This window comes from Erigeron canadensis, chromosome 3 (assembly GCF_010389155.1).
Source record: "Erigeron canadensis isolate Cc75 chromosome 3, C_canadensis_v1, whole genome shotgun sequence".
Lineage (NCBI taxonomy): Eukaryota > Viridiplantae > Streptophyta > Magnoliopsida > Asterales > Asteraceae > Erigeron > Erigeron canadensis.
This window is the reverse complement of record NC_057763.1, coordinates 33,165,374-33,223,900: the sequence shown is the minus strand read 5'-3', so window position 1 is coordinate 33,223,900 and position 58,527 is coordinate 33,165,374. Positions and strand designations below refer to the sequence as shown.

The 58,527-nt window shown below is 34.0% G+C and overlaps 6 protein-coding genes and 1 pseudogene across 8 annotated transcripts; 2 read left to right on the top strand and 5 right to left on the bottom strand.

The window, feature by feature from the left end:
- Nucleotides 1-6,836: 6,836 nt before the first annotated feature.
- Nucleotides 6,837-8,215, bottom strand: LOC122591952 (annotated as a pseudogene).
- A 1,902-nt stretch (nt 8,216-10,117) lies between these two features.
- LOC122593297 (putative cyclin-D6-1) lies at nt 10,118-15,406 on the bottom strand. The gene is made up of 8 exons (XM_043765689.1): nt 15,144-15,406; nt 14,953-15,039; nt 14,568-14,678; nt 13,466-13,664; nt 13,209-13,339; nt 12,751-12,799; nt 12,479-12,664; nt 10,118-10,296 (listed from the first exon to the last, which is right to left on the bottom strand). Exons 1-6 carry the CDS (start codon nt 15,312-15,314, stop codon nt 12,788-12,790), a joined length of 711 nt encoding a protein of 236 aa, XP_043621624.1. The 5' UTR covers nt 15,315-15,406; the 3' UTR covers nt 10,118-10,296; nt 12,479-12,664; nt 12,751-12,787.
- A 14,775-nt stretch (nt 15,407-30,181) lies between these two features.
- LOC122594322 (heterodimeric geranylgeranyl pyrophosphate synthase small subunit, chloroplastic-like) lies at nt 30,182-31,387 on the bottom strand. The gene has a single exon (XM_043766800.1). The coding sequence runs from the start codon at nt 31,351-31,353 to the stop codon at nt 30,490-30,492; it is 864 nt and encodes a 287-aa protein (XP_043622735.1). The 5' UTR covers nt 31,354-31,387; the 3' UTR covers nt 30,182-30,489.
- A 1,749-nt stretch (nt 31,388-33,136) lies between these two features.
- On the top strand, nt 33,137-40,493 carry LOC122592762 (serine/threonine-protein kinase 24-like). The gene is made up of 21 exons (XM_043765060.1): nt 33,137-33,299; nt 33,641-33,758; nt 35,891-35,947; nt 36,146-36,173; nt 36,259-36,381; nt 36,584-36,695; nt 36,808-36,845; nt 37,005-37,058; nt 37,158-37,226; nt 37,329-37,445; nt 37,533-37,601; nt 37,727-37,806; nt 37,950-38,066; nt 38,156-38,351; nt 38,440-38,529; nt 38,602-38,772; nt 39,143-39,270; nt 39,430-39,562; nt 39,660-39,784; nt 39,873-40,055; nt 40,146-40,493. Exons 2-21 carry the CDS (start codon nt 33,664-33,666, stop codon nt 40,183-40,185), a joined length of 2,025 nt encoding a protein of 674 aa, XP_043620995.1. The 5' UTR covers nt 33,137-33,299; nt 33,641-33,663; the 3' UTR covers nt 40,186-40,493.
- A 1,103-nt stretch (nt 40,494-41,596) lies between these two features.
- LOC122593117 (ribosomal protein L11 methyltransferase) lies at nt 41,597-44,757 on the top strand. 2 transcript variants are annotated; one of them, XM_043765474.1, is made up of 7 exons: nt 41,597-41,893; nt 42,702-42,780; nt 42,889-43,031; nt 43,148-43,213; nt 43,716-43,883; nt 43,942-44,283; nt 44,362-44,757. In XM_043765474.1, the coding sequence occupies exons 1-7, from the start codon at nt 41,621-41,623 to the stop codon at nt 44,467-44,469; spliced, it is 1,179 nt and encodes a 392-aa protein (XP_043621409.1). In that variant the 5' UTR covers nt 41,597-41,620; the 3' UTR covers nt 44,470-44,757. The 2 variants fall into 2 exon arrangements, with proteins under 2 accessions (XP_043621409.1, XP_043621408.1); XM_043765473.1 differs by having other exon boundaries at nt 41,598-41,893; nt 42,702-42,785; nt 42,891-43,031.
- A 653-nt stretch (nt 44,758-45,410) lies between these two features.
- Nucleotides 45,411-48,680, bottom strand: LOC122590607 (E3 ubiquitin-protein ligase RBBP6). The gene is made up of 3 exons (XM_043762794.1): nt 48,432-48,680; nt 46,074-47,867; nt 45,411-45,777 (listed from the first exon to the last, which is right to left on the bottom strand). The coding sequence occupies exons 1-3, from the start codon at nt 48,501-48,503 to the stop codon at nt 45,712-45,714; spliced, it is 1,932 nt and encodes a 643-aa protein (XP_043618729.1). The 5' UTR covers nt 48,504-48,680; the 3' UTR covers nt 45,411-45,711.
- A 3,298-nt stretch (nt 48,681-51,978) lies between these two features.
- LOC122590608 (protein yippee-like At5g53940) lies at nt 51,979-56,386 on the bottom strand. Of its 2 annotated transcripts, XM_043762795.1 has the most exons (6): nt 56,100-56,386; nt 54,932-54,975; nt 54,331-54,336; nt 52,584-52,692; nt 52,356-52,411; nt 51,979-52,272 (listed from the first exon to the last, which is right to left on the bottom strand). In XM_043762795.1, the coding sequence occupies exons 1-6, from the start codon at nt 56,193-56,195 to the stop codon at nt 52,194-52,196; spliced, it is 390 nt and encodes a 129-aa protein (XP_043618730.1). In that variant the 5' UTR covers nt 56,196-56,386; the 3' UTR covers nt 51,979-52,193. The 2 variants fall into 2 exon arrangements, with proteins under 2 accessions (XP_043618730.1, XP_043618731.1); XM_043762796.1 differs by lacking the exon at nt 54,331-54,336 and having other exon boundaries at nt 56,100-56,383.
- Nucleotides 56,387-58,527: the final 2,141 nt, after the last annotated feature.

Below are 58,527 nucleotides of genomic sequence, written 5' to 3'. Positions count from 1 at the left end.
TGTACACTCTGTATAGGAAAACAAAAGGACATGTTTTAATGTTTTATTAAATGATGATATAGTTGGATGTCCACCTGAAATACGGTGCTATAATCTGTATCTACTTATATCTGTACTTATATATTATAAAGCAAAAGCAAATAGCGAATAGCCTATTTAACATTTTGAGTAACATTTTATCAAAACCAAGTTATATCAATAACCTACGGTACTTCTTTGCCACCATCATCACCAATCTCCACCTCCACCATCATTCGTTACTGCCACCATCACCGCTCGTCATCACAAACCGTCATCGCCACCGCACGTATACCGTTCTGTTTTTGATAATCTAAATAATTGTTGGAATTTGGTGTCACAAAATCGGACATATAACAACTACGAGCCCCAGACCACAGGAAAATGTAGAGAAAAATGCTCATGGCTTTCTCATACGGAGAACTACATACTACATAGTGCTATTTTAAGTGTTATTTAAGTTTTCCAAAAATCGATTTAAAAGTCAATCAATACAAGCAAAAGCGTCAATCCACACATTGATAGTCATACATTTGATCTTCTTACATACTTCAACCACAAGAAGTTGGATATGGATCACAATGGGTTTGAAATTTAAAATTCAGGTACACCAAATTTCACTACAATCAGATTAGAAGCTATTTTTGACCAACAGTCATATAGGGAATTGATATGAAACACCTGAAGTTGGACACAAAAGCATTATTATATCTACATCTACATTATATACTACTTCGAAGGTTCTAATTATACAAGCATATTCACAATCGATACGTTTGTGGGTTTATATATTCTAAAAGATTACTGAAACCTAACAACAATGCAATGTTATTAATTTAGTGTAATTGAGGGATATGATTATGATACTTTGGGTTTGGAAGTACGGAGTGTACGCCCATTGAGTGAATAACATCCCGGACCTTGAAAGCATTGCAATAATTGATGGTTGCTGTTAATTTTATAATAACTGATTGACAATCTTTGATCACATAATAGTAACGTTTTTTTCATGAGATTTACAAGAATGACAACTTTGAAAATTGAATTGCATGAAACATGGAAAAGTGAAATGTGCAGTAACTTTGAAAATGAATAGCAATATAGGCTAGCTATTGTGGGCTAACTTTTCACTTCATCAATTCACATGCCATATTCATGCTTTCATTTTCAGCTCCTTATTTTCACATACAAAAGTCTTGTTTCATTATATTATGTGATCTAATTTAAACATGTGGACTTTCCAACTTCTTATAAATATATATTCATGTAGAGATGCATGAGTACACAGAGAACACATATTGAGTTCATAGTTATTGCAACTTTTGGGTGTCTCTGTCTTGAGAATTATACGTGAGAAAATAGATATAAAACACGAAATACTTTTTAGCGAACGGGTTCTAGATTTCTGCCAAAATCTTGAACATTACTCTTTGTATTATCCCAAAACAAAATTCGTGTAACCCAGGCAGATAGGGTCGAATTGTTGTTTTCGGAAAGTGATATCACGATACAAAGAGATATCTGGTTTTTGATTTCTTACCCTTGTAACTTGAAATTCCCCAACAATCGAAAACAACAATTTTACTAAAATCAATGGCGTCTACGATGAAGCATATGACTGCTAATTTCTCCAAGCTCGATAAGTTTGAAGGAATGGATTTTCGTAGATGGCAAAGGAAGATGCACTTTCTCCTCACCACCATGAAGGTGGTTTATGTGCTGAGCACTCCTTGTCCAGAAGATGGTGATGATGCTACTGTTGATCAAATTCGGAAAAGGAGCAAATGGGAGAATGATGACTACATTGCTCGTGGATTAATCCTCAAGGGTATGTCTGATGCTCTTTTTGATATTTACCAAAACCATGCTTTTGCTAAAGGACTATGGGACTCTTTAGAGACCAAGTATATGACTGAGGATGCCTCTAGTAAAACGTTCCTTGTGAGTAATTTTAATAATTACAAGATGGTCGATTCTAGACCGGTCATGGAACAATACAATGAGCTCATTCGCATACTTGGTCAATTCACACAACATAAAATGAATATGGATGAGACTATTCAAGTCTCTAGTATCATTGATAAACTCCCCCCGTCGTGGAAAGAATTTAAGCATTCTTTGAAACATAAGAAGGAGGAGTTAACTCTTGTTGAGTTGGGTAGTCATTTGCGTATTGAGGAATCTCTCAGGGCGCATGATATTGACAAATCAAAAGGCAACAATGTTGCTGGCACGTCTTCAGTCAATATGGTGGAACATAAAAAATCCACCGGATATAATGACAAGAAGGGAAACGTAAACATCAAGAAGCTAACAAAGTTGGTCCCAACAAGAAGTCTAACTTGGCTTGTTGGAAGTGTGGCAAATCCGGACACTTGAAACGGGATTGCAGAGTTAATATTGGTAATAAAAATACCAATGGATCTGGCACAAGCGGTTCGGGAAATGGTTTTAACAACCAAAACTCGAAAGGTCGGTATATATATAATGATTCATTTGAGAATTATTATGTTTCATATATAACTGTGGCTTATTTTGTGCAGGAAGATGATGTTGCGTGGTGGGTTGACTCGGGTGCTAATACCCATGTGTGCAAGGATAGATGTTGGTTCAAGACTTACGAGTCAGTGACTGATGGATCAGTTCTTCATATGGGAAATGAGTCTACAGCCCCAATACTTGGACGTGGAAGTGTGGATTTGAGTTTTAGTTCTGGAAAAGTTGTTTCTTTATTTAATATTTTGCATGTATCACAAATTCGTAAAAACTTGGTTTCAAGTAGTGTTTTAAATAATTGTGGTTATAAACAAGTTATTGAATCTGATAAATTTGTTTTGTCAAAACATGGCATGTTTGTTGGTTTTGGTTATTTGTGCAATGGAATGTTTAGACTTAACATTAATCACATGAATGTCAACTTTGCTTTTATGTCAACTTCTAGCATAAATGATTCTACTCTTTGGCATGCTAGACTAGGACATGTACACTTTAAAATAATGCAAGAAATGTCTAAAGATGGATTAATACCGGCCTTTGACATAAACGATGAAAAGTGTAAAACATGTATGTTGACAAAGATCACTAAGAAACCATTTCAAAATGTGAAACGTGATTCTGAAATTTTGGAATTAATACATAGTGATTTATGTGATTTGCATGCAACTCCTACTTTAGGGAATAATAAATATTTTGTGGCATTTATTGATGATGCTTCTAGATATTGTTATGTTTATTTATTACACACTAAGGATGAAGCATTAGATAAATTTAAAATATTTAAAGCTGAAGTAAAATTGCAACAAAAGCATTTGATAAAAAGACTTAAAACGGATAGGGGAGGTGAATATATTGATCAAACATATTTCCAATCCGTTGGGATAATCCATGAGACTACGGCTCCGTATACACCACAACAAAATGGTATATCAGAAAGAAAGAATAGGGTTCTTAAAGAAATGGTTAATTCCATGTTATCCTTTTCAGGTTTAAGTAATGGATTTTGGAGGGAAGCTGTGCTTACAGCTTGTTATTTGCTTAATAGAGTTCCTAACAAAAGGAACAAGATTACACCTTATGAACTTTGGAATAAAAAGAAACCAAACTTGAATTATCTTTGGGTGTGGGGTTGTAGGGCTATTGTAAAATTGTCTGATCCCAAGAAGAAAAGTTTAGGTGAAAGAGGTATAGATTGCATATTTATTGGATATGTTGAACATTCCAAGGCTTATAGGTTCTATGTTATTGAACCTAATGATTCATATGCGGTTCATTCCGTAATTGATTCAAGGGATGCAATCTTTGATGAGAATCGTTTCTCATCTATACCTAGACCAAAGGATATGGTTTCTAGCTCCAATGTAACCGATAAGGATTGTAATGTTGAAGTCTCTGAAAAGGCTGTTGATCAGTCACTTGAGCTTCGGAAAAGCAAAAGAGAAAGGAAACCTAAATCATTTGGATCAGATTTTCAGTTATACTTAATTGAAGGTTCCAGAGATGATGCTTTTACCCAATATTCATATTGCTTCAATGTTGAGGATGATCCAAAAACATTTGATGAAGCAATGAAGTCTCAAGATGTTGCCTTCTGGAAAGAAGCAATTGATGATGAGATGGAATCCATCATGGACAACAACACCTTGGTGTTGGCTGATCTACCTCCTGGTTGCAAACCATTGGGTTGCAAATGGATTTTCAAAAAGAAAATGAAGGTAGATGGAACTATTGAAAAGTTCAAGGCAAGGTTGGTCATTCAAGGCTTTAGACAAAAGTCTGGAATTGACTATTTTGATACTTACGTTCCAGTGGCTCGTATCTCTACCATTAGACTGCTGATTGCTTTGTCAGCAATTCACAATCTGGTCATTCACCAGATGGATGTGAAGACAGCATTCTTGAATGGTGACTTGGATGAGGAGGTTTATATGAACCAACCTCAAGGCTTCGTCATGCCAGGAAATGAAAACAAGGTTTGCAGACTTGTTAAATCCTTATATGGATTAAAACAAGCACCTAAACAATGGCATCAAAAGTTTGATGAAGTGGTTTTGTCAAATGGTTATCATTTAAACCAAGCTGACAAATGTGTATATAGCAAATTTGATGATTCTGGTAAAGGAGTCATCATTTGTTTATATGTTGATGACATGTTGATATTTGGAACTGACCATAATCAGGTTGACTTAACAAAATAATTTTTGTCATCAAAGTTCTCTATGAAAGATATGGGGGAGGCTGACGTTATCCTTGGTATAAGGATCAAACGTGAAAACAAAGGAATTTCAATTTCTCAATCTCACTACATTGAAAAGGTGCTAAAGAAATTCAATTGTTTTGACTGTACTCCGGTGCGTACACCTATGGATCCAAGTATAAAGCTGATGCCTAACAAAGGTGAAGGTGTATCACAACTTGAGTATTCTAAGGTGATTGGCTGCTTGATGTATGCCATGACTTGTACAAGGCCTGACATTGCATTTGCTGTGGGAAAATTGAGTAGGTATACTAGTAATCCTGGTACTCATCATTGGCAAGCAATTAGGCGGGTACTAAAGTATTTGAAGAGAACTATGGATTATAGTTTATCTTATACTGGGTTTCCTTCGGTTTTAGAAGGGTATACTGATGCAAGTTGGATAACCAACGTTGAAGATCATTCTTCTACATCTGGTTGGGTATTTTTGCTTGGGGGAGGTGCTATCTCATGGGCTTCCAAGAAGCAAACTTGTATTACCAACTCAACAATGGAATTTGAGTTTGTTGCATTAGCTGTTACTGGTAAAGAAGCAGAATGGCTAAGAAACTTGATTTATGAGATTCCATTGTGGCCAAAACCTATAGCACCCATTTCTATCCATTGTGATAGTGCCGCTACATTGGCAAAGGCTTATAGCCAGATGTATAATGGAAAGTCTAGACACTTAGGTGTTAGACATAGCATGATTCGTGAACTTATCACGAATGGGGTGATTTCTATAGAGTTTGTAAGATCTCAACAAAATTTAGCTGATCACTTGACGAAGGGATTAGCTAGAGACTTGGTTAATAAGTCTGCTGAAGGGATGGGTTTAAAGTCCACCTAAATTTCTAATTGTGAGATACCCAATTCCCTTTTGATATTAATCAGAAGCTGAATTCAATGTGGAAAGCTTACACTTAGAACTTGGAGCACATGTTTTTACATATCATCCCAAGGTATGTGCTCAGACCTCCAGATGGTTAGGTTGAAGTGTAGCTTCTTAATAGTTCCTTTGAAAAAGTGCAATAGCAGGTGCATGAATAAAGTAGAACTACCTATATGAATGTGAAGTTTTGCTACTTCAAGAAAGCTTTGGACTTCTGGCTTTGGATACATTCATGAATGGATATAGACGCAAGGCTTGTATAACGTCAAGATAGCTTTAGAGTGTTTGAAGGCTTATGTGTATATTATTTTCAGGTATTCAAATGGGTTGAAGGGTTCAATTTTTAGAACACCTTGATTCTCGAATATTTGGAATGGGTAATATACTAAGATGAAAATTCAATCTTCAAGACATTTTCATTTACGCATAAGTTTTGTTTTGACTATTTTCTCATATATTGGAATTGCACTAAATTGGGGAGGATTGTTATTAATTTAGTGTAATTGAGGGATATGATTATGATACTTTGGGTTTAGAGGTACGGAGTGTACGCCCATTGAGTGAATAACATCCCGGACCTTGAAAGCATTGCAATAATTGATGGTTGCTGTTAATTTTATAATAACTGATTGACAATCTTTGATCACATAATAGTAACGTTTTTTTCATGAGATTTACAAGAATGACAACTTTGAAAATTGAATTGCATGAAACATGGAAAAGTGAAATGTGCAGTAACTTTGAAAATGAATAGCAATATAGGCTAGCTATTGTGGGCTAACTTTTCACTTCATCAATTCACATGCCATATTCATGCTTTCATTTTCAGCTCCTTATTTTCACATACAAAAGTCTTGTTTCATTATATTATGTGATCTAATTTAAACATGTGGACTTTCCAACTTCTTATAAATATATATTCATGTAGAGATGCATGAGTACACATAGAACACATATTGAGTTCATAGTTATTGCAACTTTTGGGTGTCTCTGTCTTGAGAATTATACGTGAGAAAATAGATACAAAACACGAAATACTTTTTAGCGAACGGGTTCTAGATTTCTGCCAAAATCTTGAACATTACTCTTTGTATTATCCCAAAACAAAATCCGTGTAACCCAGGCAGATATGATCGAATTGTTGTTTTCGGAAAGTGATATCACGATACAAAGAGATATCCAGTTATTGATTTCTTACCCTTGTAACTTGAAATTCCCCAACATGCAAGAAATGTCATCCCTGCGCTTCTTGGAAAGCGCCTCTTTGATGAGTTGCTTGGCTGCTAACCATGGATCCTCCACGTCCTTTACACAATCGACAGCCTCTTGATTCGACATCACCTGCCAAAAAAATACACAAACTTAAATGCAAGAATATCGTTGTTGTTGTAACTCAATTCGACTATTAACTTTTGGCATAAATTTTTCTACTAACCTTTCAAATGCCATCACTCGCTAATATGAGAAACTCGATATCATCATCCACTACTTCCACACACACATCTGGTTATGAAGTTATGTGTTCCTTCAATTTCTTGTCACCAAGAGACCTCGACATTACCAACGTTGCATCAACCCGCGGACAATCCCCTGCACAAATTCAACCTTATTGAAAAACATAATTATAGACAAAAGTCACTCATCCGTTGAAAAAAAAAAAGTCTTAATTATGGCGCAGATTGTACCTGGGAATTTGGTAACAAAACCGCCTTTTTCTTCAATAACCTTCCGTTCCTTGTTAGGTTCATGATCAACTGAAAGTTGTTTAGCTACACCATCTTGGCAAAGAACCGTCCGTGAGTCACCTACATTGGCTACCACCAATGTTTCACAGTTTATCAAGATGGCTGTAACAGCTGTTGAACCTCCTTTCCTTTTCTTGATGGCTTTATTCATGATAGTAGAACGGTAAACTCATATGCTCTTCTAATCGCATCCTCTGGCTTAGTCCAAAAGTCGGGCTAATTAATGTCCAAATTGTCACAAAGAACACTACATTAACACACGTACGGCTAAATATTGTGAAAGTTAGATTACATTCATGAAATGAACTTGTTAAACCTGGTTTATAATATTGTCGAACAAATGTGAGCGTAAATAATCAGGTACATCTTGACTTAAATGACCATCAAACACGGAGAATAATCCAAGCTCGTTGCCATCAACTTGTTTGAATTGTGCGAAAAGGTAATCTTCCATGGGATGAGGCATTTTTCCTTCAACGGAATGATATCCGTGTGTAATTTTCTTATTTACCCTGCTTTTTCCTTTTCCAGTTTCTATTGTGGGTGAACGCACTCCATGTTTCTGCTGTTATAATCTGTACATGGCAAGATTTATTACGTGCAGAAAATACCAAGTAATTGTAAACTCATATCTAGGGGATCAGAGATTCAGAGAGCATGAGGTATGAAGGGGTAACCCCGACCCGACTGTGACAATGTGACATGGCACCCTCGGCACTGGACCACCAACTGTACCAGCCTGGGCTCATTTGGGGCCGCACCTTGTTCGTGGTTCCTTGTTAGACTATCCGGAGCAAGGCTTTCCTTTAGGGCTTCTGATAAGGGCATCTCGCGACATGTGAGAGTACAATCAACAAAGGGTGTTTCTTACTTTTTGTGGGAGCAAGGCTATCCTTTAGGGCTTCTTATAGGAACCCACAATTTAATTATTTATATACTATTATATAAATAAAATAATTAAAAAATGGGGAAAAGTAAAAGATAGTGGAAAAGTGGCAGTTGGGGTCCCTCCTTTCTCTCTCCAGAAGTGGCGTCCAAATTCTCACGCCTCCCTCTTTTCTCTCTCCAGAACGCCCCTTGGGGCAATGTGCGGGGCGTCTCAGGGCGTTTTCGCGGGTGAAAAGGGCAAATTAACGCCTTGCTCCTGATAGCCTCGGAATGCCGATATTCGGCATCACTTTCTCTTTCCTTCTTTTTTGTTTTCTTCTGTTAAATTTCATTTATATATATTATGTATAAAATTGGTATTTTGCATTCTATGTCGTTCTACAACCATAACGACCTCAAACTACTAAAGTGATGAAAGCTGATGTGGCGTTGAGGTGGTGGTCTGGATGGTTATGGGTTTTTGATTCAAACCTAATGCTCTCAGACTATAAAATTAGAATAGACTTACTTAAAGCCAAAATCAAGTGCGACAAAATCTTTGTATTAGGACATATCCATTTAAGAAACTATATGTCACTAGGTTAGCTTAATTATGACGCAACTAGCTACTTCTTTTATTAATATTTGATTAATTTCACAGTGAAATCTCATGTCATCATGTGAGCTTATATATATCTGAAGTGGTGTTATTATGTACCTGCTGCTGTATCTTGTGGCGGAAAGCAGAAACTTGGGCGTCTGGTGATTCATTTCCGGCTGATTTCTTGTTTTTAGATGAACTCAATTCCTTACGTTGTACCTGTAAAACGACAACAATAATACCCAATCCCAGTAAAAGACCAAGTATGGAGAAGCAACGGGACAGGTCTGCACCCGAGTTCAAACGGGTATCTATAGTATATATGCAATATACATGTAACGGACTGTTAAAAACTGATTTCATTAAAAGGGGTGATAGGATGTTAGCATTTAGTGTACCTGCATGTTGTTTACGGAAACTTAACTCCAGAGGGGTTCTGGAGGCTGTTCATTGTGTTTACCGGTAAGTGATATATAGCAAAAATGGCCGACAGAATGTTAGATGATGCATACTGTCAAGTGTGAATGTTTTGACAGGTGGACCATGATTCATTTTGCCACTTTCTCATGCAAAAACTAAGCTCTTATTTACACGTATTAAAAATTTAGGCAATACCAAATCGAGACAAATTGAATGACATGAGGGTAGGGGAACCTGTCTTTTGTTACCGAGTATATATAGCTAAAATGATTCTTAACAATGACAAAGTTTGAGACTTTAGTAGGGGTCAGAAAGTCAGAAGGGGGGCGGATCGTCAGACTAATTACAGATGAAACTATAGCAGCGTACCAAATGAAGATGAAGCGAAAGGGTTAATGCAGAATTATTCCTCATACTTTGAACTTTGAAGAAGGCTGCTGAAGCAAATAGGGCATGAGGAAAATTTGGCAATACTACCAACAGACATTGTTAACAGAGTTGGCTAACTAAAGTATTCACAGACTGGGCAACATAAGCCTCTCATGGCAATACTGTACATCCGTCTGTTTAAAAAGTAAAATTAATGACATTGTGACAAAGATAACTATAACTAGGCCCCAACTCTTACTAGCAAACTCAACTAGTTGTAATAACTCGCCATAAATTGAATGTCGTTCCACTATATTACTTCCACATCTTTTGTAGCAATCTTATTAGGAGGATTAGCATTCATAACTTTCATCATTTTGTTCCATCTGGTTGATACCCTCCTCCAACACCCCACTTCTAGACGAAATGGATATCACTCGAATGATACCAAATAGAGCAAATTCTTATTTTAATTTACAAGCAAGAACTCTCAGATATTTCCTTCATGAAACAACCCATAATTACATATAAGGTTCTGACGGGAACATGCATTATCTAAGTACTATATAAAAATAAATAAAATCTTCAGTGAACACCCTTCAGCTATTTGGGACTTGCTCTTGCACCTTCAACTCCTAAGCCTCCTAATTACCTGCCACATGAAAATATGAATGTATAAAATATATGAGAATGATGAGCTATGTGGTACGAATCAAGTAAGCAAATCGAGAAGATATGATTTAATTTAAGACTGAAATGAAACTAAGATGTCAAGGGGTATGCTAAACATGGTCCAAAACTACCAAAACTTGCATATCAACAAACATTAGCCAGCATACAAAGACTTGCTTATCAAGTATATTACTATGTTATATACAATAACTATTAGCCAAAAGTGGACACGGGGATGCAGATCCATATGTACCAAACAGAGGTGGATGGGGAGTTGGCATACCACCATTCACAATCCAAAACCAAAACTAAAACTAGGGTTAACCCATCCGCCTCCTAAAATCCATTATCACACCAACAAAAGGAAACGTCATAGACTAATCACATCGCTATGGGAGCGTCAGGCCATCAGTGCCACAATGACATACCCATGGTACCATAAGTCGAAAATAACCCACATACCCAGAGTATATAATCAAAAAGTTAAATAGAAGCTAATGACAAAGGAGCCAAAAATTTAGGTTGTCACGATTATAGTCAAAGGCACATATAGCATGGCAATATACAGAAGTAATAATCGCAACAAAGCAATGGCAACAAATAAATATGGATGATGGTATTCTAACGATGCAATATATCAAACAGGTTATATCAAAGAAGCAATAATGCTAATTATCAAATTGATAATGAATAGAATCAAATAAAGCTAAGTTATACAAGATAAGATTTAGACAAAAGCTATATTAAGAATCAAAGGAAATTAATAATTAGGTCAGATATTAATAAACGTCTAAAGTTCACAAGCCAAAATAATGAACCAAGATTCTCAAACCGAATCAGATAATTTAGCTTAGTTAAGAGTCTTGACACAATTGTTAAAATACTTATTCCTAAAATATTCCAAGTCTTAGTTTACAATGTGTTCTTGTATTCTAGTTTATAAGTTTTGTTATCTTAGTTACTTAGCCAACCAAATTAGGGTTCTAGTAGTACTGTTAGTACCACAGAAAATGTTATAAAAGTACTCTTTCCATTGTAAAAATGTGTGTGTACTATATGTATTAACGTATTTAGAACCTCCCGTTGCATACCACCTAGTAATCTCCACAGATAGACACTGTGAAAGGACACGAATCACCCATGGCTGTTGTTCCTTACTGTAACCCACGCGTTCTCTGTATTCAATTATTTATGGATTTTCAATGTACAATTTATGGTTGAATTGCTATTATAGTTTATTGAATAAAGTACTTGGGACGTAAGGTGATTTGCAACATAAAAGAGATGTGAATGAATAACCCAAAAATGAAAGTCATATGTATAAAGGAGTTTGGCACTTAAGCCCGATCAAACACAGATTTTAGTCTTACAGTTCAGAATTTTATTGAAATTAATAGTTATCTCTAATCTATATCAGATGATATCTTCTAGATTCCATTTTATATATAAAATAAGGCATACAGATAAACAATTATTTACGTTCTATTTAAAATCTGTGTTTGTTCATGTATATTTTAGTTAGTTTAAATCTAAGTAGTCAAGGACATAAATTTCGGTGTTTCGATCACGGACTGGTATACGAAATATCGTTTTTTTCGGTGGTATTTCGGTAATTTTTATATTATATATATTTATATATATACATAAATAAGAGTAAAAGATAAAACCTGGAAGTGCTGAAACAGAATTCACCGAAATTTCGGTCAAATTTCGGAAATTTCGGTCAAAACCACCGAAAATTTCGGAAACGATATCTAAACCGAAATTCAAAACCGAAATTATGTCCCACCACCGAAAACCGAAATTTCACCGAAATTGATAACATAGGTTTAAATTATACTTCATTTTTTATTATGTTTATTTATTTAACTCAGTATATTTTCAAGTTTATTTGGGGTGTTATATTTCCTTTGTCCGTCTGTAGCTTTGGTCATTGTCAGTATCACACATATAATCTTCAAATATGGAATAGAAAAGGTCGAACGTTGGTCCATTACAGTTCTTACTCTGCCTTTGACTGATTAAGGCTCAAAACGGCACGCTTTATTTTAGTGTGACAAGTGGGTTAAATAAAAATCTTCAGCCTTCAATTCATATCATTAACATGTAATTACTGTAAAGTCAAAAACAATTATAGAATTAGTCAGATTAGGCTTTTGTACCTTTCCTGTTCCAAGGTCTTTCTTTGCTTTCGGGCAGAATGGAGCCAACAACCATTTCTATCTTCTCGTCTCCTTTCAGCCATTCTGCAATCTCCGCTTTGCTCCTTCCGATACTGCGGCACCTGTAGTTTTTTTTAAACTTCGGCACCTTTGGGCGTAGGTCAGGATTGGGTATATGATCTGCAGCTGTTATCATATACTCGTAAGAGATTAGAACCATCTCTATCTAATCAAGGTTTCTTATTCTAAAATTGCAACTTAAACTTACATACCAGGTAAAGCATCTCCGTTCAATATTTTAAAGCATTCTTACACTTCAGACTACAACAATTTAGAATGAAAAACAAGTTAGATCATAGATTAAATAGATAAGCATAATTTTTAAGGAAAGAATTAAGGATAAGAAAAAAAAAATAAACTGGGATTATTTATAATTTAATCGAGTCTATTTTTAATCAGACTACAGCCATTTCAGCATGAAAAACAAGTTAAATCATTGATTAAAAAGACAGGAATAGCTTTCAAGAAAAATTTAGGATAACAAAATTACAAAGTGGGACTATTTCGAATTTAATCAAGTCTATTCCTTAGTCCATAGTACATTATATCATCCTAATTAGCTCTTCGATTTGACAGTGACATTGCATAAGATAAAAACTAAGAAGCTAGTAGGACACGTTTTGAAAAAACACTAAAAGATGGTGATATCACGATTAATTCTGTTTACTACCTGTATAACAACGCTGGAGCTAGATATCTTTTTTAAGAACTGAGAGTGAGACCCGGGAAGTCTCTCGTAAGTACTAGCTAATATAGCTGATGCTGCAAGTGTCGAAGGCCTGAACTCGGTGAATCTTATATCTGGTAATTCATTTAGCCGAAGAAGAAAAGGGTAACGTATTAGTACATCAAATCAAAGGAATCATAATTATATAGTTAGCAGAGCCCACTATGATGAAAAATGCACCCACGTGTAAAATTAATTACCTTTATGAATTTGAAAAATTATACGAGCAGCAAAGGTTGTTGGAAAAGGTTGCTGCTGAACTTCCTTTATCAGAAGCCCGGGAAGAAGGAGATACATAAAGGTTATGGCTGTAACTGGCCTCACCCTCTGATTCAGACCTTCCATAATATGAAGCTCCATAATCTCAACATCATCCTTAAATTCCGCCAGTTGGTGCTTCTATAAATTTAAATTTATAATGATTTAGTTAACAAACAAACACACAGTCGCACACGCGCGCAATATGTTATATGAATACTATATACTAGAGTGAACCCGTGCGTTTCACGGCTTAATAATATCTTGGCCATATATCTGCTTTAAAAAACTGTTATAAATAGACTTCAATATAATTGAATAAATACAAATGTAATGCTGGAATTGAATACAATCGATTTTGCCAGATTAAAAACAGGAATAACAATATGGACAAATGGAATATACATAAAAACATCATGTTAAAAGAAGATAAACATAAAAACATCCATAACAATGTTCACAAATAAACAAAGGTTTTTGAGGGGTATATTTTCATAAATATCAATGTACATGAACATTTTTTAACCAAAATATAATACCCCATATGTTGTTGATGATGTATCTTTAGAATACATATGTTATATTGTCATAAAGTATATATCAAAGAAATTTGTTTCATGATATTATAAAACTCGCGAAGTATACGCCACTGTGCTACTATGTCAATAAAGCCAATGTATACATTTAAATTGATTACAAAACCTCCATATAAATTGTGAAGAAACAAAAAACTTAAGTTTTTTACTAATATATACGTAGTAAGGTAAGTATAATTAAAAAGATTTTTAATTTGAACATAATTCATAACTTAACCTTCATACTCGATCTTTTTTATTTATCATTGACTTGATCTTTGACCTTGACTATCTCCATAACAACCAGACTTATAGCAACAAATAAGATCAAAGAGTGGGACAAGGTGACAACTAAGCAAAAATCTTATGTGAAAAAGAAACACTAATGCCACATAAGTCCTAAATTATCCACGATTAGTTACATTAATATATACAGATATGCAGCAAGGATTGAGAGAGAGTGAACAACCAATAAGTCAGAGACGGAGAAGTCTGAAGAGCGTATCTTGGAAGCAATTGAAACGCAAGAGAAAGCAAATAGCTCCACATTTCGTTTAACACCTTGGCCATTCAGAATCACCTGCATCATCATCAACGAAAACCGAATTAACAAAAGTTTTATTGATCCTTTTAGTATAGTATCCAAATTCTATTCTATCTATCTATCTTCAAAACCTTGTTGTATAGTGGCCTATTGGGGGTTTGGCTTAACTTAACTTCAATAAGCTTTTTTTTTTTTTTTCTTTTTGTTGGCTTATTATGCAAAATTATGTTACGATAAGCCTATAACCAAACACCCCATAATATATTTCATAATTTATATATAAAAAAAAAAAAAAGGAAAGAATAAGTACCGGTATATTGATGTTTGTTGACAGGAAACGATCAACATAATTGATGGCAAGATAAGGCACGAAAGCGTCATTTTGATCGCAAGTGTACTGATGATAAATATATTTACAAAATAAGAAGAAAAAATCATATTATTATTATGAAATCAAACAAACATATAATTGAATTGAATTGAAATTGAATTATTGGGTACCTTAACAATAGCGGAAAGTGCGGTGTGTCGGATACCGATAAACCTGTCGTCTGTGCGGTAACCAGGATGAACCATGAAATCGACCTCAACATCGAAGTACGTGCGTGCTAAATGTTCTTCTTCATCGGCATCTGGTAATTCTAATGGATTGCTTGGATTATAGCATTCCATCTTCTCCTTCCTTCGATTATTTTTGCAATATTAATTAGGGATGTATATTCAATAAAAATAAATAAAAATAGGGACGTAGTGTTTTCTTTTGATTCCTTGATGAAAAACAATAATCGCTCAGATATCTTAATATACTCGTATTTATAATGTAAATAAAATATAATATATACTAATCGAATTACCATATTTACGTAACTTTTAACTAAATTAATTAGGTAACTAATTTTTAGTTTTGGTTTTTTTTTTTACTAAGTGAATTTTACCACGCGTATGATGTGTGTTAATCGCCCAACGGAAGAGTCCCCGCATAACAAATTTAGAGAAACACCCCTGGCAATTGGGTTTAACCTAGTGGTTAAACAAAATTCTTTTAAGGCTTTATTATAATGTACTCATATTAAATATTTATACTTACGATAAAACTCAGTGTTGAGCTTTTGATATTTAATGGTACATTAATGTTAGCATTCTCTTTAGTTTTTTTATTTTAAAAAAAAAAGTAGATATGTTAGTAACTAATATACTACTCCGTAAATCTTTAATAATCAAACAAAAAGGTTTTATCATTTGAAAACAAGAAAAAATAATGAACATTTAAAAACAAATCTAACCATTTTTTTCAAAATCTAGATTTACTTTCTCTCTTCTCTCTCCCCTTTCTAATCCCGTTTTTTCATTTTCTCCATCAACACTCATCGTCTTCGGTCATCTTTTTCCGATCATCGGCCTTTTTATATTTATTTATCTTATTTATTATTGGTAAATATATTAAAATATTAAAATTTTATCAATGGTATACCAGTAACTTTATGTATTAATTGTTTATTTCGTTTGCAATATTGTGACACAATACCAAAATGACAACATATAGCAAGTAACAATAAGTAATAAACAAAAAAAATATAACCTTTTTCATTAGAAAGAAAAAAAGAGACTGAAAAAATACAAATACAAACATGTCATGTAATGTAATACAGTACAATATTACAATATATAGCTTTGATCTTTAATCTTTAAGTTCATTCCCATTTATTATTGTTGGTGTCCACTACTTTTTAACTTACGAATGAACATAATTTTTTTTTTGAATGTTCATTCGAATCCACATCACATGTACGTAACCGTAATTCATAATCAAAAAGACGTGTTATATAATGATGATTAAAAAGAAAAAAGTGGGAAACCACACCGAAACACCCAAATTGGAACGCAAAATAGAAAAATCAAACCGAGCTAAAACCGAATCTAACACTTTCTAATTTCCGAAAACCGAATATTGCAATTCGGGTTTCGACTTTAGGCCCAAACCGAATCAAGCTCACCCGTAATGGTCTTGAAATATGGAGAACGGGAGAAGTCAGTCCGTTCAAATAAGGAATAAAGAACGGAAATAACTTAAGGGCATAATGGTCAAATCCTTCAAAATTTTTGTACGCAAATAAAAAACCCATGTGGAAAAATCACCTCACAAGTCACAATATAAAACGAACGCATTATAAGGGCTACTTATGGAAAAAACTTTAAAAAGTTAATTCTCTCAAAGCGGTTATCCTTTATTAGAAAAAAAATTGGGGGAAATTCACAATTTGAAATTGGGGGTTTGAAGAATGGCAAGTTCTGGTAGTTCTGAAAGTGGTAATGGCATCGATAACACAAGTGAAGATGACGATGAGACGGAGTACAGTAATAGCAGCGTATCGGAAAACGTTAAACATATGGGTATCTTCATTCGCAAGGCGCGAGGATGCAGAGTTGATATTCGAGAAATCCACGTTTCATCAGAATGCGGCCAGTCTTGATTGCATATGCTACGAAGGTCAATTGAGTTATATATACATACATACATATATTGTGTATGTATTGAGTATTAGAGGATATTCAACAGTTGTTGACTCTAGGTTTAATTGATATTCTATTCTGTAATTTGTAATAACAACATTATGTTTTACATTTCAATTGTGATTCATTATATATATGCCTTGACTGATGGTAACTGTATCAATGATCTTCTACTGTTAATTAATTTTATATAATGCATTTTAATTCCTATTTATTGTAATAATAACAACTGTAATATGCCAGATTTATTTTCTGCTGATGACCTAATTTCCATTATATATATATATATGTGTGTGTGTGTGTGTGTGTGTGTATGTATCTCGTGTATGATATCTGATATCTGTTTCATGTCACTACTGGTGGATTTTTATTGTGCATAAACAGTATACTTCCGTAGTAGATAGACCCACGGTACCTGTTACTGCTATAACTATAGCATATGCTGATTTGTTCTTATCGCGGAAGAAAAGAATCCCGATACTAGTTTTGTACTCAGTCCACATTATTATTGAATAGAGAGAGAGATGAAAACATACAAGTATATAACTTTGCAAATCATCAATTTGATTATATGCAGGTGGTAATTCCTCAAGAAGGTGTTCAAATTCATCTCCAGATATTTGTATTGGCTTGCGCCCTACGTGCATGCACAGATAACAATATCTTCACTACACAGTTTCAAGCGCCTCAATTTCTGGTATGACCTTATAAACATTTAAACATATTTTTAGATTATGTGTGTGTGTGTCTATGTGTTTTAACTTTTAAGTTTATATCAAGCTGTCTTTTTTATTTGTATTATTTTATGTTATCAAATGTATAGGCGGAACACGATTTTATAGCAAATTTCTACATTTTCATGATGAGGGATGAAATTCGAAAGGTTATATCTAAGATTGGAGTAGTTGTGCACCCCTGGGATGGACTACCTGACATCTACACTCTGATGACCGATAATGTGAAAGTCCATCTTTCCCGTCTCGACACTTGGGAAACACTTTTAGCAATCAGAAGAGGTATTGTTTCATACAATAGTTTGGTTATTAGGTAGATATATGAAACTAGATAAATGATACAAGAACCATGCTAGTAACTGAACACACTTTAAGAACTGTAGCTGTAGGACACATCCTAAATCCCTCGATGCAGTTATAAAGGTCCACCAAATGTTTAAATTGGTTAACATAAATCAACACCAAAGACTTAAACCTTGTACCAGTTGAAGTGTTGGACATACGCTTTGGCCTTTACTGCCTGATCATGCATCTACTTGACTCCATGTCATCATTAACAAACTAACCTTTCATCAAGATGAATGACCCAAACTTTCTGCAGTTTCTATATTAAATTCCCTAACAATTATTAGCATAAGAAACCAACACCCTATGCATGTGAGGTAGAAATGCAGAACTTTAAGGACATTTGTTGAACAAAATATGGAAAGATTTTTTCTTCACTCCAGCCCTGCACTAGTTAGTTTCCCTCCGCATCTTAGTGCCTGCAACCATGATCCCTACAACACCCGTACCTACCCCTTAGATTGACAAGAGGACCACCATTGCTTCCCCTGCACCGTAAGTGTATTATGTTACTTACAAACCAGTAAGTGGTACACCACGATGTTCTTCATTTCATGGCCAACTCTAACATTATTGATAGCAGCAACCAAAACATCCACATTAACTCTGATTAAGGGCTTCTAATATTTGTATCTAAACTACCTCTAAATATGAATGTTAAACAATGTAAACGGCAACATTTTAAACTGGATGATTAGCCAATAGGGGCATTTCTATGATCACTAGGCGTGACTAGCTTGTTTTCAACATTATGTATATACTGTTGGACACCATTCAGGAAAACAACAATTTTATAGAAGATACATTCGAATTACAATAATTAAATTACAAGTAAATTAAGTAGTACTAAACAATACAAGAACACAAATAAAGAACATAACAGAAAAAGAAAGAAAGGCAAAAAACGGGCTGAGGATATGGTTAAACCAAGGTCCCTTAAAACTGATTTTCGGGCCACCCAAGTGAACCCGACAGTTTCCCAGGGTACAACAGCCAAAGCAGATTGTACTGCCGGAGTTAACCACAACCCAGAATTATACCTTCAAGAACAAAACGAAATGAAGAAAATGAAAGAAAATCTGGTTGATGATCCAGTTTGAGAGAGTGCAAAGCAGAATTATACCTTCAAGTGCAAAGTGCGCCACTAAAACGCCTCATCGCCCACGCCCCCGGTCCCAGTCTCGGGCTCGGGCGCGGGCGCGTCGGGTGCTTCGCACCCTCCTAGCTCACTTGGGGTGTAGCCCCTTATAAGGAATTATAATTCCTCCAACACTCCTCCTTATAAACATACTTAATGTTTATTCTTCTACCAATGTGGGACACACTCACATTAGTTAATTATTCTTTCAACTCCTTTTAACATATCTATTAACTTGGATATTCTATGTTATTACATAAAATTTCCAACAATCCCCCACATTAATAGATATGGTTATTAAAGATAAATTCCGACAGTCAAGTATTGCAGGATAAGTAGGTGTTACCCTTTGAACTTTCCTTTGTGAGTGCACTTAGTCTCCTAGCAGTTAGTAGAACTTGATGTCTTTGAACTAACTCCTTTTTACGTAGACGTTATTGCACATCACACAATACTTTCCCTAGTCTGGTTAACACCTCACTTTCGTGTCCGTTATGGTCATGGAACACTATCCTGGTTCTGCGAGAGCTCTAGGAATTGCGCCCCCACAATTCCATTCGAAGCGACCACACTTTTCTCTAACATAGGTGATTGCTCACAATCATTAAAAGCTATAAGCTTAACCTCTATGATATCATTGATTTGATATAGGAATGGACTAGGAAAATTTGCAACTCACTTTATTGTGGTGGATTCTCCCCCCCACAGTGACTGTAAACTCCCTTTGATGTTTGGGGTACTCCCCACAATGACTTCCTCTATTCGTACAATTAGGTTATCCTATTGAACCTAGATCATGGGATCTCCATTTACATCTAGGTTAGGTTTTCCTTCGTATAAATTTACTCAATGGGCTTTAGTCCCATTCCTCTTGATGACTTATAAACTGCCTCACTACTTAAACCTTTAGTTAGCGGATCCGCAATGTTATCCTTTGACCTAACATAGTCAACAGTGATAACCCTTGTTGTGAGCAGTTGTCGTATACTATTATGCCTACGACGAATATGTCTTGACTTGCCATTATACATTGTATTTTGAGTTCTACCAATAGCCGATTGGCAATCACAATGTATACAAATAGCCGTTAATGGCTTTGGCCATCTTGGAACATATTCCAAGAAATGTCGTAGCCATTCTGCTTCTTCTCCAGCTTTATCCAATGCTATAAATTCAGATTCCATCGTGGATCTAGCAATTAGCGTTTGCTTGGATGATTTCCAAGTTATAGCTGCTCCTCCAAGAGTAAATACATATCCACTTGCGGATTTGGAATCCTTTATATCGGATATCCAATTAGCATCACTATATCCTTCCAATACAGCTGGATCTCGACCAAAATGCAACCCATAATTCTTTGTATATCTCAAGTATCTTAGTAACCTAGTCATAGCCTTCCAATGTTCCAAACTAGGATTACTAGTATATCTACTTAGCCTACTAACAGCATAGGCTAAGTCAGGCCTAGTACTTGTCATGAGATACATTAAGCTGCCAATTACCCTTCAGTACTCCAATTGAGCAACACCTTCACCTCTATTTTTCGATAGATGTTGCGTGGTATCTATTGGAGATCGAGCGACTCTTGAGTCCTCAGGACTGAATTTCTCAAGGATCTTGTCCACATAGTGAGATTGACTTAACACTAGACCATCTTGGGTTCGAGTAATTTTCATTCCAAGAATGACATCTGCTAAACCCATATCCTTCATGTCAAATCTCGCCTTCAACATGTCTTTGGTAGATTTGATCATACTATCATCACTACCCACAATGAGTATGTCATCACTACCCTTAGATATGTCTTTGACATAAACACATTTATCACACTCATTAATCCTGAAACCATTATCGAGCATGACTTGATCAAACTTTTGGTGCCATTGCTTTGGAGCTTGTTTCAATCCGTACAAAGACTTGACAAGTTTACAAACTTTGTCCTCCTGGCCAGGAGCGGAAAAACCCTCAGGTTGTTCCATATATATTTCTTCATCAAGCTCTCCATTGAGAAATGCGGTTTTTACATCCATTTGATGTATTTCCAAATTTCTCAATGCTGCAATCGCAAGCACCAATCTGATCGAAGTTACTCGAGTTACAGGCGCATATGTGTCAAAGTAATCAAGATCTTTCTTTTGTCTATATCCTTTGACCACAAGTCTTGCCTTGTACTTATCAATAGAGCCATCATATTTCATCTTTTTCTTGAATATCCAACGATGTTCAAGTGGTTTACAACCAGGTGGAAGATGAACTAACTCCCAAGTATGATTTTGCAAAATAGAATCAATTTCACTCTTAATGGCTTCTTTCCATTGAGGTGCTTCTTGTGAAGTAACCGCTTCATGATATGTTTGAGGTTCACTCATAACCATATAAGAAACAAAATCAGGCCCGAAAGATTTTTCAATCTTTTGCCTTTTGCTTCTTCGCGGTTCTACTTCTTCTTCCTTTGATTGTTCTTGATGATCATCTGGAACAATCTTATCAACCGGAGTTGATGTAGAAGATTTTCCTCGATCCAAACGAGGAAACACATTTTCAAAAAACGAAGCATTTCTTGACTCAAGTATACTGTTTTTGTGTATTTCCGGGTTCTTAGACTCATGTACTAGAAACCGATATGCACTACTATGTTCAGAAAGATTTGAGGATTCACAATCACTACCATGCTTAGCATATCCTATGAATACACAATCAACAGTTTTTGGTCCTATCTTTTGAACTTTAGGTGGTGGAACCACCACCTTTGCTAAACACCCCCACACTTTCAAAAACTTATAGGATGGTTTTCTATTAAACCATAACTCATAAGGTGTAACATCCTTTTTCTTGAAAGGTATCTTGTTCAAAAGATAGTTTGCCGATAAAACTGCATCTCCCCACATATCTTGTCCTAAGCTCGAGCTTATTAACATGGCATTCATCATCTCTTTAAGAGTTCGATTTTTCCTTTCAGCAATGCCATTTTGTTGTGGGGTATAAGGAGCTGTTTGCTCATGGATAATACCATTTTGAGCACCAATTTCAGCAAATGGAGAAACATATTCACCTCCTCTATCACTCCTTAATCTTTTAATCTTTTTGTTGAGTTGATTCTCAACTTCATTTTTGTACAAGATAAACTTATCTATTGCTTCATTCTTGCTCTTTAGTAAGTATACATAGCAATATCTTGTACAATCATCAATAAATGTAATGAAATATTTGTTACCACCTCGAGTGGGAATCGATCTAAAATCACATACATCGGTATGGATTAAATCAAGTGGCTCGGTGTTTCGTTCAATAGATTTGAAAGATTTCGTGGTTTGTTTAGCTTCAACACAAGTTGGACATTTAGAATTAGAATCAATGTTAAAAGATGGTATACAATTTAACTTAATTAAACGACGCATTGAATTAAAATTCACATGTCCAAGACGATTATGCCAAATATTAGAAGACTCAATCAAATAAGCGGAAGTAGAAGCATTTTCATTCACTTGCTTAATAGGTACAACATTGAGCTTAAACATCCCATTAAGGGCATAACCTTGACCAACATACAAACCACGTTTAGTTAACACAAACTTATCACTTTCAAACACTAAACGAAACCCATTCTTGTTAAGTAACCAACCCGACACAAGACTCTTGCGCAATTCGGGAACATACAACACATTGGTTAACTTGAGCTCTCTCCCCGAAGTCCACTTGAGGATCACATCGCCTTCACCCTTGATATCGGCGGTGGCGGCATTTCCCATATACAGCTTTTCTTCACCGGATATATCTTTCAAGTTATGGAACATAGCTTATCCGGACACACATGACGGGTTGCACCCGTATCAACCCACCATCCTTTGATTCCATCGGTGGTAAGATTGACCTCTTCCAACTTAGCCGTGAGGTCAGAAATCATAGCAACAAGAGCCATGTTATCTTCGATCATATTTGCCCTTTCCTTCCTTGGATTCTTGCATTGATCAGCTCGATGACCAGATTCACCACAATTGTAACACTTCCCTTTGAACAAACTAACCTTCTTCTTCACACCACCATTCTTTGGACTCAAATCCATCCTTTTTCCTTTGTTCTTCTTAATAGGACCTTTCCCTTTACCCTTGAAATTACCTTTTCCTTTGGAACTTTGTCCATGTTCAACAAAGTTGGCCTTAGCAAGACCTTCAATATGACCACCATTTTGAGCACCTCTATTGTCTTCCTCAATTCGAAGACGATCAACAAGCTCTTCAACGGTCATTTGCTTTCGCTTATGCTTAAGGTAATTTTTAAAATCCAACCAACTTGGGGGCAACTTTTCAATCATGGAAGCAACTTGAAATGTTTCACCAAGAACCATTCCTTCTGATAAGATTTCACTGATTATGATTTGCAATTCTTCAACCTGTGCCATAACAGTTTTAGAGTCAACCATTTTAAACTCTAAAAACCTTGCAACTATGAACTTTTTAGTTCCGGCATCTTCGGTTTTGTATTTCTTTTGCAAAGATTCCCATAAATCTTTTGCAGTTGTTATTTTGCAAAATACATTATACAGTGAATCAACTAGACCATTTAACACATAGTTTCGGCACAGATATTCAGAATGCTTCCAAGCATCAACAGCACTTACTGATTGAGCATCAGTAGAACCTTCAGGAATTTGAGGTGTTGTTTCAGTTAGGAATCTCGCAAGATTCAAAGTGGTCAAATAGAACAACATCTTTTGTTGCCACATCTTGAAGTTGTTTCCAGAAAACTTTTCTGGTTTTTCACAGTGGTTGGCCATAGTTTGGGCAGCTTGGGTACCTACTAAAGGTCCCATGCTTGTAGAGACAGTAAGTCCTACAGATTGTGAAACATTTGCACCAACAATGTTGGTGGTGGTAGAAGAAGTAGTTCCATTAGTAGAGGAGTTCATTTCAGTAGCCATTTCTGAAATAGAACAATCAAAGTTTTACTAAAAAACTTGCAGAAAGTAAAGACTAATTTAAATGAATAACTTTACAGAAAAGTACATAATAAAGTTTTGGAAAACATATTTCTGTAATTCGAATTAACAGAATGGTGAAGAAAGGAAATCAGTTTTAAGATTGTTGGACACCATTCAGGAAAACAACAATTTTATAGAAGATACATTCGAATTACAATAATTAAATTACAAGTAAATTAAGTAGTACTAAACAATACAAGAACACAAATAAAGAACATAACAGAAAAAGAAAGAAAGGCAAAAAATGGGCTGAGGATATCGTTAAACCAAGGTCCCTTAAAACTGATTTTCGGGCCACCCAAGTGAACCCGACAGTTTCCCAGGGTACAACAGCCAAAGCAGATTGTACTGCCGGAGTTAACCACAACCCAGAATTATACCTTCAAGAACAAAACGAAATGAAGAAAATGAAAGAAAATCTGGTTGATGATCCAGTTTGAGAGAGTGTTTTTGTTGTAGCTTAACTACCAAAACACCACTAAGTATAGTTTATATACATATAAACTGGTTAGTGGATGTTTTAGTGGGACACATGTTGGTTTGCATGATTAAACAACATGTGTTACACTTAAGGCTAAGTCAAGTGTCTTGCCAGGTGCAAGGCCTGGAATAAGACCACCCACTGAGCCATAATCAAGCCATGTAAGCCATAACCGAGCCATACTGAACTAACCAAAAATAAAGACGGCTCAATAGCGGCTCGCGGCGATGCGAGCGTGCTAATTGCGCCACTAAAACGCCTCATCGCCCACGCCCCCCGGTCACGGGCGCGTCGGGTGCTCCGCACCCTCCCAGCTCACTTGGGGTGTAGCCCCTTATAAGGAATTATAATTCCTCCAACACTCCTCCTTATAAACATACTTAATGTTTATTCTTCTACCAATGTGGGACACACTCACATTAGTTAATTATTCTTTCAACTCCTTTTAACATATCTATTAACTTGGGTATTCTATGTTATTACATAAAATTTCCAACATATACCCACTGAAATATTGATACGGCTATACCAACAAAAATCTTCTTAAAATTGCAGCATATACCCAACACCTTTCATAAGTATAACCCAGTTTTTCGAGGTGTTACTGCAGCTTATTTCAATCTACAAATACCAAGAGAGTATATATTTCCTCTAGTTGTTATGTGTGTCAACATATGTTTTTGTATATCATTTTTCATTATGATTTGGAACTTCATGATTATGTTAGACTTTTATACTAATATTTGCATTTTCCCCTGAATGAATTGCCAGATATAAAATTTACTGAATACAAGCATTCCACACTTGTAGCTGCTGCAACATTAGTAACTTCTTACAGAACAAAACCAGAACTGTATTCCACGTTGTTAGAGAAACTGTTGACTTCTTATCCACAATACTTTGATAAGGTAAGTCTTAGCCGATTATTATGATTTTTCTACTTGTATTAGGATTATGGTATATCTGTGTTGATTGTTCTGTTTCCTGAAATATGTTTTATCTTTTTCACGATGGTTGCAGTCTCAAGTGATACAGTGTTTTGAAGAGATGAAGTGTCATAATATTGTGGGTACGTATATAAGTTGGCAAGAGACTTTTCGTTTCTAAAATACTTTTGAAGTTTCACTAACTGTAGTTGATATTTGAAAGAGAATTTATAAGTAGAATGATTATATATTCTTGTTGAACTTGCAGAAGAAGTATTTACGTCACATTTACCAAGGGCTAAGAGAGTTGTTCCTACCATCGGAAAGAACAAAGGAAAAACAATACCCATGAGTGACTTCGAGATCGACGAGGTGTGCGAGCAATACGCACAACACTTTGATCCCGATTGGCTCGAGCCAAGTTAGTGGTAGTGGGTAAGCAACTCAGCAACCAAATATCTTCTTGTTTTAGTATATATGAGTAACTGACTAGACAAGGTGAAATGCATATTTATCACTCGTTTTAGCTTTGATGGTTCAATTGTCAGTACACGAGGGAAGAAAGATACTGCAGAACATGAGAAAAAATATATGATAATAGCCAGATTATAGATGTGGTTGAAATTGACTTTATCTTGTATTTCATTATCATTGGCAATCCTATTAGGCATGATCAACTTGTTGGTTCAGTCTAAAGTGACAGACCAAATCATTTCCATCATTTCTTTTTACCATCGGTATCACAAAATCTTTACAATGATCAAATAAAAGGACAATTTTAAGGATATATCTAACCATCTTCGTTCCTCTAGCCTTAAATATAAAAAAATGACCTTTTTTATGGAATATTGTTCGTTTTAAAAAATTAACCTCTAATCCTATCTATATAAAACATTTAGTTTTATTATATAAAATTTACTAGTTAATCAATCCAGATAACATCCGGCATTGTTAGTAAAAGATTAACATGTATGATCCCCCTTTAAAAATAAATATGGACGTGGATAGAAGCCACAAAACGAACCACTTTGCCACTTTTATTATAAAAAAAAAAGTCTTTTGTCAAAAAGATAGTCTCAAACAAAAATTATCTGATTTCTCCAATGTAGAAAAATAAAATTGTAGTACTATCAAGAACTATACATCACTTAAATTAGATGTTTAGCACAACAAATACATAAGGAAGAAGTAGCCAAGGAAAGGTGAAAAATTAAAGTGGGCATACATTATCCACACAAATTTATTGACAGCAGTGATATACTGATATATCGAAGATCTGACCTTTTAGGTAGAATGTATTTTCCTGAACGAGATGGGTACCCGCACAATGCAGTGGCGGTAGTGGTAACAATGCGATTATTAATCTAAAAATAATAGATGTAAATAATAGTGTAGTTATTTTATGGTTAAGAGATGTATATTTTGTAAATAACTTTATTAAAAATATTATAAAGAGATTAGGTGGAAATATTTAAATTAATTAATAAATGAGATAGATAGTTTGAAAAAAATATGGGTGTAAAATATTTTAAGAATATATTGGGTTGTGTGAGTTAGGAATGTGTTGAAAATTAAGGGTAGTTTGTTTATTAATATAATATAGATATAGATTTAGGAGTAAAAGGTTTTGGTGGTAGTGTAAATGAAAAGGGTAAAATAGGGATTTTAAAGGTAGAGTGTTTAATTTGGGAGGGGGTTACTTTGTTTATATAGGGAGTATAGATTAGGACGTATCCAATGAGAAATACTATGAAAACACTCCGGGACTTTTGGATTTCAGATTGGAAAATGATTAATATTACCTAAAATACGGGCCTAAAAGTATGCGAGATTGACAGATAACAAATTTAATGGTAAAAGTTATTAAAGAGAGGATACGAAATTCATTTGTCAAAACTTGAATGCATTAAACAAACTTTTAGGCATATTTATCATTATCCATTACCATCTCTACTCTAGACTCTATAATTTTTAACCTTATTTTCAACTTTTATAAGAAAAAATACCTCCTCATTTTGTTCTCCCTTTCTTATTCTTCTTTTCTTCCTTCATTACCTTTTAACATTACCCAAACATTTATAAAAAAAAAACAAATGATTGAGTTCTCTCCATCTTCTCCCTCAACGCTGTAACTAAAGAGAGCCAAATAACTTGAAAACCGCGAAGGTATGCATAAAATCTTGATAGTGATGATTTAATATATCAAGGATGTTTGATCAACTCTCATTTTTCTTAACTTTTAACGATTATAATTTTTATATAGAAGTATAGATGAAACGTAACACATAATTAAAGTTTGTACCTATATAACATAAGACAAACTTTAGAATTAATGGGTTAGTGCATTAAATAGCCCTTTCATATATATGAGTGAAGATTTCGTCAAGTTAATTGATATCTTAACCCTTGAAAGAAAATTAATTGTCATATTTGAATCTTGGTCATTTATTTTAATTCAATGGTCAAGATTACTTTAACATGTTAGAGTTAACTTGAGGGAATCCATCCGCATATTTATACTCTTTTATAAAAATTATTCACAATAGAAAGTGTTACTCAAATGTTACATACGAAAATCCAAAATTGCCCTTAATAAACATCCACTATGGAAAAAGTTTTTATAAATTACCAAATTTGCTCTTAATGAATTAAAATACACCCTAAACCCATATTTTAATAATTAACACTTTAAGCCCTTTGCATCAACCTTCACCACTTGACAACAACACCACCAATAATACCGTCACTGATACCACTAGACCACTACCTCTCCACCGCGGCCACATTACACCAGTACCATGCTCGTATATACTTAACAGCCCCGTAACATTGTGTCTGGTATATAAGAAAAGCACATTTGATTTTATAAGTAAAGCAATTCTCTCATATAACTTTGTTTGAAAAGCCGATCTAGAGACTCATTATAAGCTAAACCATCTTTTTTTAAATATAATAGCTAAATAAAATCTGACTTGGCACAGGTATAATCTTTTCATTCATTAATTTATTGTTAAAAAATCTTTTTATGATGTCATATCGGTTATTAATAAAATTGAATTAATTATTCAAACAACTTCTAAGGCAGTAGAACATATTCTTCCATCATTGCTTTTTCCTATTTATTCTCCAATTTTTTCTAACATATTATAAACTAGCTAATTATCCCGGGTTTAACCCGGGTATTTTTAAACAAGTTTCGTAAATACATGTTTATTATCATAATGAAATATAAAAAAAACCGTAAGTAAAAATGTCTATATTTTAGAGGCAAGTAAGCAATGTTATTATACATTAGACTTATATTACATTAGGGTTGAAAGATTTAAAAACTTTCAAATGAAGGGACTAAAAATTTAAATTCAAAAGATGATGTCATAAATTAATTAGATAAAAAATACATAACTAATAAGAAAAAGTCTAATGATGCCAAATAAAATTTTTTTATAAAAATATTATATCATTACAATCTTACTTTATTTATATAAAAGATTAGTTATGGTTATTTAAATTGTTGGCATTTATCACCATTCATTTTAAACGATGAACATCAATTTCATCAAGTTATTTATAATAGGGATAGGGATATTTTTTCTTTTATATAATATTTTGTTTTCTATTTATACACACTTCCGCTTATTAATTATTTATCATTGGTTATTTATTATTAAACTTTATGTTATTCTTTCTCTAAGCATTTTTCACTACTATAAATTTTAGTTGTGTTTCTATTACAATTTTTTTAGTTTATTTAGGTGCCATTGAATAATTGACTTATTTGATCGGGTTAATTGGATTTCGGGTTATATGGGTTTTAACAATTGTGGTATATCCTAGATCCTTCAAATTGGACAAGAAAGAGTTGTCTTTCTACTAATCATGTTTCCATATTTGAAAATTTGGCCGATTTCAAAGAAAAAACAAAATTATTTTGACAAAAACGCGTTGATGGTTTTCAAACTAGATTTGGAGACCTTAACACGTCGAAATGTTTTAATCCTTTCATTATTTGATTGTATTTTTGATTCAATTTGATATTAGTATCATGTTTTATTTTGGATATGACTTTTTTAATTTATTTTTTTATATATTGCAATAACTTATAGGGGTATGTAATTACATAATTAACTATATTGTTGTATTTTTTATATTTAACCAATTAACTAAATATAACCCGGGTATCACCCGGGTGCTTAAGCTAGTAATAACTTATTTTTCAATTACATGCATCAAAATTGGCAAAATATATGCCATGAGTATATATAAATTCATTTTACCAAACAGCATATGTTTATAATACTCCTTAAACGAAGTAAGGTAAAAAAATCTTGTGTAGAATATAAAGCATCAATCAACCCAAACAAGAACTTAAATATCACGCGATGACTCACTGTTATTCAATCAATGATAATTGATATTAATGAGCTTATAATAACGTACAGTCATGAGAGATCATAAATGAACTTCTTTACAAATGCATTCTCTGTCTACGGCACTACATAACCCGTCCATTTTCCGTAGATAATAACTCTTGGCCTACCTCGGTAAAAAATTCATAGATATTTCTAGGCCTGAACCCGTGAAAAAACAATTTACATCTGCCAGTGATCATAAAATAAAATATAAAAAAGAAAATATATACCTTATTAAAAAGAAAACTATACTCTTACATTATTATCATATTATGAACTTTTGATCTATTGTGTTATGCTTAAAGGTTATGCATGATTTCTAATGTTAATAATGAAATTTTACAAAGCTGGATATTATATGTTCAACCTTTTCACTATCAAAATATTCCAACTCTTTCATCGCTAAAGCCCTCCATTTTTTAGCCAATTGCATCTTACCCCCATCATTTCGTCCAATTCCACTTAACAACCCTTGTATCTTACCAACATATACTCCATATCTTTTCAACCTCTCAATTTCCTCTTCATTCCCACCTCCCAATATGGCTCCACACATGGCCCCACATCCATGTAGTTGTCGTGATGGTGGTTGGTCATATTCGGTTTCGTAATCTTGATCATGGACCATCCCTTGACTACCTATTGCTCGGGTGATCTCTATAATAACTCTTAATATTTTATTAGAATTTTTACTTGTCAGGTTTTTAGACCCTGCTAGCAACTCGAACCCAAATGACATTATTCCATTACCAGTGAGAAGCTCGATATCTGAGCCAAACTTGTATGGGATTTTGGGTTCAGGTTCTAGCTTGGTCTTAACTCGGCCAGTTAATAACAGATGCTCACGTGAGTGTATAGCTGCATGCATAAGGTGAATTGATGACGCTGCCACAATAGCATCATCTCGGTCGCCACCAACTAGCTCACAAGCAGCGATGCACAAAGCGGATGCATTGCTTTTGGGTGGTGTGAATGTCAAGTGGTGCATTGGCTCGAGGACGGATATGGGCCCATGGCTTGGTATGGCCTTTTTCAGGTTGGAGTCGATATCGTAATGTATGGAATCCAAGTAAGATAGGTTTTGGGTCACACTAGCGATGATTGGGCGTCTACCGTAAGCTGATGAGGCTGCAAAGGTAGATGGACGGCTGAGATTAATTTTCGAAAGTGAAATATGAGCTCCGGCCATTGTAGATCGATAATGAGATTGAGAAGACGCAAAAGTTGTGGATATTCACAGATGGAATGCTGCTTATATACAACCATCTATTAATAGTGGCTGCTTCTTTTTTTTATATTGTAAAAAGTATGTATGATATATGTATGAATATATTCATCAAAGGTGTGCTAAAATTAAGAGGTTAAAAAATGTTTGTGTTCAACTTAGGCGTGCTATACTATATATACTATGATATCCCACGACGATTAAAAACAAATGAGAAAGTACAATTACAAGAATTTACATTTAATTTAAATACTATATATACTATATATGTTTTATCTAAGATGTTTAAACATAAAGAGCAATGCCCAATTAACAAGGCATCTCATATCGTTAATGTTAAAACGAATGATATGAATTGGGCTCTTTTAGTTGGTGTTGTTCACCTATTTTGAAATACAAAAAAGTATGATTCTAAAATAGAAAGAAGAAAATTACTAATTTTTGTGCTAATAAACATAATTCATTTTAGGCCTCGTCAACATAAGGTTGTAAGTTTGAACATATTTATATGTTTAATTTATGGGAAAATGATGGGTACAGCAAATTGTACCCAAGCTTAGGTACTACACTCACAAACATGCCTTCTGATTTTACACTTTTATCCTTCAATTTATATATGTATCAAAAATGTCCCTTGATTTTCAACTTGGCTGTACCTATCATACGTACAGCCGCTGTACGTATGATGTCCCTTAATTTATTGCCTTTCACATATCCCGCATTTCAGGACGTATTTTGTTTGGATTTTATGTAATTAGTTTTAGCTAGCCAAAAATCTAAATCGATGTCACGTTGTAATCATTAATTTATTAGATATCCTCAAAATAATCAATAAATTAATATCGCATCATGATGCTGCAATATGCAAATTTCTTGCAAGCTGATGACCAATTATCAGAATTTAACCTTTTGCAACATATTAAAGCTGACCAATATGCAGGATTTGGTGTCTCAAAGAATCCATCAACCTTTTACAATAAATTTTGCCAAACAGTTCCATATATTTAAATTTTGGTAAGCTACAGTAAAATTTTAATATTTCCTATATATAATTTCAAATTTCGCAAGTTGAGAGATTATTTTTAACTTACGCAACAACTTGAGAGACTTTTCTATTATACATGTCTTTGTTGCAAATCGGGGTAGTTATTATTCAACTAAAACGACATGGCTGCTTAGATACAAACTAGAACCGTGAGTATGAAACTATGAACTATGTGTTTTTAATAAGAGAAAAGTGAGTATGGGGCTGTTATGCATTCAACTTGGGTGAAAACCCCTCACATACCAATATTTTAATATTTTAAATAAATGCTTTGCCCCCCATAATTTTTATGATTTAAAAAAAGGTATGTGAGGGGTTTTTCACCCAACTTAAGTGCCTAACAGCCTCATATTCCCTTCCCCTTTTAATAAACGGAGCATATATTAGCATAAAGCCCAACATATATACAAGTGTATAAGCCCAAAACCATTCCACTTTATAAAATCCATACCCAAGACCAGGCCCAGGCCTTTTACTCTTTAAAACTAATAATCTATTTTTTATTTTTTTACGTCTCGCTGACGTCAATTAATTATCACCCAACACTTTTCTACTACTTGTACCTAAGTATACATTTATTCCAAAAATATTTTTTTATTTTATTTTAATTTTTAAACAAATATTTCCACTACTCTCTTGCTCTGTATAATTTCTCTATACAGGGGTTTTAGCTTAGGGTGCACAGACAGCCTTTTGTACACAAAATACAAATAATAAAATAATTTTTTCCAATTAATTTCAGGAATTAAAAAGACAATTTATTTTCTTTTCTATATTTTTTTTAGAATTAAAAACACACCTTTTGAATGAAATTTCACAAACCCTTATTTAATTCTGCATAAAGAAGAAACCCCAAGTAATCAAGGTACTTGCTTTCTTTACTTTCACTTTCATTTTGTATAAACATTGTTTTTCAAGTTTTTTATATTTTATAGTTCAAATGTCATTTTATTATCTTTAACTTTATATAATCATGCCTCATTATCATCCCCATTGTTTAAAGTTTCAAACTTTATTGCTCTGTTGTTTGATTTTAGCTTCTGGGTATGTGAATTATGGACTATTTTTTTTATAAAATTTTGTTTTTTTAAATGAAAGTTGCAACGAATTGACATGAAATTCAGAGAGGTTGTTGCTATTTAAGTGGAAATTGAGGAATGTAATTGAAGTATTGATTTTTTATTTTATTTTTTTGTGTGCATAAAGGGTCGATTAATCTTTGAGTGAAGATGGAAGATGCTGCGGCATTAGTGGAGGCGACTGGATCGCGGTTTAGTAATCTTGAACTCATTGGAAGAGGGTCATTTGGAGATGTTTATAAAGGGTAATTGCTTGAAATTGGTTATTTTTATTACTTAAGTTTCTGTGTGGTTGCTTGTTATGATTACATGTATTTGTGTTCTCTAACATGTTTTTAGTGTGTTGACTTGAATTATACGAGTATATATATATTTTGCATTTTATCAAATTTAGTATGCAACCATGATATGATACAATCTTGCGCTAGTACTCATTATACAGTAACAGGTGGTGCTAGTAGTATGGTTTTTTAGCCTAATGGTGGGAGGCATGCAACTTAAAAGCAGAGTCAAATCTCATTTCATGTCTCTTTATTCGGTGTTAAGTGATTTAACGTCCCTCATGGGAACGCGCGGGGGGGGGGGGGGGGGGGTTCGTGTACATTGTCTGCGATTAACATTGTTCAAATGTTCTTAGGGGTAGCAGCGGGTCCATTTAGTTGGTTTGATTTTGGAGAGATACTTTTTTATAACTAATCGAGAGCATCCCTAAAGGGGTGGTCTAGACTTGATTAATATTACAGATACTTTCTTAATACTGTGGTGCAATCTACATTGAGGTATATTTGTGAATGGAGCTAGAAACTATCTGGATTAACACTAATCATTATAAGTAAATTTCATAGTTTAGACAAATCTTATATGTATATATAGTTGTTTATAGAAACGAAAAGGATGTGTTCCTATAACTATTGCTACTTCCCAGTTGTTAGACTCCCTCTGTGCATGCTTGAATCTTCCCTTCTTTGTTTCAACCTTTGGTTTCAGTTTACAGAAAATATGTTGTGTTAGAGAAATCTGTATATCTAGGTTCACTATCTTTATGCCCTTTGTTAATTGGGAAACAACTATCCTCCTGATAATTAGAAAGTTGAGATTATTTATGTAAAACCCTCATTTGTGGCGTATTTACTAAAATTTGATCTACTCAACATGGAATTTGATCCATACTTTGATTACTTTAGATCAAGTGATTGTATCTCTTTAAAAAAGAGTTACTGAGACCTAACTATTAATTAGCTTTATATATAAATAATATTTGCAATTAGTTTTTCGAGAGTTCACGTCTCACAAGGAATAAGATCCATTCATTGTATATTTCTTTAAGGTATATTTGAAATCAGAATACACTGATATAAAGACACTACCAATTTAACAATTCTAATGTAATCACATATATCGACTATCGAGTGTTTTGTAACGACCATGTGAGGATTCATATCAGGGTGTCATGTTATACTCTTGGCTAAAATGGCATTTACATCATCTTTTTAGTTACTGGATTCTATATCTAAGTATGTTTAGGGGAATTAGCAGGCTTATGCTTAATTTGGTATTCGATCAAGGTCAATTGATGTCATTGGGTGAGACTCTTCCCTTCGAAAGTAGGCCTATTTCAATTTTTATTGGCATATTATGTTTTTAGTGAAAGCTATCATTAGTGTCTTATTACAGCATTACATTTTCTAGATGAGCTTTCTCTACTTGGGAACCTTTTTGTTTAAAAAAGCCTTATTCTGTAGACGCATGCCTTGTCTGTGGCACTTGAGAAGCAGACATTATAGTGGTTATACACCCTTTTAGTCAATTTTTCTTCACCTTTTGATATATGGGCAAGTAATTTTGTTAAAGTAGACGTTTTGATCCCATTGAGCATCTTACAAACATTTTTATGAAAGAAAATGAATTTAATGCATCATAAGTTAGTTTGTGTTATATATGTGATATATTGCGCTTGCGTAGAAAGTTATGCCTATTCTCTTGAAGATTTACAAGGAATCTTATCCGGATACTGAAAAGTTGCATAATAGATTAATAGTTAAATACTGCTATAAACATATGGAAGATATCATCAGCGTTCATATTCGTTTCGATAGTTTGAATTAGATTGCTTTGTGGTTAAACTTGAAAAATCATTGCTTGAAGGCTTGAAACATAAACAAAAAGATTGTCAAATAAGCAACTTTAACAGAAGGAAATGAATACCAGAGCTGATATGTGTTCTATAGAAAGTTTGAAACCTTATTGCGAATCCTTGACTCAATAGAAATCTTGATTCTTATCTTTTAATATGTGGATTCCAGTATATGTCCTATCAGTTTATCACAGGTTCATTCTTTTTATTAACTTGACATCTTTGACTTTTTATTCGAAACAGGTTTGACAAAGAGAACAACAAAGAGGTTGCTCTTAAAGTTATTGATTTAGAAGAAGCGTGAGTTATTTTACGATGATCTTTTCTATATTGATATCCACTTGATCGTGCCATTAATGGAAGAAATTTTTTTTCTTTTACCTGTTCACCGCTGAGTTTTTCGTAATATGTGGTGATTCAGCATATTAGCTGGGTCTTTAAATTTTATTTCTTGTTCTCGTGTAATTGTGTTTAAGTTCTCTTTTCTACGTTTTGTAGAGAGGATGAAATTGAGGACATCCAGAAGGTATGTTGATGTCCTTAATTGTGTTAGCTTACTTCTATTGAATTTGTGAAATTATTAATAACTTGATCAATAATAATTCTTACAGGAAATCTCAGTTTTGCAACAATGTCGATCTCAGTATATAACAGAATACTATGGGTCCTATCTTCACCAATCTAAGCTATGGATAATAATGGAATACATGGCTGGCGGATCTGTTGCTGACCTAGTAGGTTTCACATTACAATTTTTTTTTCTCATTTTTATCAGATACATACACACAAGCGCACATATTATTTTTTCTGTCCGTCGTTTACTGGAATAATTGCTCAATAAAGTTCCTGTGCTGTGCGGAATATATGATCATCGAGAACATTAAAGCTCATTTTAAATATTTATTTCTGTTGCTGAAAAACATCTGTATCTGTCAGATTCAACCAAATCAACCGTTGGATGAAATGTCCATAGCTTGCATTTTACGTGACCTGCTTCTTGCTATTGAATATCTTCACAATGAAGGAAAAATCCATAGAGATATAAAAGGTTCTTACTACTCCTATGACTCAGTAGATTTTACTTTTTTTTTTTTCTTAATAAACATTAGCTTCTTTATACATGCTGGCATTATGACAACATTTGCCTCACATTTTGACAGCTGCAAACATTTTGTTGACCGAAAGTGGTGATGTAAAGGTGCTTTTTTATTATCATCCGTACATTTGATGTTTATTGCCATAAATATAAATATAATATTGAAGATTGTGATTATAATAATGAATAACGCATATACTCCATATGGGCTGTTGTGCTACCACTCAGGTCCTTTTCCTACTCTTGCTTTTTTTTTGACAGGTTGCTGACTTTGGCGTGTCCGCACAACTCACCAGAACAATTTCTAGAAGAAAGGTATTATCGGGTTCATGTGCATTTCCTTGTTCTCTTTTCTATCGCATGATTATGAAAGGTTGACTAAGGTGGAGTTTCTAATATATTTGTCAATAGTAGACATTTGTAGGGACGCCATTTTGGATGGCTCCAGAAGTGATTCAAAATACAGAGGGATACAATGAGAAGGTCCATTGCTACTTTACACTCTCGTTGAAGACTTCGCTGGCTTCCCGTGTTATTAAATTGTTAGTAAGTACGTTTAAGTTTCTTTTTTTTTTTTGTCGACAGGCAGATATATGGTCATTAGGAATAACTGCCATTGAAATGGCCAAAGGAGAACCTCCACTAGCTGATCTTCACCCTATGAGAGTTCTTTTCATTATACCTAGAGAAAGTCCACCTCAGGTCCTCAAATAAAAGATCCATTTCATATTTACGTCATGTAATTCGTTTATTAATGATTTAAAATTTTCTTATTGTTATTTCTGGCAGTTGGATGAACACTTTTCTCGTCCTATGAAAGAATTTGTTTCGTTGTGTTTAAAGAAAGTGCCTGCTGAAGTATGTACCTTTTTTCTCCAATAATTTCCATTCTTACGTGTATTAGCTTAATACATAATTCGTTTTTATCTGATTATGTCAACATGTGTTGCTTATGCCATTCATCTTTTTTTCCACAATTTCAGAGACCAAGTGCAAAGGAACTTCTGAAGCACCGTTTTATTAGGAATGCCAGGAAGACTCCAAAACTCCTGGATAGAATCAGGTATTCTATCTATCTTGAAATACATAACTGATGGTAGATAAATTACAAGATGTCAAGATAGTCCTCCATATCAATCTACAGTTTAGGAATTGTATGAAAACTTTAGCTTGTAGGAAATTGAGAAAACAGTTTTGTTTGAACAGAGAACGGCCAAAATTCCAACTAAAAGATGACATTGGTTCGCCAGACGGTACAAAAGTTCTACAAGAAGGGTCTGATACTATGAAGGTTTCAAGAGCTGAAGAGACTGTTCAAGCCAGGTGGGTTGTAACCAGCAATACATTTATTGAAGTTTTATACCAAAAAATGTTGACTATTTTGTACTTACTGTCTTACCTTAAATTTTCAGAAATGCTGGCTGGGATTTCAGCTTAGGGGGGTCAACGAGTACTGGGACAATTAGAAGCTCTGTTAGACCACCTCAAATGAAAAACAAGTTAGACATTTCTACAAATCAAGCAACTGTTAACCATCTCTCATCAGAAGTTTATATTGATACACAAGAGTCTTTACGTGAAGAAAAAGAAGAATATTACAGGGATGAGGTGAGTCTCTATCTCTTTCCATATCTTCCCAACCCTCTAACTTTTTGCCTGTTTCTCCAGCTAATGTCATTTCAACCCATCTTTACAGGAAGATATATCTCCAGTTGGCACTGGAACTGTTGCTGTGAGACCTCAGAGAGCTGAAAATTTCTTGTTTACTGGTGATCATAGTGCCATGGTAGGCTTACTAACTACTTTAGTTCATATTTAATGCATTTCATGGAGATGTAACTGTTTTGGGGCTCTACAGTCGAGTAGCAGCATATCTTCTTCACTTGAGGATGCTTCCACCAGTGGAACCATTGTATACCGAGGACAACATGATGGTTCAGATTCACCTCGAACTCCAAAGTCTAGATTGGGGAGTCAAGAACGAGCTTCCACCGCCTCGTTTGAAGATAGTGCAATAAATCTTGCAGAGGTTGTTTGTCTTTCATATATTTTTTGAACGGCATTCTATTCTAATCTTACTCCTAAATTACACGTATGCCTGGAAACTAGGACTCTCGAAAAACCCCTATTAATCCACCCTCACAAATGTGAGAAGTGGGACTCGAACCCAGGTGTATCCTCCCAAGGTCAAAAACCTTACCAATGGGCCACCAACCCCATTGGCTTGTCTTTCATATATTGTTCTCTATCTAATGAATGGGGAGTCTGCTTAAAAATTCAATTTTACTTCCCCACCTAGCTACTTGAAATTGGTTGATATCATATATTATTCTCTATCTAATTTTATTGATCGTCATACATGTAATATCATATGCATCCTTGAAATTGGTTGTTATCAGGCGAAAGCAGCAATTCAAGGAGGAATGAGGAAAGGAAATACGAGGGATAGGTCCAGTTTAGCCAAGGCCAACAAAGATGTCCAAGAAAGTAGATCAGAAAAGTCAACAGCTAATTCGGATTCTTCGAGGTAAGATTTATTCTCATTAGCATTGTAAGGGTAAATTTGAGGGGCATAAAACATGCAGAGTTTGTGTATTAGTGATGGAATTTGTGAATATGTTGCTTTTATAATAATTGTGTGTATTTTAATATTGTTATCGGTGCTTAAATATTGTAATCCCTTCAGAGATTTTCAAGATGCAATAAAATCATTTGCAAAGCCTCGCCAAACAAGTAGTGATGAAGAAGAGAAACTTAGAATGTCCGCCACATCAGAATCTGCCACACTGTCTACGCTGATAATCCCTTCATTAAAAGAGGTAAACACTCTATTATTGCATTCATTATCTGTGGCTCTTAATCTCAAAATTTATAGGTTGATATGAGTCCAAGTGATTTGTTTTGCATATAATGTAGGAAATTTCTGAAGATCTAGAAGCTCCTGTTGTAAATTCGATTATAAACTCTTTAATGGATATGGAGTATACAAAGCCAGGTTCTTGTGAATTTCTTGTTACAAGAATGCTTCACCGACTAGCAAGGTAAATTGTCTTGTATATCCTGTTGCTCTCATGAAATGTAGAAAGTTATAATATCTTCTGTATTTTGCTTCTGGGACTCTTTTTTCAGTTCAAAAGAACCATCACTGAAAAATCTTCAAGATGTGGCGACTCGTGGATTTTCCAAGGATAAAAATGTAAACGAACAACCAGAGAATGTGAATCCAGAAGCTGATAGCAAAAAGAAGCAACAGAGTAAAGAGTCTCAGTCTAATGCCAACTTAAGCCCACTTGCGAGGTTCTTGCTTTCAAGGTATGTCAAGTGACAACTTTCATAATTAAAAAATTGCTCTCAACTCTTGGGCATGCAAGAATTGTAATCTTTATCTTTTCTTTGGCTCAGATGGCAAGGACTGACTTCACAAGATGTCAATACAGCTTGAGAGATCTTGAATTTTGCAGATTGACACAATGACTTTCGTCGTGCATTTTAAGTTTGTTAGCGATTAATTTATTCAAATGTACATACCTTTTTGAGTAATCTGTAAATTGTTTTCACAGTACTTTTGCCTGAGTGGAGCTTACATCCCAAGTTTTTGCGGGTTGTAAACATTCTGCTTCGGTTGTACAATATCACATTGGAATTATGGATTTGCCATTATGCTACCATAAAATTGCCAATTTGAAATTTTTGCTCAAATTGTGGCATTGTGTGTTCCATTTAAATTGATCTTGTTTGAACCATTGTCAACTCAACTTTTCATATAGAATACAAAATTGACATAATGTACATATTATGTTGTACAATGTGCAACAATTAATTAGTAATTTATTTTATGTATAAACACTTGCATACTTTAGTCATCCATATATGATTTAATGTTAAGTTATATTACACATTATGATCTGTTATCTGATTTTTTTATCCTCAAATACTTTGAAGAACTTAATGGCATAAACATCATTTCACATTAACTTCAAACAACTGTCTTATTGAACTTAACACAGTTGATCTAGGATTCTAGGAATGAGTTAGCAGGCCGAATTATATTCTATTTTTAACCTGAACAGTAGTTGAATGATAGTGAAACTTCATCATTTTATTTATAAACCGTAGGCATATAACTGGCTAATTGCAACATTACAATAGCTAAACGACTACATGACTACAACCTACCTGTAACCTAGACAGAATGAAAACAATTTCGTAATCCAATTTTTAAAGTTTTTGTATTTTTGAATTTGTGTATGTTTTTAATTAGAGATTAGTAATTAAAGTAGATTTAAAAAAACTTAAAGGAAAAAGAAAAAAAAAAGAAGAAGAAATGTAATCATGATTAAATAATCATTACTTATATAATATTTTATTTACAAATAAAATAGAAAAGAAAAGATACATCATAATTACTAGCGTATAGTATTTGACTTTGCTTATTTTGGTCTGGTGTATCTAATGAAAAAAATTGGTATGAATAATGAATCCCTATATAAGATCAATATCGATATTGATGTCAATAGTATATCCGAGTGGGTCGTGGCTCACTCTGCGTGACTGCGTCTAATGTGACTTTGCCACTAATAACGTAGTTTACGTTACTTATCTATGTATTATATATAATTAAAATAAAATTATTGAATATTTTTCTAATAATGATATAACATTATCATCGCTGGTGGATATAGAGACATAGAGTTCAGTTATTTATCTTTTTCACTTTAACATAATTACTTTTCAACATAATTACTTAACCTTTTTTTTTGTTACAAACAAACACATTATTACTTAACGTTTCATGTACGTACACTAGTCCAGTAAAACCTTAAAGTAAAAGCCAATCCTAAACACCCCCGCCATTTCAAAAATATCAAACCAAAAACATGTCGACACTACTATCTTCTTTTCGTGGTCATTTCTTCAAACAGTTGGTGTGCACATCCTTTTCATCAATTCATACCCCTCCAATTCTGACCCATGGATCAACTTTCAAGTTACTTGGATCCACTAAACATAACCCATTAAGAAATTTAAAAGATTTCCTTAATTTAAGGTCAGTCAGTTCCACATTCTGTACAGCTTCTTCTGCTGCAACTGAAACTTCAAAAACTGGTTCATATTTATCTGTTGACATACAATGTCATCAAGATTTTGCAGTAAGTCCTATATTTTGGATTTTTCTAATCAATATTTTGTGCATAAGCTGAATAACTGTCCCTTAGATATAATTAAATAATTATCAATCGTGATGTCTAAACATATTTTTTGCATATTAAACATAGCCTTAAGGACAACGGTTAGCGAAAATCCTTATAGATAATAAAGTTCATTTCTTTTGTAAATGGGTGACTTAAAGTTTCAATCTTTTTTACTTTAAGATATGCTTAAATATGTTTTGGTACTTTCTCTAATGTATTTTTTCATTGTGTCTTTTTAGTCAATGTGAAGTATGCGATTTTGTGTGCCGTTTGGGTCAGTTTGTAACTGGGTTACTTTAACATTTCTATATACTAAATTTTACGGAGTATCATCTTTGAGAGCAGATTTGTGTGTGTGTGTGCAAAATTACTCAAACGGGACACGGAGTAATGTTTTAATGACAATGTTAAAAGCGTGTTTCAGAGTGTGTATTTCAAGTACATAAAACTTACTGTGCTTTTTTAGGCCAAAACATTGTTTGAAGTGTTTGGCTATTAGGTGTGTATTAGTTTATTCTAAGGGAAATTCGTGTGTATATTGAAGTCAGGTGAGTAATCTTATATGGAACACAATTAGTTTTTAGCCATATGTACCTGTGTAATAGAATCTGCATTATAACCGCTATCAATGTAATAGAATCTGCAGCAAGGTTTGACTTAAATAAATCATCAATGCTTTGGTATAAAGTTTGAAACTTTAAGGTTCAAATGCCCAATTGATTATTGCTCATTTTAATGACTGCAAGTTATAATCTTGTTTTATCAGGATACGTTTTCAGAAGCACTTTTATGTTTTGGTGCTGTTTCAACAAGCATGGTTGAACCAGACAGCTGCAATTCTAATGATGAGGTAGATAAACTATAACCGTATGATAAATCATTTCCAAAATTGTAATAATGTGGTACTCGGTAGGAATGCTAACTAGTTGTCTTTTGATTATGTTTCACTTTGCAGGTGTCGATTGGTTCGATATTTGCTGTATCTCATGATGTGCATCAAAGTATTGCATTGGCAGCTGACTCCATAGGCTTGAAGGAAACACCTGTTTTTAAAGTTACAACGGGTTACCAGTCTGATTGGATTGATAATGCTCGGGTTACATTGCTTTCTAGCATTTTTTTATAACAGAATACTGCTGATTATCATAATCATATATGTAACGGTCTTTTCACTCATTTGGTTTGGTATAAACTTAATAATTTGTGTTGCAGGAATCTTTTCATCCCATTGAAGTCATGGAAGGACTTTGGATTGTTCCCGAGTGGATAACTCCTACGGTACTAATATATACGAGTACATTCTTTCCTAATAGGACTATAACAAGCACTATTCAATTGGTCAATAAGAGCTTCTTTAGTGAGTAGAAAGTTATGTCAACTGATAGCTAATTGCTTACACTCGTAACTAACTTCCATATTTTATTCAGAGTAATATAGTTTTGTCTCACCTATAAATACAAACTGTCAATTTATTCTACTCTGGGTAAAGGGTAACTCGATGCAGGTAACTAGAAATTTTGAGGCAAATGTGGAAAGGACCATTACGGGGAACACCCGACGACCAAAATAGCATGAACTGATGAAAGTTAGTCATTTTAATTGATAGTGTTATACCTTTTTATGAGTCTGGAAAGACCGTGTTACCCAGATTGAAAATTCGAGGCAACTTAGTTACCTTGTATGCAAGCCATGAATAATGGTCTACAGAGTTGCCTTCGGTTTCTTGGTTTTCCTCTTTGTATTAGAATTTCTTTTTAAATTGTAATTGGGAAATCAACAGGACATTCAAGGAGCAATTATAAGTTTAAACCCTGGGCTAGCTTTTGGAACTGGAGACCATCCTACTACAAAGTTATGTATGTTGTTATTACATAGTTTGATCAAAGGCGGCGAAAAGGTTTTGGATTATGGCACAGGTTCAGGGATTCTTGCAATTGCAGCACTAAAGGTACTCTTTTAATTGCTTGTTTTAGATATGGGTTTGCAAATCTGACTGTGAGGTACAGTTTGGTGCAGCTTCGTCGGTTGGCTTCGATATAGATCCTCAAGCCATATCAGCTGCACGTCATAACGCTGCTTTGAACAACATAGGACCCGAGAAATTGGAATTGCAGATTGTTCCATGTAACATTAATCCTATGTCAACGGGCCAATGGCACTGGGCTATGAAGAGTGATAATGTAGAAGAGCAGGATTTTAATGACTTGGAAATTGTTGCCAAAAGAGAGGAGTATGACGTCGTTATTGCTAACATTCTTTTAAACCCGTTGCTAGATTTGGCTGATCATATTGTTTCTTATGCTAAACCTGGTGCTGTAGTTGGTCTCTCTGGTATCATCTTGGAACAGGTAACTTTTAAGGGGTTGAAGATTGTTATATAATTATTATATTAGCGAAAGATGCATATAACTGTTGAGTTATCTTAGGTACCAACTGTTGTAGATCGTTACTCGGATCTTTTGGAAGGCATAACTGTGTCTGAAATGGGTGATTGGGCTTGCATAAATGGCACCAAGAGGAAGATGGGTAGCTAAAGGAGTGTAGTCTTTTATCAGGCTAATCTTTGGCTAAGAAGTTCTGTATAGGAAGAAGGCTATTCCTGAAGCCTTCTGTACATGCTTCTGTATGACTATCAGAAATTAATTATGGAACAATGAGGAAATTTTTGGTGGCCTTATTACAACTGTATGATAAATCTGAAGCTGGTCGTAATTTATACTTCCGTGATGAGACTAGGGATTGTGCTTTTTGTGCCATGCTAACCATAATTTCATTTTATGTCTCATCAATAAGTGCAAAAAGATATTAACGGATTAGTATTATTTACAGTTTCATGTTTTATGTATTATGATATTTGCTTGTTATGGCATGACATGCATGCAACTAAAGCTTCTGTGGAAGGCACATGCACAGATACAAAAATATTAGCTTGTAAAGCACAAGCATAGTGCACTAAACATCCGAGAAACTATGATCGAAATGCTATACATAGTAATCTTAGAAAACACCCAACCAGGTCATAAAAGGATGCAAACCGGCTAAAGATATGAATGTTACAATCTGGCTTCCACAAAAGTAGAGCTTTATGCGACAAGGTCCCTGGCAATGACATGTTTAATATAACTGTTGAGATAACACAAGTGATGCTTTATCAATCGTCATGAAGCAGCTGCTGTTGTGCTTCAGATCAAAAGGACGAATCGTGGCGCACAATTAGATGAGAGGTAATTACAGCTGTAACCTGTATGACTTATCTGATAAAATTAATGATGCAGCACCAAAGGTGCCTCGGAAGGACGTCGCCGCACTGAGATTTCATTTACTAGTGTAACCACAATTAGCATTAGTGGGACCACGTAGAACCAATTCATAAATTACCCAACCAGTCCATAGGCATGATCCTTTTTAAGGATCTGTAATCTTGTCATTATAGCTTCAAGGTATATATGTGTGCAAGTAAATTCAACACGGGTGCTAGAGAAAATAGTTATTAAGATAAACATGTGTTCGTGTAATTAACATAACAAAAGAAAGAGAACTCTTGTATGAAGTTTGTATAACAAAAAATAACAAAAATATAAACCCTTGCTTGATGACCATACGCGGGGTGCTCTTATGCATTATTATTTTTTTTGAACGGCAGAATGCTCTTATGCATTATTCAAGTATGACTTCAAGCTTTAGCTCTCGCATGTTGCATGTGTTTAGCAGGAATATGGAGCACCAGGATATGTGTCATGTGGCTTATAGTACCCATAACAGAAAAAAAAATGAAGTCACCGCTTTAGCTTCCTCCTAGCCAATGCAGGAGCTCTGGTTGGGATGTAAACCTTGTAGCTTACCTGATATCAAACATCAAACAAACTTGACTAATCAAATCATTACATCAAATGGAGAAGTAGATAAACAGCAACAAGTATACAGATTTCTTATCAGGCAGTCAAATCCTACCCAAAGTAGTTTGTACTATATAACAGTAATATTCTACAACATGCATGGTGAATATTTGCTGCTGAAAATTTTTTATGCCTAAAATTTACCAGAATGATTGCACAAAGCCACAAAGTGTCAAAAAGCTTATTTTATTTTCAACAATAGTGTCTTTAAACTATAAGTAGACCAAGCAATTAATACTTACCTGCACCATTTCACCACCCCTCATCACAGACATTGTCTTCTTCTCAAACTGTGAGTTGTCGTTGGTTTCATTTTGCTGCTCCTTTGACGTCCCCTCTTTGGTAGAAGAAGCAGAAGAGGGTTTTTCAAGAGCAGTAGTTGACTTTTGGTCAACATTAGTTCCTGTACCCCCACTACTGTTATTAGTATCAGCTATAGTTTTTGATGACTCGTTCACGATCTTATTGTCTTCTCGGGTGGTTGAAGATAAACCTACAGACTGTAACCTTGGTGCAGCTGGCAGTGATCCGCTAGAATGTGATCGACTGTAAGTTGTAGCCTTTTCCTCGTTCACAATGTTACTTTCTAATTTTTTAGAAGATAAACCTGCACTCTCTAATTTAGGTGCAGCTCGCAGTGATCCACTAGAGTGCGATCGACTGTAAGTTGCAGCCTTTTCCTCATTCACAATCTTATGTTCTACTTTTTTATTGTAAGATAAATCTGCATTCTGTAACTTCGATGAAGATGAAAGTGACCCACTAGAGTGTGATTGACTGTATGTTGCAGCCTTTTCCTCATTCACAATCTGTTTTAGAACTCTGCTAGTGGAAGATAAATTTACACTCTGTAATTTCGGTGCAGCAGGCAATGATCCAATAGGGTTTGACTCACTGCCAGTTGCAACCTTTTCCTCTTTCCCTGTGGTTATAGAGGGATCTCTCCTCCATGTAAACCTACTCCTCTGAATTACTGGTGGTGACACAGGTGTCATGTTTTGCTCCTGATCAGGAGCAGGCAATATCCTTTGACTTTTACCAAGGTCAAGACTTGCACTTGTCGACTGCTTAACACCAGTCTGAACACTTTTTTGTTTATCTTCAACAGGAAGTACTACTGTTTTGGGTTTAATCCCACGAAATCTACTTAGGTTTTCTAAAGCTTTCTGTCTCAATATTGCCTCCATATTATCAACTTCTGATTCAACATTAACTGAAGAATTTTTCTCTTTTTCCTTACTATCATTAAGACTAGAAGCAGTGTTCTCACCAATCACACTTGTAAGTGTCCTTCCTTTCTCAGGTGAAACATTAGAGCGATCAACTAATTCATTACTATCATTGCTTTTACTAGATGGATAATCATCATAATCATACACAATCTCTTCTTTAAACTCATCCTTTCTCATATTATCCCCCTCTTCATTTTCTAGATTTGCAACAGTAATAACCGATTTTAATCTTCTCGAGTTGTTTTCCACCGTCACATTCTCAATGATTTCATCATCATAACTATTGCCCAGTGAAGAACTCCTAGTCCTACTTCTATTCTTCCTATTTCCTGTTTTACCCTTGATTGAACCTCTATGACCCTTCTTTTCTCGAGACCTACCCCTTGATCTCCTATGTGATCCCTCTTCATCACTAGTACTATCTCCATCATCTTTACAAGTTGAGCAACTTTCAGAATCACTACTTACAGAACTAATATAAGCATCTCTTCTCAATTTCCTCTTCTTCTTAATCTTTTTACTTTTCTTTCTCGTAAGCCTTTTTCTTTTCTTCACAGGAGAAGAATCACTACTACTATCTTCACTCAAAGACCTTCGTCTAGACCGTTTCTTACCACCCTTTACTTCACTCCGTACACGAGAACGAGATCTTTTACTCTTACTTTTATCATACTCTCCCTCAGAACCCGAAGATGAAAACATTGATGAACTAGATGATTCATCATCCGAATATGAAGAAAAAGAATCGTCATGACGACGAAGCTTCTTCGATTTAGTTCCTCTACTTTTCTTTTTACGACCAACCTAAGTACATTGTCAACCATCATAAGCATCTTTAAGAGGAAAACAATTTTCTAAGTGCAAATTATACTATTTCAATTCAATACTAACAATAAAGATGTCATCTTTCAACTATTCTAACGCAGATGTATACGGCCTAACTAGGTTATTCCTGAGGCCATTTCTAAACGTTTCCCTAGCATCCAAGATATTACCTAGTGAGCTCCGAACCAAGAGACCTATTGACTATTGTAAGAACATAACGCCTTCTGGCCACTAGGCTACCTCGGTGATGGTTGTTCAACTAAAATTTCATTATAAAAAGACTAAAAGTTTACCGATTTTGCTCCTCGGGCGATATTTCAACTAAAGTTTTAATCTTTTTCACATTACAACAATGATATGGGGATTTGGTATGTAGATAGTCAAAAATTGATCCTAAATTAATCAATATCTCACACTAACATTGAGTAACAATTCAAAAATCAGTCAAGAATTATAATAAAAAACATTAAATTAACTATAACCATGATAACAATTTAATTTAACAATATCAAACAAGAAATTAAAAACCTTTGCTAGACAAACCTCAGTGGAAATCTTGAGACTTTTTTTCTTTGAATGTTTTCTTTTGGATAAAGAACCACCACTGCGCCCCATTGAAGGTTCGTAAAATTTACCACCTGTAATTAAAACAAAACAAAAAAACAAGAAACAAGATAGATATAGATATAGGATGCTATGAGTAATTTGGTTTTGTCAAATACGAATGAAACTGTTTAGAAAAGCCACCAAACAAAATCACCCGATTGGATTTGGGGTTAAAAGGAAGAGGACCGGAGAAAAAGTGTATCTACCAATATATATACGATTCTTTTTATTTTCTTCAAACTAAAAATAAAAATATAAAACAATTATTTACCTGTACAAAATACAAATAAAAGTACGTATTTGACTATATATATATATTTTTCGTCTCTTTATGGTTTTGTATAAATTTGTATTTATTTACTAATTTTGTGTTTATTAAAATAAATCAGAAAATAAGTTAACATATTATTATTAGCCAAAATATAATTAAATAAAAAACATAGAAATTTAATTTGATATTATTGATTTAAAATATGAGAATTTAGTTATTGATATTTTTTAAGTGTATAAGTACACATAAAAATACATGTTAAATAATATTATTTTGATAAATGTAAGAATTTGATTCTAAAGAATCAATTTATTAAGTAGATATTGTAACAATATAATAATAAGAGTTATCTATACAATATTATAAAACAAAAATCAACATTTTAAGTTTCAACATTTACTTTCTCAAGATGTTCCTTTTATCAAGTCTATATTTCCCAACATCCTTTCTCACTCCTCAAATCTCAACCAATCAAATTTTTTCTCACTCCTCCATAAATCATTTATTTTTTCCAATTCATTCAAAATCTTTTAGCTCACAAACCGTTCATCGATAAATTATAAAAATTATATGGGTGTTCTTAAAATTTCATGCTCTTTCATTAGAGATGTCATTCGATATATTTTCGATGAATTTTTAAATTTGAGGACGGAACCCGTACGGTTAAGGTATTTAGCTATCACACTTTATGACCTATCACCCCACCATCTCACCGCCGCAACACACGAGTACTTACTCTCGTATTTATAAAACAAATAATATTTTCAAGATTTCAAACTATATTAAACACATATAACTCATAGTATATTTTTTAACGATATGTTTGGGTTGAATATCATTGTTGTTTTATATACACATCTTTTTCTAAAAAAATTTCGAATATTTTCAAAGAAGCTTTTATTTTTAATCCGTGAAGCATTTTGTTCATAACCAATATTGAATCCATAACTTTTAATGTTTAAACTCATTAATACTCGCTCATTTAATATATTGGCGTGTTTAAAGTTTGGTGGCTTGCTTAGAATAAAAATTGAACGAAATAGACAAAGTAATGAAATGAACATGATAACTCCCATTGTTATGTTTGGTAGTCATATTGAAATGTAATAAACTATTAAGGCTAAAAGGAGTGGGGCAAGATGGAGAGGGGGGATATCCGCCATGTAGCAAGAAGATTTTGGTAGGAAAAGGGGGGAATGGTGTAGGGGGCGGGAAAGGGGCGTTGGAGGGGTGGGGACCGGAAAATAAGGCTTGGTCAAAGAAGTTTTTGGGCAAGAGAAATATTCTGCCTGGAGGTGTTTGGGTACGTAAATGACAAGAGGGATGGTGTTGATGGCAAGAAAAAGGGTGAAAAGTGGGGGAGATACGCCCCACTCCGTTTAGTCTAATGCATGTTGTTGGTATATTTGAATAGATTGTGAATGAAATGATATTGTTATGCCAATGACAAAAATAGCCCAAAGTGTATTATGTAACTATGTTATATATGGATGGCAAATCTGGAAATCTCTTTCAATGTAAGAATGAAACGGGAAAAAAAAAAATAATAATAAAGAAACCGTTTTTTTAAGGAATGGAATTAGCAACAAATATATTTTATTTATTCCATTAGAATGTTTCTTTCTATTAAGTAGTTTACAACTATGTACCGACTACGGAGTATTAATTTCCATTTAATAAAATAGTCCCTATACTATTTAACGATATGCAACTTTGATATTACTTTTGAAAGAAGAAGATTGGTTTTTAAGTCTGTAGGCTCATCACGTAAGGGGTAAACCAAACTCATCTAATAGTCTTGCCTGACGTTGATCCAACAAAATGAACCACCTTCATCGAAATAATTTCAAAATCAATCGGCTTTCTACTTACTTTAAATACAACTTTGGATTCTTTTGAATGTCGACATCTCGAAAATCAACCAAGTTGCATAATGAAACCTTGGTTCCCTAGATTGGATGTTCGGATGCTCCTTTTGTCATATAATATACTTGCATAGCATGAGAAAAAATATACTCGTATAAAACTATTTGTCATTCATGATGAACCTCTTTTTTCTAAGATAGCAGGGACGGTTCTACAATGGGGCAGTGTGGGCAACTGCCCCAATTCCAATTTTGGTACAATGTAATTTTTTTGAGATATATTTGTAGTTTTGTTTTTAAATAATAATAATAAAGAGAAAATACATTATACATACAAATGTCATTATCGTTGCCATAAGCCTCTTCCTTGAAAGTATGTTACTTATGTTAGAAGCATTAGTTTTGACATAAAATCTTCTATTGGTAAAGTAAAAATCTCCAGTTATTTTGATTTTTAACGAAGTTAAAGAAAGTGTTTTATTTGTTTGGGTAATTGTATCATATATTGATAAATAGTATAGTTGTATGTGAAAATGTTATTTTATTTTTCAAGTTATTATATAATAGTAATTATAATAGTCAGGTCAAAATTTATGTAGAGGCTAAATTGTAAATTATTGATTTTGATGTACTTATTTATGTTGTTTAATATAACGTAACTACTCCGTTATCACATGCCCTAAAATTGCAAAGACCAATGTTCAAGTTAAAGATAGATGTTCTCATAACTGACAGTCAGACGAAATTATTTTAAGGGTCCATTTTTTTTAATTCTCCGGTGAGAGTTAACTTTTCCACCCAAAGATAACTCTAATAAATATAATAAAAGACTTTTAAATTTGCCCCCTCACAAAAAAATTTTTGTCTCCGTCCCTGAAGATAAGTCAACTAGTTCTCATTACTTCCAGCTACAAATTTCAAGGGTGAGTGCATACGTAAATAGTCGAGGATAACAAATTTAATAGTGATGAAGGATCAAAGGTAGACGTTGGTGTCGGAAGAATAAGACTAGAAATTCTTCGGTAAGCATATCCAGCCATAGTTTTGAAGCCATGTAGCCTTAGATAAAACGTCTAATCAGGTTCTTCGAACTTGTTTATCATGACTGTAAGCATCTCAACCTAAAATCTTGCACCACCAATACGCCGAACAAGCCTTAAGTATGTACTTCAACCTTTATGTGCCTTCCGAGTAAAATAAACATTTGTTTGATTCCGAAGTACATTTGTCTGATTAACATGTTTAATTCCGAACTAATTTACTTCTTTGATTGTACTTCTTGCTACACCCGAGAGTGAAAGAATACATCACATTAATATTGCATGATCTGCTATCATATTCAAGAACATCCTACAACATAACTTATTTCTCATTGTACTTCTTGCTACACCCGAGAGTGAAAGAATACATCACATTAATATTGCATGATCTGCTATCATATTCAAGAACATCCTACAACATAACTTATTTCTCACATTAATCTTCTATTCCAACATACAAAAACATTGTACAACACCATTTATTCTTTACATTTACAACAAACTAATAGTAATGACAGTAATATTAGGCTTCTTCTGCATCACTTGAACTCGGACGGGTATCAATGTAAAACTCTGAATCAAGCCCGTCGATGATCCTTCCTCTGTTCAACACATATGTTGATAGAAAATGAACAATTGAATAAACTAAAAGCCAAAAACCACTGAGCTCCAGTGTAGCACATACCTTTCAAGAACAAATTTGCCTTCTTTATATTTCTGTGATTGTTCATGTGCCGTCTCCTGTTTTTAAGAATATCATGCCAAATAAAACCCATAAATTTTTAAAGCTCTACTAACATTTTAATCTCAGAGTCAATATTCAACATACAATACATAAGCAATAAGTAGTCTTTGCACAAATTCAACAAAAGTATAGAGAAACTGATCAGTGAGAGGGGTAGGGGGAGCTTACATATTTCCAGCCAACAATTTGCCCGCAGCATACGCAATATATATCAGTAACTGTATGCAATCCTGAAAGCATCATCCTTTCCTCAACAGGTCCAGCTGTGAAGTTCACCCTAAATAACAAAATACTAGCACTGTAGTGACTCGAATGGTTACCTCGATAGAACAAGGTGACAAACTGTCTTACAAAAAGAAGATAATGTTGCAAATCTATCAAAATTATGACCCCTGAAAATTGTACAAATGTCTTCCTAATACACAGAAGCTGCAAATACAACTCTCCCTTTACAACTGTTAGTGGCACCTTCCAATCATTTGCAAAAGGAAAAAGTCTTATCGGTAGTGCATAAATCTTCCTCTTAATTGTTTGTAAGCCTGATTTGCCTACTCGCAGCTCCACTGCAAATAGGTGGCAAGACGGAGTTCAATTACTCATTGTTTTATGGAAATATTTTCATAGAAAGAATACAAGAGCTAATTAGTATAGTAAATTAATTTTTGTATTGAACACAAAGAGGTTTTATTATATAACTGACTAAGGTTTGTAGATCATTTGGCTGAAATAATGATAAACCCTTACTTCAAATATAAATAAGCTCCTTGCACATATCGTAAAACCAGAAAATCATACATCATTTGCTAGGTGTACTTTCTCGAAGCAGACTTTCTACCTTCAGGTAGAGGTATGACTCACATCTCACCTTCATGATGGTTTATCTAGTCGTGTCTTAGCGGCATAGTTGTCAAAAGCGAAGGCGACCTCAAAGCGCAAAGACCCCCAAATAGGGCGAAGGCAAGAGGCGCAAAAAAAGCGCACGGCCGGAAAAACAAAAGCGCACTAAGTAAATAAATATAAAATATTTATATATAGTGAAAAGTAATAGTAAAAAAAATCAGATGTAAGTTATAAAATCAAATATCATTCAAAAAATATATACTTTTCAACCAAAAACTTCAAGTTATTAGCAATTATAAAAATATATAAAAAAAACATAATTTTTCCTTCCCCCCATTTTATATTTTCACTATCTTCTTTTTATCTTCTTAAAAGACTATGGTCACTCATTTTGGCCGGAAAACATTAGATCTAGCCCGATTTGGTCGAATCTTGACCCATTTGACCATTTTGGCCATCGTTGACCACCACAGTTTACCGTCGTTGACCCCTTTTTTCATAGTCGACTTGAGCCTAGGGTTTCAGGCGCTGGAGGTGCGCCTCGCCTGCCTTTTGTGCCTAGGCGCAAGAGGCGCTCGCCTTTAACAACACTGCTTAGCGGTGGCTGAAAAAAAGAAAAGATGGTTCCTCCGTGTGTGAAAAGCTCAAAATAAATCGTGGTTAAGAATGTTAAAAAAAAAAAAGATTATTGCTTTTGTAGGTTTAGAAAGTTGGATACCTTTTATTAATTAAAAACAAGGTAGGATACCAACATTTAAAAGTCAATAAAGTTGGATACCTTTGTGCAATTTTCCCTCACATTTTCTAGGTGTAAATTACTATACATCACTATCACTATTTTTCTTAGCAGCCAGTCAAGAAAGATCTCAATATATTATTTGATGTTATATAAAACGAAGATAAATCATACTTGGATACTTTTACAGTAAAGAAAGAGAACAAAGGGATCTTCACAAGATTTCCTTTCCATATAAATAGACATGTCATTCCAGAAGGCAAGGAAACCAGGGCCTCAATCTCTCATGAGGTATAGCAGTATAGTTAAAAGCCAGCACATCAATCTCTTGGGCCTCACCTTTGCCTGCAAAAGGCCCTTTGGTGTGATGCGTCATGAGGACACTAAGTTGAACCAGCTTAAGCTTTCTAATTTGATTTTGCAAGACAAAACTGGCCTCAACTTAGATATTAGAAGATTATAGAGTCATCTAATGGATTATGGTTTTGTGTCAAGTTTCAACACAAGATAAAGAAGTCTTCTCATCTCTCTGATCCGCTATGCCATATCTCTGCCTACATCTTTATGGGCACAGCCTTTGCCGCCACTAAAGAACACTTATGACTTAACAGGGTACTTATTCTTTAGAAAAAGAGTATAAATTAGAGAAAGGGTGCTTATGATTAGAATATACAAGCCTATAGCTAATAGAATGAGAAACTGCAAACTAGTCTGTTTTATCATTATGAACTATTTTTGTATTAGAATAAAGGGTAATGTATCTATATCTATGAAGGGGTGCTTGCGTAGTTATGCTTTCAGTCTTTCACCTTTAACTACAGTAATAGGGTCTTTTGATGTTATTGACATAGAACTATAAATTGTATTTAAGGTTAATACTATATATCCAAGCAATACTAAACAAGCATTATGGTGTATGAATGAAGTTTGAATAACTTACACATTGCTGAACAGATAAGCCTTTCCTCTTCGGCAATGAAAGCCCTGATTGCATTAAAAAAAACTAAAGCATGATACACTATTTCTAGTCTCGACAACTACATAAAACTTCAAAAAGATTAACATGTTGTAAAAGGAGAAAGCTACTCTTAATCAAAATGTTTAGTTACTTTAGCTCCTTACATTTTTCTGGTTTAACTACTCAAAAAATACTGAAGTATCTATTACTCAAATTTAATGAAATTGAAACACAGTCACCATATGCCCATACTTTTCACTCTGTTCATTATAGGGTTGCCAACCACAGCGTAAGAATTGGGTAAAAACATAAATAAACATAAGGAGGGTAGGAACATAGCACATGGACACATAAACTCAACAACTTACGTATAATTACGACAACAGATGCGCACACACACACACAAATCCGTACAAGTAAACGATAGCTAAAACTGTGGCATTCTAAACATACAAATGTGCACCTGTTTTTCTAAGCATTTATAAAAGATATAAGAATTTACAAAAGACTCTTTAGCCTGGGTGTATGTGAGGTGGCTCATCAACCAGTACCAAAAGCAATATCCTATTGCATAATATGGATTCTAAACATTATTATCTAGATGTGAATGAGCCAAATTACTTCTCCCTGGCCCCTGGGTCTACTAAATATTGGTTGCAGGTTCTAGTCTCGTGTGGATCTATTAAATTTTGTCGACTTGATGTGTGCATATGATACATCACCACACACATAACACAATCCACAAAACAAAACTTTGATAACCGTCGACACTAACCAACCTACACCCCCGCCCGACTCCAATTACAATATACGGAATGCAAATTCTTGAACTTGACGCCCCATTACACAAAATGTTCACTCTCACTCAACGGCCATTCTCACAAAATGTCCTCTCATATTAATTATAAAAACAAAATAAATAAACAAAAAAGATGAAAATATTCGCAAAGTGTTCCCTTCTGGAACCAACAAACTTTCACCTCAAAGTAGTTTATAACATGTCAAGATTGAAATGAAATATCACAAGGCCCACTAAATTAATCATAAGCAAATTTCTATCATTCTACCTCAAATTATCATACAAACCGTATAACAATAAAAGCTAAAAAAAAATATACTCCGTAACAGATTAAAGTATATATAAAATTACCCGGGAAACAACATTTTCAGCAAGAGCTAAATTTGTTTTGCAAAATTTGCATTTGTATGCCCTTCCTTCTAGCTCCACTACATATACCCGTCCCATTTCTTGACCCGAATTACTCAGCAACCGCAATTTTTGTAATTTGATTGAATTTATCGGATATCAAAACCCCAACACTGAATGGATATGAACAGAGTTGTAATCAATTAATTACACCAAGATTTATATATTTTTAATAATTTATACTATTTTTATTTATTCACCGCCTTACTGTTGGACTATTTTTGATAATCACCACAGGCCTGAGCTCATTAAATAAGCCCATTTATTTTAAAATTTTGATTTTAAATACACAACTTTTATATTTATGTATACGAGAGCAAGTATCCGCGCATTACGGCGGTGAGACGGTGAGGTGATACCTATGTCATAGAGTATGATAGGTTATAGGAGTTGATATGTCATAGAGTATGATAGTCAAATGCCTTAGCCGTACGGGCTCCGCCCTCGGATTTAAATATTTGTCGAAAGTATATCGAATGACATCTTTAATGAAAGAGCATGAAATTTTAAGAACACCCATACAATTTTTATAATTTATCGATGTACGGTTTTTGAGATAACAGATTTTGAATGAATTGGAAGAATAAATGATTTGTGGAGGAGAGAGAAAAAATATGATTGGTTGAGATTTGAAGAGAGAGAAAGAGTATTATAGTTATTTTAGATAAATATGGAATAGATAGGAGGGGCATTATGGAGAAGTACTTAAAATCAATATTGAAAATTTCAAGTTCAATGTTGAAAATCTAGGAGAAATCTGCTTTATAATATAGTATAGATAAGGGTGAGTTATTTTGAGAACTCATAAAAATAAAAGAACTCAAGAAACATTTTTGACCACACATTTTTTTCTCTCTTCAATTAAATAATAAAATCAACCCAAATCATTCAAAATGCTTTATCTCACAAACCGTAAATCGTTAGACGAAACAAAAAGCATGGGTAATCTAAAATTTTCGTCCTTTTTCATTAGAGATACAATTCGATATACTTTTGACGACTTTTTAATTTTCGGTTTTTTTTGTACTTACACATAACTTACACATGTGTAGGTTGAACAAAAATTATAATTCAGAACGGGCTTCGCCCTTAAGGATATTCATAACCCAAAGCTAGCGGGGGTGATAGATCATTGAGGGTGATAGGTCATAGGGTGATAGGCCATAGAGGGTGATAGGTCATAGGAGTTGACCGGTGATGGGTGATCTACCTAACGGGCTCTGCCATGGACTGACGGGCTCCGCCCTTGGCCACCATGGCTCCGCCATGGATTGACGGAATCCGCCCTTAACCTTCATTGTTGTGTACATATGTTCATTTTTTTTAATTTACATGTGAAAACAATGATCCTACACATGTGTAGGTACACAAGTACAAGAGGAAAAAAACGAAAATTAAAAAGTCATCAAAAATATATCGAATTGGATCTCTAATGAAAGATGACGAAATTTTAAGACTACCCATGCTTTTTATTTCGTCTAACGATTTACGGTTTGTGAGATAAACATTTTGAATGATTTTAGTGAATTTTATTATTTAATTGAAGAGAGAGAAAGAGAAAAAATGTATGGTCCATAATGGTTCTTGAGTTCTTTTTTATTTGTGGGTTCTTAAATAACCCTTCCTATATATATATATATATATATATACTAGATTATTGTCCCGATCGTTTCACAATATCATACATTGACAACTACAAAAAAAAAAGATGTTGAAAATAGATTAATTAGTATCATGATGCCAAAGATGTAAATTAATTAGTATCTTGCTGTAATGAGTTAATATGCATATAAGCAAATTTTCATTGAAAATTATCGCATTTACGATCAAAGTTAATGTATGTTTGTATAAACAATTAGTAACACTTCAAATTATTGTATCAAGCGATAGTTTGAAATTCAATATAAATAGATTTGTTTAGCGGAATATAAATAAGAGCTCTATATGGATTTGACTCTTCTTTAATTAGTGTAACTATATTAGTCATTTTTTACAATTTTCACGTAGTTTAATGTTTATATAAATACACATATAAATAAAATTTAACAAAACAAAAGTAGTTAGCATTTGAACTACGTATGTTTGGGATGAAACCCAGTAATATCGAAAACCCTCTTAATTATCCACTCCTACAAATTTCGAAGGTGTAATTTATACCCTGATGGATTTCTCAAAGATTTAAGATCTTGTCAATTGCTCACCTTTTGAAAGTTTACTTTTTGTGTTTATAGTTAACCTTTTGAATTTTTAAAATTAATTTTACATTAATATATTAAGAGTTTCGAATTATGTACTTATAGTTATTTTTAGAATTTTTCAAAGTATTTTTGTAAAATCATGGTTGAATTTTGTTATTAATATTAATAATATT

What these genes read in the sequence shown, in the direction of transcription:
- LOC122593297 (XM_043765689.1), bottom strand. Translation starts at nt 15,314, where the DNA reads ATGGAATGCTATAATCCAAGCAATCCATTAGAATTACCAGATGCCGAT. An exon ending in CACTTTCCGCTATTGTTAAG is followed by an intron (nt 15,040 to 15,143) that starts GTACCCAATAAT and finishes ATTTATCATCAG; the next exon opens with TACACTTGCGATCAAAATGA. An exon ending in CAACAAACATCAATATACCG is followed by an intron (nt 14,679 to 14,952) that starts GTACTTATTCTT and finishes ATGATGATGCAG; the next exon opens with GTGATTCTGAATGGCCAAGG.
- LOC122594322 (XM_043766800.1), bottom strand. Translation starts at nt 31,353, where the DNA reads ATGGCCGGAGCTCATATTTCACTTTCGAAAATTAATCTCAGCCGTCCA.
- LOC122592762 (XM_043765060.1), top strand. Translation starts at nt 33,664, where the DNA reads ATGGAAGATGCTGCGGCATTAGTGGAGGCGACTGGATCGCGGTTTAGT. An exon ending in GTTATTGATTTAGAAGAAGC is followed by an intron (nt 35,948 to 36,145) that starts GTGAGTTATTTT and finishes TACGTTTTGTAG; the next exon opens with AGAGGATGAAATTGAGGACA. An exon ending in GCGGATCTGTTGCTGACCTA is followed by an intron (nt 36,382 to 36,583) that starts GTAGGTTTCACA and finishes TGTATCTGTCAG; the next exon opens with ATTCAACCAAATCAACCGTT.
- LOC122593117 (XM_043765473.1), top strand. Translation starts at nt 41,621, where the DNA reads ATGTCGACACTACTATCTTCTTTTCGTGGTCATTTCTTCAAACAGTTG. An exon ending in GCTGCAATTCTAATGATGAG is followed by an intron (nt 42,786 to 42,890) that starts GTAGATAAACTA and finishes TTCACTTTGCAG; the next exon opens with GTGTCGATTGGTTCGATATT. An exon ending in ATTGGATTGATAATGCTCGG is followed by an intron (nt 43,032 to 43,147) that starts GTTACATTGCTT and finishes TTTGTGTTGCAG; the next exon opens with GAATCTTTTCATCCCATTGA.
- LOC122590607 (XM_043762794.1), bottom strand. Translation starts at nt 48,503, where the DNA reads ATGGGGCGCAGTGGTGGTTCTTTATCCAAAAGAAAACATTCAAAGAAA. An exon ending in GTCTCAAGATTTCCACTGAG is followed by an intron (nt 47,868 to 48,431) that starts GTTTGTCTAGCA and finishes CAATGTACTTAG; the next exon opens with GTTGGTCGTAAAAAGAAAAG. An exon ending in GGGGTGGTGAAATGGTGCAG is followed by an intron (nt 45,778 to 46,073) that starts GTAAGTATTAAT and finishes GTTTGATATCAG; the next exon opens with GTAAGCTACAAGGTTTACAT.
- LOC122590608 (XM_043762795.1), bottom strand. Translation starts at nt 56,195, where the DNA reads ATGGGACGGGTATATGTAGTGGAGCTAGAAGGAAGGGCATACAAATGC. An exon ending in CTGAAAATGTTGTTTCCCGG is followed by an intron (nt 54,976 to 56,099) that starts GTAATTTTATAT and finishes TAATGCAATCAG; the next exon opens with GGCTTTCATTGCCGAAGAGG. An exon ending in GGCAAATTTGTTCTTGAAAG is followed by an intron (nt 52,273 to 52,355) that starts GTATGTGCTACA and finishes TGTGTTGAACAG; the next exon opens with AGGAAGGATCATCGACGGGC.